At 39.5% G+C, this 72,089-nt stretch overlaps 1 protein-coding gene across 4 annotated transcripts; it reads right to left on the reverse strand.

Annotated features, from left to right (window-relative positions):
• Positions 1-5,540: 5,540 nt before the first annotated feature.
• On the reverse strand, positions 5,541-47,551 carry TRIM36 (tripartite motif containing 36). 4 transcript variants are annotated; one of them, XM_037032330.1, is made up of 10 exons: positions 47,255-47,551; positions 35,779-36,013; positions 25,476-25,819; positions 23,264-23,410; positions 17,984-18,079; positions 14,735-14,988; positions 14,380-14,504; positions 10,866-11,156; positions 8,276-8,573; positions 5,541-6,477 (listed from the first exon to the last, which is right to left on the reverse strand). In XM_037032330.1, the coding sequence occupies exons 1-10, from the start codon at positions 47,315-47,317 to the stop codon at positions 6,123-6,125; spliced, it is 2,208 nt and encodes a 735-aa protein (XP_036888225.1). In that variant the 5' UTR covers positions 47,318-47,551; the 3' UTR covers positions 5,541-6,122. The 4 variants fall into 4 exon arrangements, with proteins under 4 accessions (XP_036888225.1, XP_036888228.1, XP_036888230.1 ...); XM_037032333.1 differs by having other exon boundaries at positions 5,542-6,477; positions 25,476-25,801; XM_037032335.1 differs by lacking the exon at positions 47,255-47,551 and adding an exon at positions 37,951-38,235 and having other exon boundaries at positions 5,542-6,477; positions 25,476-25,801.
• Positions 47,552-72,089: the final 24,538 nt, after the last annotated feature.

Raw genomic sequence — 72,089 nt, forward strand, 5'->3', positions numbered from 1 at the left:
TTCCCCCAAACCTTTAAACAACTGTTATGTTAGGTCACCCTTTAGACATGTATGACGATGTACCAACCTTTACACTTTAAAAATGCTTTTGGAATCCCCTATCACTCAAAAAGTTTGAGGCAAAACAGTTCAAGGCACTCAAGAAGGAATTCAAATGCTTGCATGTCAAGGTTATAGGCAGAACTGGTAACCCAAGGAATTATTTCCATATTGTCAGAGACGCTTTGCTTAAAAAAAATGCAGCGACTTTCTAGGGTACTAAGAATCCAAATGGGGAAAACAAATTAAGGTGTTATACAGGTATTTTGAAAATACACAGATACAATATATAGATATTATCTTGAAAAAATATACTTTTATAAAAGCTAACAGTCCTTACCACTCATCTAGGAAAGAAAGTTAGAAAATCAGTTTGTTCCAATAGTCTTAAGATTACATGACAGATCTATTATTCCAAACGATACCAGCTCTGAGAATACTCTTGTCTTAGGAGATCAAGACTTATAAGAAAGGAAAGATTTCTAGAGGCAGTCATATAATCTAGCTAGTCAGCACAGACTCGAACTGCATTTGAACCACATACCAATATAAACACCAAGGAACTTTTTTAGGTCTTCTAAAAGCAAGCAGTAGTAATATTTAATAAATAAAGCATTGAACCCTGGCTGGTATGGCTCAGTGGAATGAGTGCCGACCTGCAAACCAAAGGGTCACTGGTTCGATTCCCAGTCAAGGCACATGCCTGGGTTGCAGGCCAAGTCCCCAGTAGAGGGTGTGTGAAAGGCAGCCACACAATGATGTCTCTCTCCCTTTCTCCTTCCCTTCCCTTCTCTCTAAAAATAAATAAAATAAAATATAAAATATAAAATAAAGCATTGCGTTCAGATAGGTTAAACAAAGGAATCTAGGGGGGGGAATAAAAGAATCTTATTTAAAAGTATTTTGTAACTACCCACAGGCAGTCAGACTAGACTGATGTCTAATTCGTGCACAGCACATTTCAATTTATTTTCATTTTAACAGTATTCTACAATCTTACTTTACACGCAATTACCAGTCTAGTCAGAACTTTAAGGATACTTTTTCTTAACCAAAGACTTAATTATTCTCCTCTATTCCAAAGGAAGATTTCAAACAACAGACAACAAACTGAGAACAGAGCAACTCCATTAGCCTCTGATTACCAGAGCACAGAATGGCTAACCAGGGAGGGGAATACTAATAGGTAAAAGGGTAAATAAAGATGCATAGCTTTCTAAGTCTTATTTCTGAATGTGTTTTAACATTTCAGAACAGTATAAATACCCTTATTTAAGCAGTCAGCAAAATGGTCCATAGCCTCCCTTCCCCTCAAATACACCAAACTCCTTCCCACTTGGGCCAGTTATTCTCCATTGATGCTGCCCCACAACCACTGCTAGGTCCCTGCTTTCCCTGTCTCCACCCCAGGAAGGTGGCCCCTGCTGCCTGCATCTCTGGAAAGCCCTTGCTGGCTGGCATCCAGTTAGGTGTGGTCAACGGGCTGCCCTGGCAGATCAGATCAGGTGGGTATTTCTTTCCGACTCCCTCTCTGTCTTGGCACCACATCTCTGGAAACAGCTGCCTCCCACAACAACCCCAACTCCTACCAAGCAACCTGTTCTTTTAAAACCAAATACTTTATTGGTTATGCTATTATAGTTGTCCTAATTTCCCCCCTTTGCTTCCCTCCAAGAATACAGCACAATCCCTCCGGCAATACCCCCCTTAGTTCACATCCGTGGGTCATGCATGTAAGTTTTTTGGCTTTTGGCTTTTCTATTTCCTACACTGTTCTTAACATCCCTCCTGTCTATTCTGTATCGGCCAATTTGTGTTTCTTAATCCCTGCACCTTTCCCTCCATTCTCCCCTCTCCCCCTCCCTACTGATAGCCCTCCAAATGATCTCCATACCTACAATTCTGTTCCTGTTCTGGTTGTTTGCTTGGTTTGTTTTCTAGATTCAGTTGTTGAGGGTTGTGAATTCATTATCATTTTAATGTTCATAGTTTTGATTTTTCTTAAATAAGTCCCTTTAACATTTCATATGAAGAAAAAATTTTTAGCCCTGGCTGGTGTAGCTCAGTGGATTGAGCGCGGGCCTGCCAACCAACCAGAGGATCGCGGTTTGATTCCCAGTCAGGGCACATGCCTGGGTTGCAGGCCAGTTCCCAGCAGGGGATGCACGAGAAGCAACCATACATTGATGTTTCTCTTCCTCTCTCCTTCCCTTCCCCTCTAAAGATAAATAAATAAAATTAAAAAAAAATTTTTTTAAATAAAACAAAAAATGAAAACTTAAATTCCTCTGGGGCAACTTTAAACATACCAATGTTCAAATCATAGGGGTGCCAGAAGAAGAGAAAGATCAAGAAACTGAAAACTTATTTGAAAAAGTAAAACTAAACTTCTAATTTGGTGAAGGAAATAGACATACAAGTCCAGGAAGCAGAGTCCCAAACAAGATGGACACAAAGAGGACCACACCAAGACACATCATAATTAAAATGCCAAAGGTTAAAGATAAGGAGAGAATCTTAAAAGAAGCAAGAGAAAAGGAGAGTTACCCACAAAGAAGTTCACGTAAGACCGTCAGCTGATTTCTCAAAAGAAACCCTGCAGGCAAGAAAGGGCTGGCAAGAAGTATTCAAAATGATGAAAGGCAAGGACCTACAACCAAGATTACTCTACCAGCAAAGCTGTCATTTAGAATGGGAGGGCAGATAAAGTGCTTCCCAGACGAGGTCAAGCTAAAGGAGCTCATCGCCACCAAGCGACATGTTCTTAGTGTCTCACTGTCCCTGAGATCCTGTCACTCTTTCCCTCTGTCCCCGGGCTCTAAGGGCAGGAATAGCTCCGGGCTGTGGCGAGTCTCTCCACAGCTCACCATTGCTTGTCTCTTCCTCCTAGGCTGTCCTCATCTCTACGCAATCCTTTCAGTAACTTCTTTTTAGAATCCACAGTGAATTCTCTGTCCCGCCAGAACTCTCACCAATGTACTATCTCAAAGCCTTTGTGCATGTTATGTTCAATCTATCACAGTCAGGTGTCAAAACTGTATCATCTCCTCAGAGGGGCTTCCCTGATCACCAAACCTAATGCTAGCTCCCACCTCAGATGCTCTTTGGTCCCTTCCATTTTCATCATCTCTCCTTCAAAATTAAGCTCCTAAAAAACAGGAACCTAGCAGGACTGATTTGTTCACTTTATACTTAATTCACAGCTCAGTGACTTAAATAGCAAGAGTTAAAAACTTTTTGTGAAATGAAGTAGCTCCAAATCAAACTTTAAAAACTTAAATTCCTTCAGGTTTATTTGTTAAAGCAAGAGTCCCAAGAAAAAAACCTCAAGTCTCAGGAGGTTATTCCAACACCTTTAAAATGAATGCAAATTTATGTGGTAGAATATAACTTCTTAAGAGTATTCTTGCCTCAAACACTAGTTCTCAATTGTTTTCTGTAGCAATACAACTGATTATATTTCCACATGGCACACACGCTCAAAGCCGAATCAGACGATGGGCTAAGACAAAAGACTGAACAGGACCAGATTGCGTTCAATCCTGGGAGACAGCTCTGGCTCTTACTACTTTCAAGAAAAGTGACAGTAAATGTGAGAAGTTATTACACAGTATCCTAGGGATAGCCCTGAATCTCCTTTTATTTGCCTTTTTAAATTAACACACATCACGCATTAATAGCACTTCACTGTGATCCACAACGAATCACAGTGACCAGAGAGCCCTGTACCCAAGATTATAAAGGTGAACTAAAGCACCAATCACTGATCAAAGTCTGACCTATTATGAATCAGGAAAATTAGACAAACAGATGGATTAATTGGAGTAAATTAGTTTTATGCTAAGCTTTCCTAATGATCACTTCCATAAGAATTAAAGCTAATAATTCAATGCCTGAAATAACATTATATAAAAATTAGCTCCAAGTTAAAATATTCAGCTAAACATCTTTTCATAAATAATTTGCTTCCATTTTCCATATAGACATACTAAGAATTCCTGCAATAAAGATTTCAATGATTACACTTGACTTAACTCTAACTTTTATTAAAAGTGAAAGACATCAAGAATGATTTATATACAACTATACATTTTAAACAGCTTTCCTATTCCTACTAAAGCCTTCTATGTAAACTGTCTACATAGTATGTGCTTTCCCAGGCTTGGACTATCAAACTTTAGTTCACATGTGACTTCAGCAGTTTTACTGCACCAGGAGCCACGAAACAAACACTTCGTATTTGTCTAGTTTAGCCCATGTCGCAAAGTGCTACTCATTGGCGGGGAGTGACCGAGCCTACTCCACACTGATATTCTCCACGGTATTTTCTATTTTGGTCGTGTGCATGTGGTGCAGGGTAGGGGACTGTGTGCTACCGACCTGAACAAGAGATTTCTATTAAAATTATATAGTAAAAAAAAAAGGTCTAAGAGTGTTTGTCACCTAGCAACATGCCAAAAATGTTCCAAAATGATGAGGGCTAAAAGGTGAGTCCAGTTTCTAACATTTTAAGTTCAAAAAACCAACCAGTTTAAAAACAACCTAAGAAAAAACATGTCTCAAAAATGAATATAAGCCCTGGCTGGCGTAGCTCAGGGGACTGAACACGGGCTGTGAACCAAAGGGTCAGTGGTTCGATTCCCAGTCAGGGCACATTCCTGGGTTGCGGGCCAGGTCCCCAGTGGGGGCCCACGTGAGAGGCAACCACACATTGCTGTTTCTCTCTCTTTCTTCCTCCCTTCCCCTCTCTAAAAATAAATAAATAAATCTTTAAAAAATGAACATAAAATTTAGATAAAAGTAATTCTTTAAATTGAGATACAGTCATTATGATTTTAGTTATTACTCTTAAATAATTAAATTTGTACTTTTACTTGGTTATAATTTCCAATGCTCATTACTAATCAATGAGCCACAGAAAACGCCACACAGCTGACCAGTTAGTCACTCCACATTTTATAATATTTTTAATTACACTAAAAATAGATCATGAACTTTTAAAAAATGTAAACATAAACCAGGAAAATCAGATACATAATATGTATGCTCCCCAAAAAGAAAATCTTAAGAGGGGATAAAAAAAACAAGTGACAAATATCCATGTATCTCCACTAATATTTAAAGTGGAGCAAATATTTTCATAAAGCAACTAAGAAAATTTAAAAACAAGTTTTTCTGAGAAAATAAATATTAAAGTGAAGAGCTTAATGTGTTTACCACTAACTTTGTGTTCCCTGCAAGAAGGGACATTACATCTAAGAAAATGCTTTTAAATGTCTCCAAGAATACAGTTTGTCTTAAAAAAAAACAAAAACAAAAACACACCAGCCCTGGCTGGTGTAGCTCAGTGGATTGAGCTCAGGCCTGCGAACCAGAGGATCACGTTTCAATTCCCAGTCAGGGCACATGCCTGGGTTGCAGGTCAGTTCCCAGCAGGGGACGCACAAGAAGCAACCATACATTGATATTTCTCTCCTTCTCTCCTTCCCTTCCCCTCTAAAGATAAATAAATAAAATCTTAAAAAAAAAAACCCACACCAGTGCTCATTTTCCAGGCAATATATTCTTAATATGTGTTACACATCTCAAAATACATAATTTTTCCATTTAAATATATTACCATTTCTGTGGCCTTTTTCCTTATCTATACCTTTCTTTTCCTTTCAAAAACAAATACAAGACACAATGCTTAGTACTAATTTCTATCCATAAAGCATTTATAAAACATCTTAGGAATAAACATGATATAAAAATGAAAAACCAAACACAAAAGCTTAATAAATACATTTGTATGCATTCCCCACACAAAAGGAACATAAGCATCAGCAACACCAGCTAATATAAATAAATTAGGTTTCCTGTTCATAAAAAAGAAAGACACGCCCTCGAACTGTCTGGGAAAGGCAGAATGGAAAGCGACATGAAGAGGTAAGGCCGTGTAGGTTTTCTGTCTTTGAAGAAGAAACACACAAAAGACAAGTGTGGCGACAGAATACTCAGATGATATGTAATTAGTTACAAGGTTAACACCAAGGCATTATCTTGCTTACATTTTTCATTCTAAGTCACGTCAGACGCTTAAACTACATGTCCTCTTGGTATTCTAGGTATTTTGCTGTGATGAGTTCTTCAAGTTGAATTCCTCCACTGCCCATTAACGCGAACGCTGGATACATGGTGTGCGAACAGTCCACTTGGCGCTCGTAAAGGCATTTCATGTGATCCATGTCATAGAAACTCACTTTGCCTTTATCGTAGTCGAGGAAAATCCCTATGCTTGTTGGCATGGGAAGAACTCTATTTTCAGGTTCCTTAGAAGAAGTAGGTGACTTGGGTATAAAAAATTTCCTCATGCCTATAGTAACTAATGTAAAGGGTTGTGAAGAATCGAAAGAGGCATCTTCACTTCCACTGTCATGCCCACTGTCTTGCTCATATCTAAAACACAACACACAAAGTAGAATCTCGTCTGTAGCATTATCCACAGGCTTTTGAGTATCTTTGAAACATTTTACAAGACCATATACACTGATTTAAAATTAAAATAAATTATACAGCAAAAACTTTCTATTAAAAAAAAACCATAAGGGTTAAACATTGCCATTCAGAATTATACCAACACACTTGTCCCAAATTCTGTCTTAAAACATCACCCACTTTTACCTAGATATATACACAGATGAGACCCTAAAAAATAACTCTGGCCCATCAAAAATAAAGCAGGAAGACAAGGACTGAAGGACCTGTCAAAGATTATAGCACATAATCATGTGTAGGAAATACAGAACCAAGATGTGTGCCCTGAGCCAGGGAATTACAAACTATATAAACAGCCCTGTCTAGGTGGCTCAGTTGATTGAAGCATCGTCCTGTGCACCAACAGGTGGTAGGTTCGATCCCTGGTTGGGGCACATATGGGAGGCAACCAATCACTGTTTCTCTCTCTGTGTCTCTCTCCCCCACCTCCAATCTCTAAAATCAACAAATACATCCTTGGCTGAGAATTAAAAATAACGAGTAGGCACTGCATAATAATACAGAAGAAAAAAGCATGTTTCATTCTCTTCCCAATACCTCTATTTCCCAGTTGAGATTTCTACCAGATCTACAATGTTAGCAAGTACTACAAAGGGTTTTTTCCCTGTAATACTAAGCAGTAGCAGCTTGTAGAAAATTTTGATATTAAGTTCCTGCCATTTTTTCCCTATGCAATTTCTTTTTATATATTTGTGATCATATGACAGCTACCATTTTAGTCTTTTTTACTCCTAACATTCCTCATATTACACACTTTTTAAATATGATTAATACTAACATTCTATCAAATGAACATGCCACTATGTTTAATTAACCATTTCTCCAATACAATTTTCATTGTTACATCAATTTCCCATCTTTGAGCAAAAATTTTTCCTATCATTCAGATTAACCTGAGATTCTGTTCGTGTAAGTGGTCAAAAATTGTTTGTCTAAGGTAGTTCACCTTACACCATCTACAAAGATTAAGCCAATCTCCTTTAAATAGTCCATCTGTTAGGAAATTGGAATTCTTTGCTGTGCTAGCATATCTGCCACAACCTAACTCTGTAAAGCACGGATGGGAGGTTTAAAGATACTGTGTTCCAAAACAAAAGAACAACATGTATCAAACTGGGAATTGTGGCAATTAGAGACATGTCACTATATACACACATGGATGATTTTTATCACGTGATTAAGGTAAGTGGTAAGACTTTCAAAATTTAAAACTGCAAAGCCATAGCATAATCAAGAGGGATCCAAAACAGACTTATTTAGCCTGGCTAGTGTAGCTCAGTGGATTGAGCACGGGACTGTGAACCAGACGATCATGGTTCGATTCCATGTCAGGGCACATGCCTGGGTTGCAAGCTAGTTCCCAGCAGGGGACTCACGAGAGGCAACCATACATTGATATTTCTCTCCCTCTCTCCTTCCCTTCCCCTCTAAAGATAAATGAACAAAATCTTGAAAAAAAACAGACTTATTTACTCTCGGCATCATAAATTAACTGCTAAATCTCATTATTTCCCTGTGTGAATAAAGAAACCTGACTCATTTTCTCAGCCAACTGCATAAACATAGCCCAGACTCCTGGATCTAAGAAATGTACTGAAAATGTAATAAGTAAATCCAGATCTATTTTCAACCTTACCTTGCTAAGTAAACACGTTTACTTTTAACAGAATCATAGTTCTAGGTCAATAAAAAGATGTACCTCGGACTAACGGCATCCCGGGGAGAACGGAGCCATTCCTGTAGTTTGTCACTGGAAGCGACCCCCGCTTTTACCAGGTATGAATATGGTTCCACACGGAAGGCCCAAAAGTGCTTCCCTCTCGTAATCCCAACATCTCCAATGATGTAGTCTAAACTTGTGTAACAGCCCACTTGCATTCGTTCTGCGGCAAGCAGAAGGTTAAATCCGGCTCTGCTCTCTACACGGTCTCTCTTCAAGTTCAGTGCGAGGTGTTCATTATTATAGCCACATTTTTCATCGAAGAGGAAACTGAAAACTATAAGAAAACTTCAAATTAGCCTGAGAAATATTTAGCAGTTTTATAATTTATGGTTTTTCCGATGGAAATTACTGAAAAGAGGTAAGATGTATCATACTACTCTAGACCAAACTATGACAAACCAAAACCCCAACTTAGAAATAACTTCCGGTAAACTCTCCATACCTGAAAATCTTAAGAAACCTCAAAGGGAGAAGAAAATATTTTAATATGGGAAATGTATGAATGTGGTTCTTTGGACTAGATACAACAAATCTATCCTAAGTATTTCATACTACTGTATCTGCCTTTTATCCCTAAAGTAAAGGGGTATACATTTTCATATTTTCTTAACTATTTACTGCAAATTTTATAAATTTGAAAAAGAACAGCCATTTTAATAACATCTTTTCCTTATTCCTCAATATGGCAGACATGACAGTGTGCAGTGCAAAAAAGAAAGCACAGGCTTTCTGTTCAGAGAGACATGGGTGTGAATCTCCCCTCAAGCATTTCATTACAGTCTAACCTAAACTTTAATTTCCTCAACTAGAGATTGGAGATGACACCACTTTTCATAAGTCTCTATCAACTCAAGTCCATTAACATAGCACTGGCTACCTGCCTGAAACCTGGGGACGATCCAAATGCCCATCAACAGATAAATAAAATGTGGTATACACATATGCAATGGAATATTAATCAGCCTAAAAAGGGAAGAAAATTCTGATACATGCCACAGCATGAATGAACCTTGGGATCGGACATCACAAAAGGGTTATATGAATCTACTTATGTGAGATACCTAGAATGGGCAAATCCATAGAGGCAGAAAGTAGAAGCGAGGTGACCAGGCTCCGTGGGGAGGGAGAACAGGGTTACCATTTAATGGCCAGAGTTTCAGTTTGGAAAGAAATGAAAAATTCCGGAGATGTGAGTTGCACATCTCACAACGCTGTCAGTGTGTTAGTGCACCTGAGGCTGCTGCCGACTGTGCACCACTGGGGTGTACCCTCAAAACTAGTAGAATGATGTCAGCTGTAGTTGAAAAAAATTTTAAGCCACTTTAAAAATTGTTAAAATGGTAAATTTTAATGTCACTATGCCACATTTTCTGAAACTGTCTTCCAACTAAAACCATTCTCCGTGTGCAGCTGACCACTCTTTCTGGCAATGCCTGTTGTCCCAACATGGTAGGTCACGCTTCCTTTCGACCTCAAAAGCCTCCAGTTTGCAAAATAAATTTAAATGGGCACCCTATTCATAATGGCTTCTCTCAAAGAACAGGAAGACAACTTTTAACACTTCTTTTCTGCCTTCCCCTCCACTATGTTACTGAAACAGCAGCTATTTCAGGTTTCTATTTTCTTCTACCTTTGGTCAGAGACTGGAAAAGACAGCTGAAACTGCATAAACTACAAAATACTTATTTAGTTCCTGCAAATCCATCCTAAAACTCTCTACTGGATTTTATTAGAATTCAGGAAAACTAATTTTAACCAACCCTATTTATTTGCATCCTAATTTTTTTAAATTTGCCACAATGTGTATGGAAAATAAATAGTGCATATGTACACTCTGAACAAAAGGAGGAGGAGAGACTGCACAAAATATGGGTACAGAAGCCACTAAAATGGGCAGGGGCAATGCAGTCCAAAGATCAGCTGACAGAAACTCCAAGGCAACAACCAACAAGGAAAAACATTTTCCTGCAAACCACAAGGAGCGCAACCTGGTCTAAGTGTCTCCCGTCCATGGGGATGTTGTTGTGAACGTCAGCTGAACTGTACATCACTCCCATTCTGTAACAATCCAAAGACTCTCTACAAGTAGTATCAGTGGGTTTTAACTTGAAAGGGGAAGGGCAGGTAGCTGGGCAAGAGGAGTTCTAACACGGAAAAAAAGCCATACATCTGGTTCTAGTATGTCCTCATGTGCTGGGAATCACTGCACTAGAAAATTCAGACAAGTCTAAATCAGTGTAAATCAAAATTCTATTTCACATCATACCAATAGATCTTTACATATCTATCTAAATACCATGTTCCAGAGATTTCTATAAACTAATAAAAAACATAGACTTACACTATTTAAAACTTATAAGGTAGCATTTGTGCTATTTTAATCCCAAATTAATAGCCTTGCTCCCTCAAATGTCTTCCTTTCACGTATTTCTTTATTTGATATCAGTCAAAAGTCTAATATTCTCCTCCTCAGCCTACATGGAATTTTGCCATCACTGCTGGTCTTCACAGACACAGACAACATGGCCCAACTCCACACTTTTGTTACACCCAGAGGCCACAGTACCTGGAGCTGGAGGAGTATGAAGAATCAATTCTCTGCTGCAAGGACTGCACACTGAACCCTTGTAGGCTCTCACTCGGAAGGCATATTTACAATTACTCTCAAGTTCTGAAACAACTTTACTTGTGCCACAAACTTCTATCTCATTCCAAGGCAGCATTTCTTCATCTCGATTAATCTTCCGATACTCGAGGACATAGCTATCGGCTCTGTCCTTTTCTGGATGGTGCCAATTTATCAAAGCGCTGTTATAAGCTTTGCTCTGTTCCTCATTGATCTCTGGCACATCTATGCCTGAAAAAAATATGACACAGAAAACAATGTTAAAATATCATGTTTTTCCTTAATGAAAATGATGTGTTGACAATAATTAAATCCTTTCCATACTGTACAATTTTCTAAATTTATAATTGTGCATGTGAGAAAAAGAACAATTCCCGCATAGGTGACAACAGGGATGGACACAGACGGGCCAAGTGAAATGAGCCAGGCATAGAAAGACAAATGCTGACTGCATGATTGAGGTATCTAAACGAGTCAAGTTCATAAAGTCAAAGGCTGAAATGCTAGTTACCAGGGGCTGGGGGAAGGGACAAATGGCAGTTTTTAATCAATAGGCATGAAGTTCCAGTTAAGCAGATGAATAAGCTCTAAAGACCTGGAGTACAGCCCAGGGCCTGGTCAACCACTGTACTGCACACTTGAAACCGGCTAAAAGGATACATTCTCCCAGCAAGTGTTCTTACTACAAAATTTAAAAAAAACATAAAACAGAGACTAAAAAGGCATGTTTATATTTATAACTGAAAAGAGAAAGAATGAAAAATAAGACAAAACTTGACTCAAATTCTGTAACACAATAAGTAAAAATTTTAATTGTATGCCATCAGTTTCCACCTATTAATTTTTTTAATATTTTATTTATTTATCTTTAGAGAGGAAGGGAAGGAGAGAAGGAGAGAAATATCAATGTATGGTTGCTTCTCGTAAGCCCCCCGCCGGGCACTGGCCTGAAACCCCAGCATGTGCCCTGACTGGGAATCGAACCGCGATCATGTGGTTCGCAGGCCTGTGCTCAATCCACTGAGCTACACACCAGCCAGGGCTAGTTTCCACCTATTTATTGATTAACAACCCTCAACTTCAAAATGATCATTGGTGTCCTCCTATAAACAATTATTTTAATAAATATTTTTAAATCCAAGTTTGGTGAATATAGCAAAAACTTCACTGAAACATTACACAATTTTCTTTCATATTTTCTTCCTCGAGTTGCAAAGCAATTTAAATAAATTTTTCTTGGTAAAAACATGGTTTTTATAAGAAAATCAGAGACTACATAAACATGCAAAGATAAGTAACTCAAAGATAATCACTGCAATGACTCTGTATAGACCCTGCCAGTATTTTTCTCGTGGTGGCATTCCACCAAACGTATGTATCGGCATTAACTGTCTGCAAAAACATGCTTCTGTTAAATGGTTAAAATATATTACAGCTCAATCTTTGTGCATACCCATAATCCTTTCCACAGAATAAATTCCAGTAAGTTTAACTATTTGGGTCATATGGTCAGAATAAGCTATAAAAGTCACACACACACACACACACACACATTTTTATCAAATCATAGACAAGTGTATGAAATGGAAAAGTAGTCCCCCTCTTCTCCTTAGCCCCCAGTTCTATGCAGCAATGTATAAGCATGTCTGGGTATGGTGCATTTCTGCAACCATAATGAGATCTAAAAAGTCATCCAAAATATACCCTAAAGTGAAAAGAGAGAAAACACTAGTTACAAAATAACATGACTAGTATGACCCACCAGACATCCCTTCCTTTTTCTGAAACAAACCTTACTAAAAAAATATGCATGCAGGGAAAAATGAGGAGACATCCATCAGTCAGAAGCTGGGTGCTGACTCCCCACTGCTACACACTGGGTAATCCAAGATTACTGAGCTTCCCCCTCATCTTTCCAAACACTGTTTTGGGATCCCCAGGGGAGGAAGGACCTTGTGCTACAAAGTAAATTAGCATACATGAAAACCACTACCTTTTGGGGAAAGAGGGAGTACAGGATACGAGGTAGAATCAGCATTTGAAAGAGTAACAAGTACCTATCTGGAAAAGCAAGACAGTCATCATACACAAGGTAAGTATATACCTCAAAGGAGATTCAGATATAGATTGGAAAAGAAAGGCGGGCACGGTAATAATCCTTCAGCGTTTTTAACTTTTAAAAAGGTAAATTTTCTTTGATTGAATATACAAATCCATACATGTATACCTATATAGTAATTAGATAAAAGTATGCCCTTCTAAGGACTGAAATTGTTCACCATCACTAGAAGAGAAATCTAAGGGGATGAAAAGGTCAGGAAAAAAGAGGAAAAGAAGAAGTCCCTGCTGGGGAGCAGCAAAACACAAACATAAGCAAGTCGTATGGGCTGAACTGTGCCCCCCCAAAAACTTCATGTGACGTTCTGACCTGCAGCACCTCAGAGTGAGAGGGTCTTTAAAAAGGTAATTAAGTTAAAATGAGGTCACTAGAGTGGTGGGCCCTAACCCAATATGACTAATATGACTGGTCTCCTGGTAAAAAATGTGGGCACAGATGTACAGAAAGAAGACCAAGTAAAGACACACAAAAATGACATCTACGAGCCCAACAAGGAGACTCGGAAGAAACCAACCCTGCCAACACTTTGATCTCAGACTGCTAGCCTCCAGAATTGTAAGGAAATTAATTTCTGTTGTTTAAGGCACCTACTCTAGATCATTTATTTTGGCAGCCCTAGCAAGCTCATATAGCAAGGTAAAGAGTTAATCATCGTAGAGTCACTCTGAGCCTGGATATAGCTAGGTTTCTGCCCTAGAGAAACACACATACAACCACTGTAGAAGATGTTCAATACAGCATTGTTTAAAATATGAGACAAAACAGAAACAAGTGTCTCTCAGTAGCACAAAGAATTATATAATGAAATAATATAAAGTTAAAATATGGCTTTAAAACAGAACTTTGTGTATGATCAAATATTTATGTTAATTTTTTCAAAAAGCAACTCACACCCTGGCTGGTGTAGCTCAGTGGATTGAGCGCGGGCCTGTGAACCACACGATCGTGGTTCGATTCCCAGTCAGGGCACATGCCTGGGTTGCAGGCCAGTTCCCAGCAGGGGACTCACGAGAGGCAACCATACATTGATATTTCTCTCCTTCTCTCCTTCCCCTCCCCTCTAAAAATAAATAAATAAATAAATAAAAAGCAACTCACAAAAAGGAAACATACAATTCAATGCCATTTACATAATGTTTAAAAATGCAAACCAATATAGTTTTACGCACAAAATCAGTTTTAAAAACATAAATACAATTTTTAAGATACCAGGGTTCTAAGCAACTGAGATCTGCTTCATAATGTCCATTTGAAGAGAATTTGTGTTTTCTCTACAATGCAAATTCAATAATTTCAAGACTAAAAGAGTGTGGTTTTGCCTTTATTGAAACTCACCACTAGAGAAAAAGGATAATTCTCCAAGAACTTCTGTTTGTTTAGATGTATCAATAACATAATCTTCAAAAGAAGTCTGAGCCGCAGGTCTAAAGTTTTTCAAAGATTCCGTAGCTTTCTGGATTCTGGATTCAAACAAATATATGTTACATAACAATGATTGGTAAAAAGGCAAATTAGACTAAGTGTCTTCAACGTGATTAACAAAAGAAAACCACTCAACATTAACAGGGAGGAAAGAGGTGCCTCACCTAACAACTACCTTCACCGTGAACAAACCACTCAGTGCTACCATGGAATTCACAGCAGCATTTAATGAGACTGCTAAGGAGATTCTAGGTTAAAAGGGAAATACCTGAGGTGGAGTTGTTTGGCTGTCTGGACGAAGCAAGACTGATCCGTCTCCTTAAGCACTTCTTGGGCATACCCCACGAGGCCATTGTTCTCTAGAAGCCCCTGATACTCTTCTACTTGAGTCTGAAATTTGTCTAATCTGAGTTTCTTTGAGGCATCGATTGCTTTCAAAACAGATGATTTCCTCTCTTCTAGAATTTCAAAGAGCTTTTCAAAATGTGTGATTGCTTCTTCTTTAGCCCTCTCTCCATTACACTATATAAAACAAGCAAAGCAAATTGCCAATGTCTTTTCACAAAATAACCAAATTCAATAAAACAAACTCAAACATTGTAAAGAAAATAAATTGCGTCTGATTCTGAAATTTGGCATCAAGGACTGATCAGTGATCTTTATTTAGACATATATTGTAGTTTTATAATATTGTACCTTCCTGAAACTTTTAATCACCAAAGTTCAGCGATAAACAATATTTAAAGTGCACTTAAATATTTAAATATTTAACAATATTTAAACCTTCAATTTGTATACAAAGAAAACTGCGGTATAAATTAACTAAAGACATGGGAAAAGACATTTCTGGAGATGATAATTCATTTCTTTTTTTAAAGTATATTTTATTGATTATACCATTACAGTTGTTCTATTCCCCCCCTTCATTCCCCTCCACCCTGCACACACCCTCCCCCACCATTCCCCCCTTTAGTTTATGACCATGTGTCTCAAGTTCTTTAGATTCTATATTTGCCCTAGTATTCTTGCCCTCCCCCCTATCTATTTTCTACCTACTGTCTATGCTATTTTCTGTACCTTCTCCCCCCTTCTCCTCCTCCCACTCCCCTGTTGCTAACCCTCCATGTGTTCTTCATTTCTATGGTTCCACTTCATTTCTAATTAAAGAAAAAAATTTTCACCATTTCTACCCTATTCCAATTTTTTAAAGAAAGTAAACCAAAGCCATGAAACTCTGTAAAAGGGACACCCTTTACTAAGATATAAAAATGTAACTCTTCAAATTAATGTTAATGGTAATTAAATCCTATGTGGCTTTATGCAAATTATTTAAATTCTTTATGCTTGAGTTTTTCTCTTTTGAAAACTGGAAATAGGTTTATTTTTTGAAGACAGAAAAAGATCTATTTACATAAAATGCTCACCACAATGTCACATAGCCTCAAAAACATTACTTTCACTGTAAACATAAGTATTCCTCCACTTTGTCAAAAAAAGATCCTGTCTGTAGTAAGTACTACAAATGTAGTAAACATTTTTCATGTCAATAAAATCAGACATCAACCTGATTTTGAAAATAAGACCATCACAGCTCTCATAAGCACTCAACATAACAGGCCTTCAGCAGTGGCCAACAGGAGAAAGTCTCCAAGAATATTCTTAAAAGCTGACAATATATTACAGAAGTGCCTTGTGCATGTGCCAATGAGTGATGGCCAATATTTACTGCAATGTGAGAAAAATTTTTCCAGATTCCCTTCTCTGTTTCCTAACAGCAACAGCCAAATTATTTTTAGATGGGTGTGGTGGGAGAAGATGGAGGGTGCTGACACCTGGGTGGTGTTTCACTGACCTATTAAGCCATTAAACCAGGAATATCATTATATACAGGTAAAAAGGATATTTGTTCTGGCTAAGTATAATTATAGATTAAAAAACACAGTATCACAATCATCACTAAGTCAAAGTCAAGAATAGAAACAAATTCTCTAGTGTAGAAAATCCTTACTGATAAAGCCACGAATGCGCTTAGGCCAAAGGTACAACAAGAAACTAAATAATTTCTCCAGGATCCCATGGCATCAGTGTCTACACGAATACTGGATGCCTGAGTTCCTCAGTTTTCAACCTACTGGAGGAAAACCCCAAAACATGTACCAGTTTCCCCTATTCCCAAAGGGCGGCATGCCTGAGAACCAACAGAGTAGAACTAACCTGGAATGACCAATGAGACAGTCCCTGAAACAACCCAGATTATTAAATATCCGACCCAGGTGGTAACTTGCTGTGTGTTGGATGATTATACCAATCAGACAAAAATATAAGAAGAAAATTCCATTTTTAAATTACATGGAAAAACAACTTATTTAGGGTAGTGAATACAATTACCAAATATCAGAAAAAGAATATTAAAAACAAAAAAAGCAATACTGGCAGTTTACTGCTAATTCACATAACTTCTCAATAATTTTAACCCATCTTTGAAAAAATTTTCAAGAAATAACAGTCTCATAGCAGTCAGGATATTTTTATATTGAATTACAACTTCTAACGTGATCAGGAGTTAATGGTTCTTCAATTTATTTCACATAGACAAAAGAAACAGCCATTAAATCAGTGAAAGATATTTGTAATTTTAAAATAACCCAATCCTGTCCTCTTTATCGTATTTTTTAAATGCTATCAATTCTTCTATATTTTTATTGAATATGCAAACAGGAAAATGTAGGTCAGTGTAGAGATTAATGAATCTTTGCAAACATACCCATGTAACCAGCATCCAGATGAAATAAAAAACCATTACCAACATCCCAGACGCCACCCTTACTACTCTCCAAGGCACTAGTCCTCACCGTCTTCAACAACTCCTATCCTGAATTCTGACAATCTAGTCCAGTTTCACCATCTTGGGTACTTTTTATAAATGGAATCACATGGTATTATACTCCTTTTATCTGGCATCTTGCAGTATAACTGCAGTACCTGCCTACACTGTTGCACACAGCCACAGACCACTTACTGTGGCTTATATCCCACCACTGATGAACACTGGCTAGTTTCCACTCCGTGGCTGTTACAAACAATGCAGCTATGAACATTCCAATACATGTCTTTTAATGAACATAAGTCAGGTATACATACATAGGGATATCTGGAATATTAAATAAATTTGGTCCTATCCATAGACAGTACATTTTTCAAACATGACCTGTGTATTTTTGGAAAATACAGGTAATTGCAAAAGCTGTCATTTCCCATACATTACTACTTTTGAGACATTAACTGCCACATAAAGAGTTCATTGTTCCTTCCTCGGTGCTCCAATATTATTTAATCACCTACCTCTATCATAGCACTAAACACACAGCATTATAATTTACATTTCACATTTGTCTTCCTAGTCCCAGGAAAGCAAAACGGAAATCTAATTTTGTACTCCCAACTCATATACTAGCCCCAAATTTTTTAATTAAAAAATAGTTATCTAGATGAAAATGCAAAGCAGTTTCTCATTTACCTCTGTTTCTTTCATTAACAAGTTTAGTTCAGAAATTTGCCTCTTCACCTGGCTCTCCTTGCCAATAAGGTAATCAATATCCTTTGAAAGCTTTTCCTGTTGGAACATATTAGTAATACAAATAAACAAATAGAAGTTTAACACAGCCCTTGCAAAACCTTCGTTTTTTACACAGTACTTCTTTAGGCTATGATGAACAGATTATGACGATTATAGTTATTAACACAGGGTAAATAGTTTCTTTAGCACAGAGACCCAGGTATATATAAGATATTAGAAGCAGGCTATAAAAAAGAGCAATATAGTAATGTTCAGAATAGTCAAAATTCCTAATACACAAATAGTACATCTTTGATAGCCCTCACCGCTCCTGCAACCCTGCCTCCTACCTAAGGCTTCTATTCTAAGCAAAGGGAAGAGCAGCGGTTGAACCAGTGCGGCCGTGGCCAGTCTTTATCCTTCACTTACGTACATCCCCCGCCCACACCCACACCACACACAGCAGCAAGGGCCCTTCCAAAACAATCTCCAACGCCCATCTCAGTCCGGGTAGTCCTTAAATAATTATATAATACATAATACTGCAAACACAGATTTATAAAAAATAGAGCTCACGATGCTTCCAGAGCTTACTTGTTTATAAAGTAGCCATTTTGAAATTAGTATAGTTTATCATAGATATGACACCAGAGGTTTTGGTGAGATCCCCACTCCATCCCAGAAAAAAATACTAGGTATATGCCTACAGTATATTAAAAAACAATAAAAGACAAAAAATCCTGAAGCACCATGGTACAAAGTTAAAACAGACAAGTGTATTCAATCTAAGTAAGAATAAGAACATTCAGAAAACACTTTCCAAGCGCTATAGCATTTATAGGATCTGAGCATTTCTTGGTCACGGATGAAGACATAAATAAGTGAGCAAGAAAAGAAGAGGGACAGAGACCCAGACTATTAGGAATTGAGAAGTTAGTGTACATATTGCATCTTCCTATTTTTTTACTCAGACCATGTAACAGGGTGAGAGAGTGCAGACAGAGATCAAAGTGGCAGGTCTCTGACAGGATCCATCTTTAATTCTTTGGAACAGCCAAAAGTCAGACACAGCGAGTTCTCTTGATCGCCCACTGGACGGACAGAGGAAGAACCATCAGGTACGGGAACAAGATTTCTGAGGACTAAAGGCAAGATGGGACCAAGAAAGAAACTAGGGGGTTGAGAACAGGAAGAGACAGAAAATCCTGTGTCTTAACCCAGCAGTTTACAAAGTTCACTGAGTACCAACTTCACAGTCAGTAACTGAAGGGGAACCTCCTCTCTGTGGTTCCTCCCATGTGTCCCCGTCCAGCCCATGCTAGGGAGGACCAGAGGTATCAGGTGAGGATGGTGACACTCTGTTTAGCTACAGTAGCAAGGAGAAGAATTAGGCCATTTACAGTGAAGTAGGTCTTGTTTCCAACATAGCTTAAATTAGAAATACAAGGTAGGCCAGAGAAGAAGAGACGATGGAATTCAGAGATACGGTCTAAGGTCCAAGAGCACTGGGGTCACTCAGAGAGCTGTAACGCTCAGACAAAGCCTTTGGCCAGTGACAGCCTTATCAGAGACAGCTCAGCTCTTCTCTGCCCCCTCAGACCCAGGCAGTCTGTGTTAAGACTGGATCTATTTTAACCAGGAAGCATGTCCGCTTACTCATAGGCCTCCAAAAAGTATAAGCGCCAGGAACTGAGGATAAAGTAAAACCTAAAAACAAAACTAAGGCTCCTACCTTCAAGAAGTTCATTTAGTAGGGGAAGCAGTTTCAGATCCTTTAGGTGTATCAGAGCCGCAGTTCTCTAGGAACTGATCAGAGGCTGACCACTCAAGGACCCCAGAATCGCGCAGAAGCATTGGTCTGGAGCAGCGGTTCTCAAGGGCGGTGTGCATGGTGTGCATCCGTCTCTGAGAACGAACACGGTGTGCAGAGGCCCGAGCTCTCTGAAGTGGGAGAGGACTTGGCGTCCATAGTTTTCCCAAGTGCTCCAGGCGATTTTAATACCCACCAAAGTTTGAGAACCACTGCCTCCCTCTTTTAATCAGGCCTTGGGTCAAAGGTACCCAAAGAAACACTAGCGTCAACAAAACAAAGGAGAAAGAGAATTTCATTCAATAATTTCTCCAAACACCTTCTTATGTGAGAATAACCCACATGGTCCCTTGCGCTCATGAGTTATGTAATTCTAAAGGTAATATCAGCTTTGCTATATGGCTAAAATGTTCAGAATAAAGTGTTGAGAAGAAAAATTATATAATGATACACTTTAGTCAAGCATCAAATTATGTCAGCAAACATGGCAATACTGTTCATGATAAATTTCACATACCCTAAAGTTCAGAAGCTACATTACTTTCTCATTCAATGGGGACTATTTACAGGGATGTCTACATTTTCTGCTTTGCTAGGTCCTACTTTCTAATCATTTGTCTAAAATCATAAATCCAGATGACATAACAGTACCTGAACAAGATTCTTAACTTCCTTCTAGAAATTCATAGAAATGAAGGAAAATAAAACTAAGAAAAAGTCCTTAAGAAATATTCCTCCATAAAATGTCAACCACTGTAAACATAATTATAGAGTAGACGATTGAGATGCGCTAACAACCAATTCTCCTCAATGGGAAACTACACAGTCATGTGTAAGAAGTTGAAAAAAATCCTAGAAAATCCACTGACACCCCAAGTAGGAGAGGCATGGGCTTGAGGTGCGGCCAGACTGACGTCAAGACAGTGAACACTCAGCTGCAGCCCCCTTTTCATGGTAAAACAGAACTCCAAAGTCTCAGCAGTGCAAGGTGGTCAGAGGGAAGAGTATGCGGGGTTCCCAATGGAGGGCGGTAGGAAGAAGTCTGAACCAGTCCCTCTCCTGGAAGAGCAGGTCAGCGAACAAAGGCAAGCTATAAAAAAGATGGAACCACTGCATTTTGAGTGCTTATGTGCATATACTTCTATCGGGAGATTAATGGGAGAGATGATTATATGGAAGAAAAAAGAAAATACAGGGGTCACCTAACAGAAGACAGTTGCAGGACTGACTCATCTCAGTTATGAACCAGTTGGGCCAGTTCACCCAAAAGTAGTAGCACTTTGCAGAACTGAAAGGGCACCATCCACAAAACAACCTGGCAATAATTCTGGGAGGCCACACACTCTAACACAGCCCACCTGCATGAGAAGCCAGGTCAAACAAAGACACACACAGGGAGCCTGGCCCCTGCTTCAGCAAATGAAATAGTCTGCAACATGCAGCTTCCAGCTTAAAAATCTAAAACCAAATGAAAAGGAGGAAGCTCTAAGGCAATCTGATTACTATTTTTGGAGGTTGGAAAATCCATTAAGGAGTCTATTTTTTAAAAGTCTGAATATACATGAGAGAAATAACAATATAAAGAATAACTTCAGTGTATACTATTGTCAAAGATTTCACTCCAGGTAAAAATGTTTTTGGACAACTTCTGTAAGATCAAACCAATAAGCAACAAAAAAGGTGTCCAAGTCAAATTTAATGAGCAAACACTGGTACTACCCCTGGAGGGCATAACAGAGTAACAATAACTGGATTTTCTCTCTCACTGGAAAAAATTTAAAAACCCATCAGAAAATATGCAAGAGCTCTGAAGACACTGGACATCCACAAACAAAGAACTCTGAGAGATGGTAAACAAGACCAGCCTGTGATTGCCCTTGGCTTACTGTGTGGAGAAGGTTTCCGAGGCCAGGTACTAAGACGAACTCACACAGAGCGAAGCCTCCAATGAGTTGAAAAGATGAAGCAGACTCAGGCAGGCCAGAGTTTGTAAAGCGTGACTCCTAAGAACAGAGGGCACAGAAGGAACTCCAGAGATGTGCAAGGGCTCCCCTACTTCTTCGGAGAGTGTTGATCAATCCCAGTGGGAGAAAACTGCCAGAAGCCAGGGAAAGAATCACCCAAAGGGATTAGAGGGAACAATTCCAGGAGCTCACAAAAAACCGGAAATAGTGCCTGTTCACTACCAGCCAGACTAAATTGATTGGACATTGGGAAGAGTAAATGTTTTACATCAACAGTCTGGTTAAACTTAGCCCTAAAACTAAGTGTCTCTCTGTTCTACCCAAAAAAGCTGAAAAGCAAGGCCCAAAAGGAACAACTGTTTCCAAGTAAGTAAATTTATCAGAAGAAAATTCAACAATCTCTAGGATACGAAAATAATCCAGTGCCCCAAAAGTACCTGGCAGCCAATCAAATACTGCCAGGCATGCGGAACAGGGAATACAAATCGAAATGAGAAGAAATATCAGTCAAAACTGACCTAGTAATGCCCTGGCTGGGTGGCTCAGTTGGTTGGAGAACACATCAAAAAAGGTTGCGGGTTTGATCCCTGGCCAGGGCACATACCTGGATTGAGGATTCGATCTGGGTAGAAGCACATATGGGAGGCAACTGGTTGATGTTTCCCTCTGACACTGATGTTCTTCTATCCCTCTCTTTCTCTTTCTCTCTCTCCCCCCTCCCCCTTCCCTCCCTCCCTCTTTCAAATCAATAAACACAGCCTCAGGTGAGGATTAAAAAAATGACCTAGTAATGACACAAGTAATACACAACGACAATGAAACAATTAGACTTGTAATCCACATACTGAATGTAAAACATTGGGCAAAACAAACATAAAATGCAAACTATAAAACTGTATATATAAACAAAAATTACATTTGGATCAAAAGTGCATATACATATTATTAAAGATAGAAAGGAAATTAAAATTAAAATTGGTGATAGATTTATGTATTGATTTAATTCATTTTTAAAATATTGTTTAAAATAAAAAGTGAAACAAAAAGATAGCATTATACCACTGCCCACTTCACTGTTTTAAAAAGGCCGTATATAAAGTTAAAAGACAGGAAGTTACTCAGTTGTAGCCAGTGAGGATCCCGCCAGAATAAAGAAAATTCTACAGGCAAGTAACAAGGATCAAGTGTCTTAAAATAGTTATTGTCCTTCAAAGTGTGACATTCCCACACACACAATGTCACAGGCACTGGGCTCACTGGGGATTATAATGAAGTATCCTTCATCCCTGTGTCTTTCCTCAGAGTTCAGAACTAGCACACAAAAAAAGGTCAGAAAACCTACCTGGTCAGAAACCTTACCACGTAATTATCAGTAGACCATTGAACAACAAGTAAAATAAAATTTAAAAAAAGAAAAATAAAGTTATAAAGAATCAAAATTCAGTTCCAAGAATAAAGAAGTCCTACCTTTAAGGTTTTGTAGGCATTGCTCATAGTGGTTACGCGGTGATTGGAATGATCACCACCCAGCTTACAGAGATGGCAGACTGGCCTCCGACATAACTCACAGTACATGTTTATTCTCTCTGTTTCGTGTTCTGGGCACATTAAAATCTATCGAGTGAAGAATGAAAGTGTGATTAAGGGTCATCATAGCTTGCAGATTACTCGAAGTCCCCAAATACAAAAGATCTGCTTTAGAAAAATCACTAACTCCAACCATTTAAATGAATAAAAGTATAAAAAGAAATAAAAACATCTGGTATATCATATGAAAATTCTCTATGTTGGAATTACTACTCTTCCATTTCAAACAGTCAGTTCAGTATGTAGATGTTACTTCCCCCAAACCCGGTGATGAGACCGTGAACATTTAATTCTTCGCAGACCTAAGTAGCGCGTTTAACCAAGCCACAGAGGCTCTGACAGCACTGACCAGGCGACGACCAGTGATCATAATCAGTGATTTTACAAAGTGCAGTAACTGGAGAGAACCCAGGCCTCACTATCCTCACAAGAATCTGCTCCTGGGAGAGTCTTGGCACGCTTTATGATACAAGCTTCCAGATGAGTTTGTTTTTACATATTAATTGCACACATATTGACCAAATCTAGAATTGTGTTTTTCTTACTCAAATTTTTATCTTTTACTCAGTAAACTATCATTACAGGTACATTTGAAGATTTACATAAAATAACTATTTTCATTTGGAAGGAGACATTCCTTTAGACTAGCACACTGATGAAATCAAAAAGGTGTCCGTGATTCCAACAGTTTAATAAATCTGAAGCAACCATAGCTGCTCTGATAATTTAGAAAGAAAAAAAGTCCAATTTGAAAGTCCTAATACCGATGTGCTGGTCCTGGAGAAAAACAACCAGAAAAGATTTCAAATTTTTAACATGTCCAAGTTTCTACATTCTCAAAGTCACTACATTTAAAATAATATATGAAGTTTGGCTTTCTGCAAGGAATGACTATAAGAATTCAAAGCTATAGGCAACTATTTCTATATAATAACCTTTTTAGAATTTTACTGTACTGAATAACATAACTTTAGGATAAAAAAGCCCGTTCTCAATATAATCTATTCTTATTTTTTTAGTTTTCTCTTATTAATCTTTTATTTGTAATCAGAAAGAATAAGACTGTAATTTATACTCAAAATTTTTACTCAAAATCTCATGAATTCTTAACTCATATAACCCAAGCCTAGTATAATTTATTCAATAATCATAGGTTCTTTCATGATGGGATTAATCAGTTTATTAATTTAAAAAAGAAACAGTATACACCATGTTGAAGTCATAAATTTTTAAAAGTCTATGACTTTGAGCATTTAAAATGACATAGGAACATAACAGAGGATTGAGAACTACTTAATAAATCTTACTACACTGACATAGTCTGAAAAAGTGTCATTTGAAACACAGAAGCACAGGTCTGCTTTAATCTTCCAGTTTACTCACTATTTAATATTATCTACATAATTAGCTCACAATTCCAAGACTATTCGAAATTTTTTCCATTTTTCAATTACAAATTAAAGGTTTTATGCTCAATAATATAAATAGATTTTAATACAACATAACTAAGTTGTAAAGAATAAGAATTTTAATTGAGAATCTACAGAAATCAGAAAGCGGTGTTGAGTGAAGATACGAAAAATCATTCTGCCTTTCAGTCCCAGAGCAGGACTAACGATACATAAAGTTCTTTTGAACATTATTATAGAAGTTACCCAGAACACTTAAGAAATACAAATGCTACTTCAGATACTAGGTGGTATATCACGAACTTCAGAATATTAGGGTGTAATTACACCAATTTATTCACAATAAAATTTTAGGTAACTTTTAGACAATTACGGGTTTATCATATTAAAACACAACAGCTTTTCAACTTTAGCCATTTTAACCTTAAGGAGTACGTCTGAGATCACCTTCCTTCCACTCCTCAGACTTACCATTATGAACATTCATGTGCTGTGTTGCATGATTTGTACTTCTAACCCATGGGGATGTTTTAGCAGCACACTAAATTAACTCCACCTATGAGGACTCAATTTCTTGTACAGGCTTTTAACGTTATTTTTTCTTGCTGTCAAATTCTAAAAGGAATGCAATATTTCCTTTTGTAATATTAAGTTTAATATTCTAACAATAAAACTTCACTTACCTTGGGTCTAAAGTTAGTGGTTGGGCCCACATACTCATGCTGAGCTTTTACAGTACCCCAAGGATGGTAAATTTTGAAGCATTCATTGCAGTAGCTTGCACTACAGTCCATGCAACTCTTTGTGGATTCTTGAGGTGGTGGTTTACAAAGGTCACACATAATGGCTGTGGCTGCCCTGGCTGCCTGCCGATATTTCTCAACAATAGTTTCCAAAGTAAAATTTCGAAAGAGACCATTGATTCCTCGTTCTCCAAGATCCACGTCATGCTCACAGCCAGGGCAAGGAAGAACAGTCGTCCTAGGGGTCAATGAATTGCGCTTCCAGCCTGTGTGATTAGTAAGTCCTTGTTTAGTTACATCAGTAGGAAAGCAAATAAAATGAAGAAAAAAAGAATGATGTTTTGGAACAATATATATCTACAAATATATTCTAAAACTATAAGCTCAAAGTGGCTCCCTTTGAATCAATCTGTATTTTGAAATGCTTTTTTAAAAATATTTTCCCTTGGTAAGTAAAAGACAGACCCAAGTTACCAAACAGTTATTAAAACCAAAGAGAAAAATATTCTATAGTAAATCGCAAATACAAACCATTTTAAATCAAACAGATATATGGACAGAATATACAGGTCTGGCAGAAGTAACACCTGCTTGAGTGTGGCAGGTAGGGTAATAATGTAGGTGTAATAATTTACAGTTTTAACTTGAACATTTCACCTAAAATGTCATACAGTATGCTTGAGTGTGATACTGATATGTTACAGAATTACATGCTTATGATTTTGTATTAAAAAAAGGTGTTATTTGTGCCGGACCGTATATAATACAATACTACACAGGGTCAGGATCTTTTGAAATTATATAATTAACACATAGTTATTTTTATATATCATATCCAAAGGAATTTGACTTCCATTCAAATGAACACAATGTGGGCTGTGTGATTAAAAAACGATTCATACATAAAAAAGCAGGAGTCCTTAACCTGGGGCTCCATTTTAGGCTCCAAAAGATCCCAATAGTTTTGCAAACTATTAGACATTATATGCAAATTTTGCATATTTATACCGATTTATATTTTCTGTTTAAATAATCCTTATCTTTTATCAGGTTCACAAAGGAATATGTGACCACAAAATTGTTAAGAACCACTGCCAAAGAGGGCTTCCCTCTGTAGTATTGTTTATCTGGGAAAATTCAGTATGCCACATCATTTGCTAATTGAGTGCAATCAGTTAGAGCGAAAAGTTCATTCATAGACCTAGAATCTAGTGAATGACTATAGGAGGGACCAACCATTTAGTATCTTCTTATGACCTGAAAAAAAGAATCATTAAGGTTACTTCACTCGGTAAGCCAAAAGTTACCAAAAAAATATTATAAATAATTTTACAGTATATACACATATAATGAATGACCTCAAACATCACACTATTATCAGTATTATCCTGATTTTAACAAACCGTAACATGCAATCCTGACCCACAAGTTCACAAAGATCCGGAGTTGTCCATTTAACATAGGTGTACGCACACCAAGCCCCTCCACTCGTTTATAAACCTATTCTTAGTAATCTTGGTTACCCACAAAAGAACTACCTAAAAATAAACCAACTTCTTAAACTACAGCCTTCTTTAATACTGCCATGCATCCAGACCAAAAATGAATGGTTAAACTTAGTATACCACTGTTTGAAAAGGTCTTTAAGCAGCTATATTAATGTTGTCTTGACACTGTAACATTATCACTGAAAAGACTGTCTTAAAAAGTGTCTGTCATGATATATGTCCAGGTAAAACTTGGCAATCAGCTCCCAATGTTATTCATTTAAGATGATTTCACAACATGCCACAGGGCACTGGGCCCTGAAAGCTAGTTATAAAACAAATATGCAGATTATTTTTAATATTCCATTAGAGATATTTGTTGAGAACCTCTCTGCCTGGTTTCAGGAGTTGTAACTGAAACCTTTATATTTTTAAACACACAGAAAAAAGCATACCAAAAAAGCTGCCCCATAAAAATCTGAAAATTCTACATAAAATACATTCTTGTAGTAATTCTAAAAACATGCAACACAGTCCAGGATGTTTCACAACATAGCAGGCATATAATAAAATAAGCAGCAAAGCTATTTTTAAAACACATGCCAATCAAAATTTTATTTAGTGAAAAAACAAGCCATATAATTCTGGAAGTGATACAGTGCAGTGGTCAAGTTTAAACAAATGGAAATTCACATTTAATTGCATGCTTTCACACATGAACTAGGTAACAGAAATTAAAATGGTTAACTAATCTCAACAGTCAATATTTTTTTTAAAAATGGGTTATTATTGGTTTTATGTATTGAAGGCTGTAATCCATTGAGTAATGGGATCAAGTAAAATTAAATCATGCTTTAACATGTACACTAGTGTCACCCAAAGTTAGGACTTGGTGTTCAGAAGTTTAAAAAAAGGTTTCATCCATTTTCTGTAAACCTCTTTTAACTTATATTCATAATAAAAAGTAAGGCATAATGTATCATAATAAACTTCTTAAATCCAATGAAATATTTAATCAATATTTTCTATTTTTTTTAAACATTTTAAAAGCACTCGATTTTTTTTCAAATGCTAAAGAACTGATATGTCTTTATTTTGCCTATCTTTGACTTCTACCATTGTTTTCAGAAAAACAACCAACAGAATATGTGTTCAGGGCAGCAAGGAACATAGGACATATCTGAGGATGTTCTGGGAAGTAAAGCCAATGAAGAAAAATCAAGGAGTAGAACTAAGAATAACATGTAATAGAATTAACTTTTTACTCTCTATAGCTGTGCTGTCCAATATAGTTAGTAACCATTAGCCAAATACGACCACTGGAATTAGATTTCATTCCTATTAAATTAAAAATGAACTTCTGTGGTCGTACCAGCCACATTTCAAATTCTCAAGAGCCACATGTAGCTAGTGGCTGTCATCAAACATTTGCATGACTGTAGAAAGTTCCATTGGATAATACTGCTCAATAGCACGGCATGAAAAAGAAAAGTAATAATGGCTTAGAAAGGTAAGGAAGTGATGTGGGCCAAGCAATGCAATTTTAAGTCAAACTATATTTGTGGGGTCAATAATATACGCAAATGATTTGAATACTGTCATCCCGCAGAATCAATTCTTTTGCCCATATAACTTTAGTTAAAAAATTAAATCAAGTATAAACTGATACAATTTAAAAATGAAGACTCCAAAATATCTTCAAATTGGTTTATAGCAAATCCTCCCAAAAGTCAGCTTTCAGTCATATGTTTTACTATTTAAATATGAAAGAGAAAATAAAGTATTTCACAACAAAGACAGTCAATACATAACAGGTTCAGAAACTCTGCTAGCTGCATCCTCTCCCACATTCCAGCAGAAACAACTTCCCCAATGTTACCTCCTGGCATGGCAGTTGGCAGACTACCTCTCCACACCCTGGATGTTCATGTTGGGTTTCCTGGTGTTTGGCAATGGGTTGATATTTATACTGCTACCCTAATGTTTCTTTTGCACACTCTGACCATCTGATTCCTACCAGTTATATTTAAGTATTGAGTATTATTAGTCTTTTCAACTTGCTATACCTTTTTCTCAACTACTAACTTAATCAAAAACAGGTAATAAGCAATGAACTTTTAAAAAAGCAAATTGCTCCTACCTTTCCTCCTAATTGTTTTACTCCAATATTTAAAATTCTCAGAGATTCACTAAAGCAGAATGTAATTTCAACTCCTTTTTTAAAAAAGATTTTCTTTATTTTTAGAGAGAGGGGAAAGGAAGGACAGAGGGAGAGAAACACCAATGTGTGGTTGCCTCTCGCATACCCCCTCGTGGGGACCTGGCCCACAACTCAGGCATGTGCCCTGACTGGGAACTGAACCTACAAGCCTTTGATTTGCAGGCCTGTGCCCAGTGCACTCAGCCAAACCAGCCAGGGCTAATTTCAACTCCTTACCTCTTCAACTCCTTCTAAGGAGTAGTTACATTCATACAGTCCTAAAATTATTTCAGCCCTTTGAAGGCAACTGCGAGGCTGATGTGGCCCCCAGTGAAAATGAGTTCGACACCCCTACACTAAAGCCTTTAAGAAAAAAGATTCCATGTAGCTTCCAGTAGTGACTGTAAGATTTTAAAATCAAGGCATGTAGAGGAAGACAGAAAAGGGATAACATTTCAGATGTTTATTTTCCCCAATAAAATATAAGGTATCACCAGCATTTCACACACACACACACACACACACACGCCAATTTTACTTTAAAGGTCAACTGGAGTAAGCAAAATAAACTTTGTTTTTTAAAATAAGATAGACTGGCCCACCTTTCATATAGAAACAAATACTTCAAAAAGCCTTAAGAAGCAGTGTATGTTATTTACCCACAAATGGTTAAGACCTCAATGTTACAAATCAAATACTTTAAAACATGAACAAAGAAAAGACACCATATGCATAAAACAAGCAAAGACTATTTTTAACTACAAAAATTCTCAACATCTTTAAGCAAATTTTTAAACACAGAAGCAAGCATTGGCTTATTTAACCTCCCCAAGGTAGCAATATGGCTGTTAAAATGAGCTTTGTTCCACTTCATAAATGTAAAAGATTTTAAATTAACATTCCTTTAAAAGATAACAGAGGTATGTTATCTTCTTTAAAAATATCTTGACACAACTGCAAGCACTAATAATCAGCGCTCCCCTTTAAAAACATCGAACTGGTTTGGAAATTTAGTCCTGTTGACCTTCGACTCATTTCAGCCCAGTTTGTTCATTTCCCACAAAATTTGGAAGACCGGACCACTGATGTTTAAAACCTTATCTACACGAGGTTACTTAATTTAAATCTAACACTATACTGCCTGCAGCCACACAAGCAGTAAAGCATTCTACCTCTCCACCCCAAAGACCGCCATTGTAATGCTGTGAATAACAGAGAGCCGGATTTAGAATTTAATTTTAAAGAGAAGATTCAGAACTTGTTAACAAAAGATAAAGCAGTAATTGTGTTCTACACGTAACACAATTACTGAGTTAACAGTAAAAAATGTGGTTTTCCTGGCACACATGGTATTTATGAAGCCATCAAACCTATCTTTGAGTTCAGAATTAATCACTACTGGTGCAGCACTTCCGAGACCTGCACTTTATCCTATANTTTAAATCTAACACTATACTGCCTGCAGCCACACAAGCAGTAAAGCATTCTACCTCTCCACCCCAAAGACCGCCATTGTAATGCTGTGAACAACAGAGAGCGGGATTTAGAATTTAATTTTAAAGAGAAGATTCAGAACTTGTTAACAAAAGATAAAGCAGTAATTGTGTTCTACACGTAACACAATTACTGAATTAACAGTAAAAAATGTGGTTTTCCTGGCACACATGGTATTTATGAAGCCATCAAACCTATCTTTGAGTTCAGAATTAATCACTACTGGTGCAGCACTTCCGAGACGTGCACTTTATCCTATAGACTCGTATTTTTAAACAATCATATTTCTGGTAACCACTGCAAATACAAAGTAAAATCAAGCATCTTTTGTTTAATCTTTTACTGATGTAAATAAATACTACCAAAACTATATCTTTGTGACAAAAGGAAATACAAAATAGGGGAAATACAAAATACAAAATATCTTTTAAATATAAAAAGCTTGCAAATATATGACCAAAAATGTACAGAAATACAGCTCTTTTATTTTTACATAATTTGATATACTATTTTATATACATCACAACTCCCTTCCAGGCACCTTTCTTTTTAATCTGCCAAATACCCAGTGCAATACTATACAAGAAAGGAATATGTGAGCCAAAAGCGTAAGCCATGTATGTCATTTTAAATTTCCCAGAGCCAAATTCTTAAAAACTGTTGAAATTCACTTTAATACATGTTATTTAACCCAAATTTCCAAAATACTATCACTTCAAAATGTGATCAACATCTAAATTACCAAGAGATATTTTATAGTCTTCTTTTATTTCTAGGTGTTCACAATCCAGTGTGTGTTTTACACTTCAGCACACCTCGAGTCAGACTAGCAGTTCTCAGTACTTAACAGCCACGCGGGGCTAGTGGCTACTGTACTGATCAGTGCAGGCCTAATCCAACCCCTTAATTACCACTGGCAAAACTAATTTTTAGAATTCTATTACTCCCACACCAAGTACTCAGAATAGGGACTCTGATTTCCTTCCCAAGCATGTCTAAATGATGAAAAATTAAATAAAAAAAAATCCTGCCAGGGACTTCCACCACATGGAGGGTTAGCAACAGGGGAGTGGGAGGAGGAGAAGGGGGGAGAAGGTACAGAAAATAGCATAGACAGTAGGTAGAAAATAGATAGGGGGGAGGGCAAGAATAGTAGGGGAAATATAGAATCTAATGAGCTTGAGAGACATGGTCATAAACTAAAGGGGGGGAATGGTGGGGGAGGAGGCGTGCAGGGTGGAGGAGAATAAAGGGGGGAAATAGAACAATAACTGTAATGGTATAATCAATAAAATATATTTTTTAAAAACCTGCCAGATAAAAAAGGAAAATTACTTACCCAAGAATTTATGTTTGAATCTATCCAAAGAAAAGTTACACATAAATGTCCCATAAATGGAGGAAATGACTTCTACTATATTAAAACTGGCGATCGTGAGATTGGAAATGCTAAAATTTGCATTCATTTGCTATAAACCTCCAAGATTTACTACTTGGAGCCTTCCCACCTTCTGAACGCTCCATCTGTATCTGTTCGCTTACTTTATATGTTCTTGATGAAGGACTATGGTCTAATTATTGCATCTCTTATGAAGCCCTATGTACAATATTAGGCTATATGCTTCTTTAAAGAAAAAAATGGATGGGATCTATCGTTTTCACTACTCTTCAGCATTTAGCCATGTCTCATAACCAGCAGGTAACAAATATTTGGCAAATGAATGAATGCAACTGGTACTCAAAAAGGCACAGCACTTCAGGGGTGGAGAATACACGGAAGATGACATACCAATTGGCTTGACCCACCCCCAAGGCAGAAATGCCCTTTACAATATTTGCAAAAGATGGTCACCCATCCACTGTTTACAATGAAGACTCCAAACACTGATGACCCAAAAGCTGGGTGGGTCAGTCAAAGATGTGTTTTGGCTGCCCTGACCCTATACTGACTTGGTGTTTTTAAGTCATTTGAATAGACTACTAACATTTAAAAAACAATTTTGCATCAAAACCACTATGAGATTTTTGTTGGGGGAAAAAAACAGCACATCTGACAATCTGGGGCCCCCAAACCCATATGATCATTCACTAGTGCCAAGTGGCTACTGCCCCCTCAGACAAGGCACCCGTTCCAGGCTCCACAATCCCAAACCACGCCTACTATCTCCAACAGGGTCAGCCTGGAGTCAGCTGGCTGCTGACACTTGAGCCGATGGTGTTCTACAGCAGTTGAATTAATGAGAAAATGAAATATTTATTTTCCTACACCTATACCAAAGAAGCAAAATGAAAGAGTCCTGTATTTTTTCTAGGGCCTATTTCACTAATGTACCTTTTTTGCCCCCTGTGGCACCTAAATTTGACCTCTGATTTAAACACTTCTAGTGACAGTGACCCCACAAAACTAGGCAGCCCATTTCATTTTCAAACAGCCTTAGGTGTTTGTTCTGTCTCCTGTCAAACTTTAATCTGCCTTCCTATTCCATCTGTCCACTGATCTGGAAACTTGGCTGGAAAGATACCTAGTATACTATTCTTTTCCACAAAACAGGCATCATATTCTGCAATGGTCCCTTCTCCAAGTTAAATATTCTTATTTCCCGTAACTGTGGTTCCCAGTAAAGTTTTTTAACTTCCTCCCTCAGGACATAACCTAATTAATTAATCGAGTTCTTCCTAAAGGAGGGGGAACATCTTTTGATGGAGACAGAACAAAGTGTGGGGGACTAGATGGCCTGTTCCGAAAAAGTGCCATTATCACTGAACGGAAGCCGTTACGGCATGCTTTAAATGAACCCCACAGTAGAAGTCTGTCATTTAACATCTGCTCAACACGGACTTATTAAACACCTACTGAGTATGTGCCAGTAAGTTCCTGAAAACAAGACACTTAACTATATTTCACCTATATTGCATTCCTACTTCATATTACTCACATAAAAAACTGAACAAATCTTAAGATTAGAAGCCTACCTTAAATACAGAATTTTATTTAGAAATCTAATTATAATTAGAAATACTAGCACACAAGTACAATTTCTTTTAATGGTCTGTGCTAAATATTAATATACAAAAAGTGAATTTTCCTTGGTCAATCAAGCAGGGGTCCCTAATTAGCCAATGAGGATCTAGAATATCAAGTTTTATCTGGTAGGATGATTTCAAGCTGTTACTGTGTTTCTTCCCCATGTGCCAACTTGCTGGCAGAAAGAGAAACATAAAAGTGATGACTTCATAATGAGCATAACCCTCTCCCACCTCACACTCGCTGCACTCCCACAAGTTACCCAGTGCTCCTGCTTTTGTACACAGTCACATCCTGTGTAATGACATTACAGTCAAGGACAGACCATGTATATGACAGTGGTCCCATAGGACCACTAGAAATATCTATCGCCTCATGATGTCATAGTCGCCCTAACATTGTGGTGCAATGCATTACGTGTTTGTGATGATGCTGGTGTCACCAAATCTACTGCACTGCCAGTCACGTAAAAGTACAGCACGTACAATTACGTACAGGACATGATACTTGATAATAATATAAACTATGTTGCTCATTTATAAATTTATTGTACTATACTTTTTACTGTCATTTTAAGAGTTTAGTCTTTTTGCTTATAAAAAAAGTCTTCTGTAAAATAGCCGTGTTTTACTGGCAGTAGCCGCATACACCTCATGTTTTCCATGTCTCTTGATTGCAACATTATCTCCTGTACTTGATTTAATCTTGTGTTGTTTTGTACAGTACCATGCTGCACAGGCCTGCAGCTTAGGAGTAACGAGCTCTACCATACAGCCCAGGTGTGTAACAGGCTTGTGTATGTGCACTCTACAGGAGTGCACTCTCCGTGTGCACCAAGTCACCTGATGAGGGATTTCGGAATGTACCCCCGTCATTTGGCAACCCATGACTGTGTATCTGTGATTTTTACATATGCAGAATATGTTCCAAGTAATTAGTTATTACCATTTAAAGAAAAACACGTTTTTAAAATAGCATAATACTAGTCTTACAACAAATCTACTCTTATCCACTCTCTGATGGAGTTCAAAGACATACATATCGCCCAAGGAGATTCCATATCACATCAGGGACCAAATAAGTGGCATTTTCTAAAATGTAAATATGGAAAATTCTTTTCTGATAATGAAAGGCTTTTTTTAAACCAAGATTAAAAAGTTACTCCTACACTATACGAGGAAAAAACAGACAAAGTGGCAGAAAGGATTAAACTGAGAACCTCAAAGCCCAAATTGGACAGTTGAGGCCCTGAGGCTGGTGCTCGTGGCCACTGAAGCCGTGCCCAACATGACACTGTGGCATTTCTGCCCCACCCAGGCCTCCCCTTGGTCCTCGTCGCTGATTTTGGTCCTCACTCACTCCTTAATTTTTCAGTGGCCCTATTCCCAGTGATTTCAAATTAACTTAGATCCATATTAATCCTACTATATGAATGTCCAGAAAAAAAGTAACACTATACCAACAGGAACATTGGCTGTATAATAAAGGTACAGTATGTGTACTACACATCTCATTAGATCTACTTCTATCACGATACGGAATTCCACTACTATTTAACTGATGTACAAAATCCTTATTTTATAAAAATGGATTAAAAATAGCTGAAGAAAATAAAGTTCTCAGGTAGAATAAAACGATACCAAATAATTCCTCTAAAAAAATCCTTAGTAGTCAGGATGTCGTCTCATCCCTTATTCTGCATATTTATTTACATATTACTCTATATAGATGTTTCCCTAGTAAATACTTCAGTAATCCATTTCTTATCCCTTATGTAAAGGATGTCACAAGGCAAGAGCACCTTCCCTAAAATACATAGTTAATAAGGGGTTTAACACAAAGTTGGTGTTCAATACCCAATTTTAAGTGTATACCAAAAGTCAGTAAGAGTTTTTGACATTTTAAAAGGGGAGGGGCCTCTGTATAACTGAAGTTTTAATATATTCACCTGGAAAGATTAACCCTGAAAATGACAAAAGGAATTTCCCTTCCACAGTTATCAGTGAAGCTCCCTGACCCCAGTGTTCTACCACATACCTGGTCTGTTAATCCTGTCGACTTTATCCAGGCTAGGGGAGTGGAGCCAAAGTCGAGGACTGCTCTGATTGGAGTTGTCTGATCCCACATCATTTAATGAATCATCAAGTGTCAGTAAGAGTTCTTTCACACACTTATGACAGATACTGTGTTGACAAGGAAGAATCAATGGATGGGTAAACAGCTCCTTGCATGCTGGGCAAATGAGCTCTCTTTCGATATTCTTAATGGTAACCTTAAATTGAGACAAGAAAAAGAAATCAGAATCAGAGACTCTTAGTGGGTAAATATATTAGTATGCTTAGACCTCTTGTCAAAGCACATGTGTTTACTCTTCCAAAAGAATTAAGAAACAGATTTGTTTTTTGAAATCTGAAGTTTCTTTTTGGTTATTAGATACTACACTATCACTCCCCCTCACAGAACCCAATAGCCTAGAACTGAGGTGCCATGATACAGTAAAAACTGAAGTATGGGAAAAACTGGCAGAAAATATTAGGAGGCCGTAATAATTCATCAATTATGAAGTTATTCAAACCATCATGAATTTACTCACTTCAGGGAATTCCTAAAAGCAGACTACTTCATTACAAATTAAGAATATAGCACTAAGAATAAGACAGTTTTCTTATTTAGCACATTAACTCTGTGAGTAGCAAATAACAAGAGCTGCTCAAAACTAGGTTAGCCAATATGTTCATGGAACCCTACTTGAAATCTATTGACGAGCTGAATCATCAGCAATTTCCTACATTGGATGTAATCATTTTTCATATGCTGCAACTGTAATGTAGGTGAAATGCTTAAAGGTCTCGTGCTGCAATATCAAAGTAGTGATCTTAATAGCACTTTATAAATATTGAAAGAGTATAGAGGATTATAAGTGCTCTTGATACTACAAGCTTGCATTATTTTCAATGAGAAACACACTCTTATCACAGCTAAAAGGGTTTGGTAACCTCCTACCAGCTTTCCCATGCTGTTTTTTCCCCATTTATATCAATCTTCAAGGGCTATGCATCCCAGCAATTTTAGTGATGGTCCAACTTTAAAGTACTCATAATCTTGTACAATTATTTCTACTAGAAACACACAGAATATTAAAACTGAATTAAGTCACTTACTTTAATTAAATAAAAATGTATACTACTCTATTTCTATTTCCCCTAAAGCAACCAAAGCACTTTAATAATCCCTCATAACAGCACTGCAGCCAGCTGGCTCATTGGGTCTTTGCAGTGTTCCTTGCTGCATGATTCAATACTTAATAAAAGCCGACAACATATCACAATTTTAGTAAATTTGAGAAACAGCCACAATTCACAATTCACATTAAATTATACAGACCATTTACATCCTACCTCATTGTACAAGAAAACTGACAATTAATTCAAAAGAAAATATTGTCCTGAATGTTCAAGATAGATTCTCACAGCCCATTTTATAGGAGGTTTACCTCCCACTGGAAGATCTAAATTAGTTTCCATTTTTCTTGTACATGAAGTAGTACACAAGCTTTTTAAGCATGACAGATATAAAATACTTTTTTCCCAAAAGGTAAACTACTGTTCATTTTACATTCATTGAGGGAAAACAATCTGATTAAGAGAAATGTGATATGGTGGTTCCACAATTAAGCTGTTTCAAAATAAATGAGGTCCAACAAGAAGCCAACAAGTTCTTAAGAATTGACTCTCCCCACCCCCCGCACCCCGCCCCTTCAAGCAAAATCACTCGTAGTCGAACAGCTGCCAGAGCGAGCCCGCAGGGGTCCGAATGGAACTCGAGCACCCGACCCCACCGCGCTCCCAGACAAAGGGTGGCGGGACACGCGCCCCGTGCAGCGATGGGCACCAGACTCTCTAAACCGAAGTAATTCTACAACCTGAACCCCATTAAAGAGCCCCGCCCAGACTCCCCCAGGTTCTCAGACGGTCAACAACCGCACTCAGGCTGTGCTCTCTTCCAGAGCGAACTGATCCGATGTCCTCTGAGGGGTAAAAATGGGGCACATCGGGTTGCAGAACCCGGCCAGGGACGGGAAAGGCGAAGAGGAAGCGAGGCCACCTCTTTGCTCCTCGGGAGGAGTGGTTCCCGCTGGGGGAAGAGAGCCCTAGGCACCCGGCGCGCCGCCATCGAGGTGTGGAGCGGTCACTCCTCTACCCCGCTCACCAGCGAGTCTGAACCATCACCCTCCATGTAGCCTCCTTGCAGGTGTCATCAACAGCAGGGTCCAAACGGCAAACGAGAGGCCAGCAGGGTCTGGTAGGCGCGCCCCTGCAGCGGCGGTGGAGCCTAGACTGGGAGCCAGAGGGTGAGCTGGTCAGCCGGACCAGCCAGCGGACCGACGCGGCCAGAGGCCAGGGCGAATGAAAGCACAAGCGCAGAGAGGAGCTGCGCTCCCTGCGACGGCCCCGGAAACTCAGCCAGCGGCCCGCTGCGGCGGCGGCTACTGCGGACTGCGGCTGGGCGGGCGGCAGAGCCGAGGACCAGGGCTCCGGCGTCTCGGAGGGGCGGGGAGGAGGTGGGGCGGGGCCGTCACCCAGGCAACAGGGCCCTCCGCACAAAGGAGGTGGGGCCACAGGCTGGGTGGGGGTGCGCCCCCAGGCGAGAGAGCGGCAGAGGTGGTGTGCTGCACGTGGTGGGGTCCCACCGCCTCTGCCCCTCACTCCCACCAAGGCACAATCCTGTCCTACCCTGTGGAGAAGCCCCTGAGGGGCGAAAGTGAGGGAGGCGTCGGGGAGGGCGGGAGAGGGGCGGGCGTGAGGCTGAGCTGAGCGGCAGTGTGCAACCCTGGCCTCTGGCCCCGACAGCTCCCTTGGCTTCATTTTGCTCTCCCTGCTCTTCGGTGAAGTGCTACCAAGCCTCACAGACAAGCCACATATCCCGACTCTAGGCAGGTCGGCAGGCGGACCTGTGCCGTCCCACCGAACACTGCAGAACCCCACGCTGCAGAAGCAACGCGGACGGGAATTCACCCACCCCACCCCGGCTCGGGCCAAGGCTTCCCCTAATGGGTCCCTGTCCCCGCCCCGCTCTCCTCCGCCTCCTCTTCCGGCCGTTTCACAGGGTGAACTTTAACACTCCTTTAATGGTTGACAAGCACTCATATGCTGCTTTTTGCTTCTGCTTTTCCACACGCATAACACGTTCTTGCCCAGTGTCGCCAGGGCAGACCGCATAGCAGGGGTCCCTTTCCCTGGCGCGGGACAGGAACTGAATTCAAGAGATGGCAGCAAAAGAGCGGCCACCCCGCCTAGGGTCCGCACCCTGCCTCCGCCCCCACAGCTACTCTGCAGTTCCCCGCATCCCGGACCCAGCGCGCATTGGAGCCGCTCCGGCACCCACGTACCCACGTGGTGGGCGCCGGCTGAGGGTTAAGGCGCGTCTTCGACAGATCCAAGGAGTAGAATTGTAACATTCACCTGCCACAGCTCAAGCACGTTTCTTCTATCTTGTTTTCAAGGCAGATGAAAAAGATATTAACATGGGATTATTGGAGGCCGTCTTAGAGCATGTATACAACTGAGAAAACAGGCGCTCTGAATGGCTAGGTGAAGGGACCACAGAACTGGAGCGCGGCATCCCTTTTAGGTTTTGGAATGCTTCCCACTTTATTTTTTATTTGGGAGAAGTCTGGCTGTGCAGTTTTGTCTTTCCACGGCACTGTCAGCAGTGGTAGCCTCTTCTCCAGCCCAGCAATTAAACAACGGTGTAGCAGTATAGAATTAAGAACAGCAAGGGACCGAGCAACTGTCTTTAACGGAAACCCTCAATTTGCAGATGAGGAGCGGAGAGATTGAACGCCCTGCCAGGCTATGACTGGACTTTTTGGATCCGCACTAAGGCCTGTTGCGTGGCCCCACATGCTGGAATTGAGACTCATCTCTTCCCACAAGTTCTGAAGCATCCTAACTAGGAGGAAAATAATGCATGCCTGCAAAATTTAATTACATATAACAAGCACTATGTCATGTTCTTGCATAGATTTTTTAAAGTTAAAAATTAAAAACACTATAAATCAGTTTCTGTTTTTCATATTGGCCTTTGGGTCAAATAATTCCCCTCTAGGTTAATCTCACACCATAACACTTAAATAGTGCTGTGGTCCAAAACTAGCAGCTAACAGAGTAAAGGAGATTAGAAGGCTTCCTTAACAGGAGCTGAAGATAAAACCTGTCTGGACAATGTGTGGCTGAAAATAAATTTGAAAGCCCTTCCATATGCACATCAAACTGCAGTGAGATACTATTTTTCACCTGATTTTCAAAATTCAAAAATTATGTTAATACACTTGGCAAGAATGTGGGGAACTAGGTACTTTCAAACTTTTTTGTGATGATGTAGACTGGTACAGCCTATTTGAAGGGAAAGTTTGTAAGTCCCATCAAAAATTGTAAATGCTTATACCTTGTCTAAGCAATTCCACTAAGAATTTCCCCACTGAGAGACTTGCATGTGTGCATAAAAACATGTGTCCAATGATCTTAATTGGAAGCTCATTTATAAACACTAAATATATTTCTACCATCCATGATGTACACTATACCATGGAATATTAGGCAACAGTTAAAATGTAGCAATGAGAAAAGATTTCTAAAATTACAGTGATTTTAAAAGGCACAAAACCAGATGAATGCTGTATGTTGCCATTGGCAAAATGTAAGACAGGCATATATGCTTATATAGGCAAATAAGTGACTAAAAATAAGATTCTGAAATAGATCACACACAGGCACACAGAATAATGGTATTGTGGAGTAGCAAGAGGAAGGAGTCCAGTGTAGAAGACACTTTTTACTCACACTGCATTGAATTGTTTGCGCTTTATAATATGCTTTATTTCCAGAAACTTTAATGTAATTTAATCCATATGCTTTTAAAAGCAAAAGGGTAAGGAGGGTTATTGTTAACGACAGCAAATATGAAAATCACGGTTCTAAACCATCATTCTCCCACTTTCCTAGTCATTTCTAATCCCCTTGGCTGCCATGCTTTGGGTCATCTCATCCATTTCTCTCAGTATCCATACATTCCAGTCTTCGAGTTACCAAAGATACAAAATCCTTCACAGTTCCTCAAGTTAAAATCCTGTGGGCGTTTTTTTAACCCTTCTCTCTCCTTCCCCCTGTACCTCTGGTTAGCCTTCAAATACTTTCTCCTCACATCCTGTCCTTTCTCAAACTCACAGCTAATTTCCCTGCCTACTTTGAGGGTCCTCTCCCTACGCCTACAGATTACAGTAACAGCCTAACAATTAGGTATTTACAGATGACTTTCCATATGTGTAAGTCAGATCCATTTGCACAGGGGCAGAAAATCTATGGTCCTGGACCACAAGCAACTTTGTACAGGAATATAATAGGGAGGAGTTATATGTGCATGTGAACATATTTAAATGTTTGGCAGGGATGAGGGACAGAGAGGTAAATTTGTAATAACATAAAAAGAGTCTACTACGGTATGGAGGGCCCGGAATACCATGCTTCTTTTCCATAAATGTTGAGAATCTTCTGAAGGCTTTTAAATGGAAATAATGTGAAAGATTTGTATTTTTGTTAAATCATCATTCTAATTTGCGTTGTTGCATATGCTCTCTTGGTGCCTACCCCTCTTTAGTTTGGAGTATCCTAGTACCTCCCCTTTTCCAAGTTTCTTTTAAAATATGGGTCCGAATTCAACACAAGGAAGCATATTATTCCACACCTAACACCCACTGCCAAGTCTACAAACCTTTAGTACCCTTGCCTACATTGTGGTATCTTCCATTTGTTGACGTAGTTTAATTGCTCTTCTGTCACAGAGGCATGAGCTGTCTCCCATCTATCTACTTCATGAAGTCCAAAAGGTCAAGGAAGGATGTCACCAATTTTCTCCTACTTCACCTGCCAAGAACTGCCACTCCCCAAACACACACACACACACACACACACACACACACACACACTCACGTTTGGCAAAACAGAAGCTCAATAAATGTTCCTGACGTGACATTAAAATATAAACCTGTTACCCTTGAGACTGTACCCTATGCTGACCAGGTCTCTTTCCATACTGACTCCTAATATGAACAAAAGATTAAATTACTGGCAGAGTCAAGTCCTAATGACCGTGGTGCACATTTCAGTAAGTGCTTTGAGGCACCACTGGCTCTTAATCCGCATGGTCTGAAATCAAACGGCCATAATTTGTTGACATACTGTTAGTCTGTCCCGAACAAGAAGTAACAAGGTGATATGGCCACATGTGGCCTAACTTTCCCCCTGTTGGGAACCCATCGTCATTGAACAACCTGAGTACAAAATTAAGAGAGTTCTGGATTTCGGGGAAGTAAGAAAGATGGCAATGAATCAAATCACTGTTTTTCACAGTGATTGGCACGGGCTTTGTCTACTTTGCTGGGTATCAGGAATTAGAGGTAGAGAAACAATAAATGTCATTTATTAATTATTGACCCAAGCCTCTGACGGGCCAAGCTCACCTGTCATAAAGTGTTTCTATAGGAACAACCGCAGGGGAGGGAGTCGGTGAGCCAGAAAGTTCAGATTTCCACTGCCTAGCCAAATCCTACTCATCTTTCAAGCTGCAGATAGAAAGCCTCCTCCCTCATTAGTGTAGTTTTCACCGATTAGCTCCCCACACTCTAAACTCCTGCAGCACTTAAGAGTGTTACTACTCAGTTTAACTTGACTCCGTACTCTCATTTCATACACTAATGTTTAACATTTGGTAAGCCTTATCTTCCCATCCATTGAAACTTTAGTTTGTTTTAAGAGAAAATCTAGTAGGTATTTATCTGCTAAATGGTAGCACCAGACCAACAGTTTGAAAGTGGATACAAGGAACACAGCGCTGCTCTGTAAGACATTTTCCCATCAATGGTGGAGTGTACTGGCTGAATGCCTGGTGGGCCAAGGAGTCTCCTGGCCACCTTGAGGTAAACAACCCTGATAATATCTGAAGGTTGTTAGCCAGTCTCCTTTAACCCTATCTTACTATTCCTACACTTAGGGTAGCTGGGGTTAGCAAATAAAAACGGGATAGACATCCTGTTAAATTTCATTTTCAGATACACAATGGAATTTTTTTAGTGTAAGTATGTCCCAGATGTTGAATGGGACAAACTTATACTAAAGAAATTCTTTTTATTTATCTGAAATTCAAATGTAACTCTAATCCCTATATTTTCTCTGGCAGCTCTACCTCCACTTGCTGATGATCACAGTTTGGCAATGAGGTGTCTCAAGACCCAACCCTGTTGTCACACTAGCTATGTGCAAATGTTCACTTATTGAGGGCCTACCATGTGTCAATGACAGTACCAGGAACTTAAGTGAATAAAACATTCACTTAAGCCTTGCAATAACCCTGTGAAATAGGTGTAATTCCCTTCAGAGGCAACATGTAACAGCCATAACTCCTTCCCACCTCCACCCACAGATTAAGTAAATCACAGGATTAGATAAAGCGCCAAAGATTCAAATGCCAGATTCAAATCTGGATCTCAGCCTGGCATCCCTTACCTGCCCACAGGTAAGTATAAAACATGAAATTTATAACTTCACTGAAAAATCTCATTTAAGCATTCTTTTAGCAAGTAGTTTAAGAGATATATTTTTAAGTTATCTTTTAAACAATGTAGTAAAAACATCAGAGGAAAATTACAGTGATGTTTTATGAAACTAGCTATTTTCTAATGATATTGCTTGTTGAAATCTTTTGTTTGCCTTCCATACCCCCATAACACACATTTTACCCAATCTCAAGATACAAAAAAAAATATTTTTTAAAGAGCACTTTGCAGTGAACACAACCTTAGTATTATCACCCAGTTTAGATTTCAGTTGTGTGAGCTACTATTAATTGAACTTTCTGAAACAAATCACTTTGTGGTATTTTGTTTTTGATCACAGGAGATGTTTAAGACTTTAAGAACTGAGAATCTTATAAACCTAATTCTTTCAGGGTGTAAGTATCTTCTTTTAAAATAAATTTTGGATTTATAAAAGTTCTTGAATTTTTTGTACCTAAAAGATGTTCAAAGTTAAATGTAATAATTCACCAAGTAATGGAATCATTGCCTGTTTGTCTATCAAAGTTAAATGTAACATCCCAAAGCATCTTTTATTTTGCTGAAACTATTATACTATTTGAAAGTTTTCATACGATAATTATTAAACTATGAGAAATACGAAGTACTTTCTGGCTATTTATGCATGTGTGTGTGTGTGTGTTAAATACTCTATAAAGAGTTATACCAAATTCAAATTCTTCAATGTTCTTTGTCATTGAATCTTCATTTTATGATTCCAGAAGAGTGTATACTGATGTGAAGGGAAAAGGTGTGTGAACATGATAAATAATACTGGCAAGGCAAATCATTCTAGAGACCAACAGATATTGACCCCAGATTTGGAAAGCTCTCTTTTAGTCCAAAGAGACAAGTTAAAACAGAGACATAAAAACAGCTCCCAGAAATACAAATTTCTCTGTTCGTGAAATATAAGGAATTCCATTTACATTGATTTTTAAACCTCTTGAGAATTATCGTAGGTTTTAACTGTACTTAGAGTGTATCGTTTGCTGAGCAGAAAGACCACACTGGCAGAGATCACTGTGTACTTTAAATATTAAAGTAATCATCACAATAGAGTAAAATAAACCCATCCAGTTTCTCCTGTGGGTTTCAGGTTACCTTACGATGAAAGGCTCACCTCCCACATCCAAAGAACAAACACTAAGCTAATGCAATTTCAAAGACACAGCAGCAAACTGCTGCCATGGGCGGAAGCAGTGAATTGGAGGTGGGAGAGAAGTTAGACCTTTGCTCTGTAAAACTTTCTGGAAAGGCTGAATATTTTGAACAAGCACACATTAACTTAGTAATATTTTAAAGCCATCAGAAAAAGTGAAAGAAATTATCATGATGGCCAACCCACTGGTCTCAACTTTGGAAGGAAAGGAAGGGGAAGAAAGGGGGCAAGAGGATGAATGGCCTCTGCTCTCCATTAACTCAGCCAACTTGGTGTAATTAGACCAGTTTTACTTTATTTGTGACATCGCAAACCTGAACTACAAAGTGGAACCTAACTCCTCAAAGGAAAATAAAGCAAGTAAATCTCAAACTTCTGCTATTCCATGGCTAATACTCAAACGAAGTAGGTGTTTGGTGTTCACTGTGTAATCACACACAATTGAGGGTTTTAAATGGAGTTGGGGGTTGGGGGCAGTGAAGAGAGTGGGCAGGGAATAAGCCTGAGTCAAAATAGTTAGAAGGCTATTAGTGACACACACCACCACCACCACCACCAAGAAAAAAAAAGTCGGAGGGAGGAACTGTCCCAAGTTTATTGTGAGAGCAGCCTGCTTCCCAAACTCGGAGACTTCGAAGGGACATCCAGCCTCTCCAACGTCGGAAGCCAACTGAGCATGCTGTGTTTGCTGCAGGCCCACCCCTTGCTGGAGCCTAAACAGTGAGGCAGAGAACCTCAGTAGATGAAACCAGAGGTTATTTAGCCTTTTCATTATAGTGAGCATAGTGTGGTAAACACATTGCTAATTCTGAGAGGTTTATTTTGGTTTACCTGACTTTACCATAAGAAATTTTAAGGGTTCACTAAGGGTTCTGACCTGCTTCCTTCCCCATTATGGAAAATTTACCTGTGTGATTTATAATCACCTAATATGTCAACATGCAGATCCCTGGATCCCACCCCTGACCTATTCTCTCAGAATTTAAAGCTTTGCCTGCTGAAGGTATAAGTATTAGTCAACTGATAAATTCTGGCTTACTTGAAGAATGTCTGAGAACCACAGGCCTAAGTAAATCCACCTCCCGATTGAGACTGGTCCATTTATTTTGTAACCAGTAAATGGCCTCTTCTTTCCCCTGCCCCTCTCCCAGCCCCCATCCCGCCAGTTCCTGGCACCAGGGTCCTGCTGTGCACTTTTGAGGGTCGGGTCCTGGCCATCTGGCTGCGGGTCTCCTCACTTAGAACCAGCATTTCCTTCTCGACTTCTCTCTCCAGGGTAGGTCCTGCAGAGGATGGAGTGGGCTGTGGTACACACCCTAGGCCTTGGGGCAGCCAACCGGATACTATTGGTGGCAACAAGGCGCTTAGATGTGCTGGCCAGGGTGTCACCATGCATGAGTGGGAGGCCCCTGGACGTGCAGGGTGGAGCCCATGGTAGGAGGAAAAGTGGAACAAGTAACAAGGAACATTTGTACTTCCGGTCCAAGGCCGTAGTTACTAGGGGTGGCCCACCTTCAAAATGTTAATACGTATTGTATTCCAGATGAGATTTCGTGTTTGCAGAACAGGGGAGTTTGTTCAAGGAGGCGCATGGTTCATCCAGGACGTTTTAGCCTGTAAGTGCATTAAACCTGCTTCCCAGCTGCAGGACTGTCTGGCCCACTCCAGACTTTGTATCTGCGGAGTTGGGATGAGTGAGGTATGAGACTCAAGTTTCAGGTGCTCACACCAGGCCTGCAGAATCATCCTTCTCCTCTCTGATGACCGTGCGAAGGAAGTCCTTTTTCCTCTGTGCCACCACCTCTTCTCAAAACTCCAGGTGCGGAGGGCAAACGCAGACCCCCACTTCTCACTCCTTCTTGTGAATCCCAGCGGACCGCGCACCCGGTGGCCTTTGCTTTTCCCGACACCTCCCTTCTACAAACCATTTAGGCGCCTCTCTGGGCAGTTTCTCGAAAGCTAAGCGGGGAGCAAGTCTTCCCGCAAGGCTTTCTGCCCAGGCGCGGCGCCACCCCGGCCGGGCCGAGGGCGTGGTCGTGAGGCGCCACCAACAGCGCCAGCGTGGATTTGGAAAGGACTCGGGGACAGGTGCTGGGCTGAAATCCATCTCTTTATCATTTCCCCCCGCCCCACCAAAAGATGTGGGCTTGAAAGGTTCGCAGCCTGGGGCAGAGGCTAAGGACTTTAGGAGGAAGGCTGAAAACGCCTAGGCGGGGCGATCAAAGGTTCTACCTTGTTTACCAGCCACACGGTCAGACTGATCCCGCCCTCCCTGCCTGGTCACCGGCAGCTGGGATCCACCCTCCGCGCTTGGTGTCTGGACCCAAGAGGTTACCAACTCGAAGCCACCACACCCGGACGGGCAGCCGGGCAGCACCCGGGCAGCACCTAGGTGCTTCCAGGAGCGTCCCCTTGGCCAACGCCCGGCCCTTCTCCCCGCTGTACGCAGGCTGAGCGCTCGCCCCTCGCCGTCCCGGGAGCCTCTCCTGTCGCCCAGCTGGCTCCAAACGCGCCGGAGAGCTCCAGTTGGCTCATTTCAGAGATGCCGCGTAATAAAGAAAAAGCGGCTACTTTGCATTCTGCAGCTGCTGGGACGCCCGGACGGAGAGCGCGGACCGGGATCCCAGCCCCCGCCCTGAAATGGAGCGGGGCGCCCACAGCTACCCGCCAGGTAGTGCCCGAAGTGGGGGCCAGGCCGCCGCACGGCGCGCCCCAGCACTTACCTTTCCTCTGGCTAGCAATTCCATGATGTAGCCAAATTCACTTATCTCCCCCGTCTCGGACATGGTTACCGCCCTTCACAAACTCTGGAAGACCGAGGCAGGTGCGTCCAATTTTTTTTTTCTTTTCCCCGTTTTTTTGGTCTGACTTTTGCCAAACGCCCGGCCAGTATACTGTTTACGAGGAAAAATCGGAAAGCAGGGAAACAAGGAAAAAGCGGAGCTGGTTGAGAGACCACAGAGGGCTCCCAGGCAGCCCCCGCGAGTGTGCTCGGCTCCGGGTGAAGCGGACCGGACCGGGCCGGGCCGGGCGAAGTAACGGAACAAACCAGGGCGGCGGCAGCTGTGAAATCCTCGCCAGGCGGAGCCCGCGCCGAGGCCCCGCCTCCTCGGGGGTCGCGGCCGGCGCCTCCTGCGGAGTCCGACCGCAGCCGAGACAAACACCGACACAAAAGCGGACCCAGCCCCGACACCCACTGGATGGTTGAAGCGGTGCTTTATCCGATGCCCGGGACGGTGGACGTCCGGAGCTCCCAGTGGGAGGCCCAGGAAAACCCCCCATCACACTGTCTGGAGGTGCGAGGGCAGAGAGAATGAATGCAGAGGAGGCACAACAAAGGAACTGGCTGCCAGCGCCGGAAAAAAAGAGAGAGAGGAAAAAAAATAAGTGAGGGCCCAGGAAATGGCAACGCCGCATCTCAAGTCAGCCTTCCTGAAATCCAATAGGTAACAAAGACCAAGCCCAGCGCTTCTGAGATGAGAACAAATGCAAGGATTGTGTTCTAAACACTCTAAGTGTGTAAGCCCGATTGTATCTCTGTATCCTCTTGATACTCAACCTTCCCCTAATTAAAAAAAATTAAAACGCGTTCCTGCCAGCAAGTCTCCTGGACAAACGCTCTCACTCACCCGTAGGACTAACTCACTTTCCAGTTACTCGTTTCATGGACTGAGTTAAACATTCAGTGCATGTTTCTCACATTTTACACTTCTTTTTAAAATAGCAGCTCCCCTAGGAGGCTGCGGCTGAAATGGCCTCTCAGTCTTCCTGCTTCATTCATACCTGACAATATTTGCTCCTCCTGAAAAGAAAACTTGGCTGAACGAAGTCAGTTCTAGTCTATGACTCATCTGTAGGCAGTCTTACCTTTCTTAAAAGGTGGAAAGAGAAAAGGTCTTGTGGTTTTCTACTAAAAAAAAAAAAATCTGCCATCGATGATTAGACGAGACACAGCTATAAGATTTACTGCGAGTGAACCACCGTCCTTCAGCAGGTTGGCAGCGCTGCCCTGGGCTGAGCATCAGTGCCAGGGGGCAGTGTGGAAATGGCCTGATTTGCAGGAACATAGGCGTTTGCCTGCATGATGAGACAGGGGTTTTTCTTGTTTGCCTCTTCTTCTGGTCACTTTAAAATTTCTCCTCTCTGGCCCAGAGTCCAAAAGTATAAAACTTCATTTCTTGCACATCTCTTCTTAAATGTCCAATGATCTCACCTTGACTGTTCTTCTACCAGAACTTTGTACTTCCTCTTAATGTGTTGCTTTCCTTCCACCAGGTCCTCATAGTCTATTAGAGCAAGCAGCAAATAGTCTATAAGAGCAAGCCTAACAGAGCATAGTCTATTAGAGCAAGCAGTGTCCTTGGGAAGGATGCTGCTTGTCCTTCCCAAGTTCTGTAGAACCCTGTGCATGGTCTTTGCTTTCATAAGGAAAAATAGCAGAAGTCAGATAATGTCTGTAGCCATGAATGGATTCCTCCCTAATATTAGCAATACTTGACAGATTGCTCTAAAAATGAAAGTTTTTCATGCCCAGAATGGCTTCTGGCACATGATAAGAATCACAGTGTTAGAGATGAACAAGAAATCTTATGTCTGCTTTACAAACAGGAAGGTGGAAAGTAGAGGAAAAGGAGCATACAAGCCAAATATTTCCCCTGAGAACTTTCCCCAAACCCCATCCAATGACCTCCACTTGATCCCTTGTGAGAAATGGGTCACATGTCCACCCCTAGCTGCAAGGAAGGCTAGGAGGTGATTATTACCCTGGAAACATTGATCGCTACTCTAACCAAAATCAAAGATTTATTATAAGGAAAGGGAGAGAAATACTGGGTGGGAAATTGATCGTTTCTGCTACCCCTGGTGTAGGTCCAGTCAATTTCCTAGGTTTCACTTTTATCTTCTGTAAAATGGCTGGTTTTTAACGTAATGGTATCTAATCCTTCCGGCTCTCAATGCTAAGATCTCCAGGATCCCCTTTTCCCTGAAAAAGTTGCTATTATGAAAGGTCTGTCCACCTGATCACTTGCTGATAGGAAATACTCCAAGCAAAATATCTTTATCCGTTACATGGATTCCTACCCAAGACCAAGACAGGGGTAAGGCTACAGATCTTAGAATCAGCCGCTGCAGTGGCAGGGAGCAGAACTGCCCGTGTCCAGATCACTGTCCAGAAGGTAGAACCTGGACTGGTCCTGAGCATTTACTCAGAAGCCCGGTGCCATCTGCCACTCCTTCCTGCTGTCTGTGTGCACAGAGCACTGTGGAGCAGTAAAGACCTTCCACAGGTGACAGGCGTACAAAAAGAAGACCGTGTTAACATGTCCCCCAAATTCTACACAGGGACTTCAAAGACACAGGGTCAAACAGTCAATAGGTACCAAAGATAAGTTGCTTTACGATTTCTTTCACTTCTAAGGACAAAATAAGATTAATATCATACAGACATTGATATCATATATTAATGTCTAACTTCATTCCCCAAAGGAAACATTTTAAAAAATTCATATTTCTCATAAATCATGAAAATAACATGATGGAGACACAGGGAACTTCCCAACAAAGAGAAAGATATTTAATAGAGGGATTATATGATACATGCATTTTTCACAATGAGAAGACCAGCAGTAAACATCGAAAGGTCGCATGCTGTGGGCAATCTGCTGATTTCCAGCTTCCATCTAATGGAGAAAACTTTTCAATATAACTGCTCTATTACCATGCCAATTATTAAAATAATTGTAACCTGACCCACAGCTTCTAACTTCATTTTCATCCACACCACCCTATTTTCTCCTTCTAATGATAATCAACATATCATGTAATAGTTTCAACAAACAATATTTACAAGGTAGACATTCTAATTTTTTTTAACTGCAAACCCAGATAGTAATTTCGTTTGTGAAGGTTTAGAAGTTGAAATCTCTAATGAGTAATGTTTAGCAGGTTAGAGACTAGAATAATCTAAAAAGATCTTGGTTTTGATAAGCCCTCACATTTACTTCAATACTTTTTATTTCAAAAGTACAAGCATACAATGTAGCTTTCTTACACAAATGCCTCCCAGCACCTGAACCTAGAATGTTCATGTAAAATATGAATTTTTTGAAAAACAGTTTTATTGAAGTGTGATTTATATGCCACAAAAACCCACCAACTGTAAGTATACGGTGCAGTGGTTTTCATTACATTATGGAGATGTGCAATCATCTCGTGATCCAGTTTTAAAACATTAGAGTATCTCTCCATTTATTGAGATTTTCAGAAATGTCTCTTAGCTCTACTCTATAGCTTTTAGTGTTCAGACGTATTGCACTTCTTTTGCTTAATGTACTGCCAAGTGTTTCATTATTGTGAATGAAGTTGATTTCTTAATTTCATTTTTGGGTTGTTCATTGCTTGTGTATATAGGAATACAACTAATAACTGCATCACGACCTGTGTTTTGCAGTATTGCAAAACTCCTTTATTCCAGTAGATTTTATTTGTAGATTCCTTATCATATTACAATGGGGCTCTGTCCTGACAAACACATTGTAAGTTGAAAATCTCTTGTCGGAAACGCATTTTGTACTACACTAGAATTTGGGTTGTTTATCCTCATGGCCAGGTGGATGCACAGGGAGCTGTGGCTCTCTGACGCTGCCCATCTGTGGGAGAGCTCTGCCTGAAGAGCCCCCCCGCCCATCCTCCTCAGATGAGAGTAAGTCTACCAAGACATGCTCTGCCTGGAGAGGAAAGGTGGCTGATCTCTCAAAGGAGAAGGACCAGGAGCCTGTTCCTCAAAGGGCTTTTACTGGGTTAAATTTTCATAGGAATACAGGGTGTATACATAAAGCTCAATCATTGTCAGGCAGTAATGACCAAACAATCAATAACACTAAAAAAACTCTGAGGGCTTATTTTGACTCAGACTCAGATAGCTAAAGGGCCATAAAACTGGGGAAACAAACCCATTCTATGCTTGAACCTTTATCATTTAAATTGAGGATATTAGCAAAATAGGTTTCAGAGGATTTCATGCATTCTTTCTTGGGCCTAATTGCCCCAGCCAATCTTCCCTTTTCAGCACAGGGCTGCACTCATCTCCAGCATTGTTTCAGGCTTAAATCAGGCTGGGGAAGTAAGGCAGCCAAGAGATTAGGAGACTTCTTGAAGACCAAATAAGGACTCAGGCTATGTCAAAGGCAAGGGGTGAGGGTCCATCACCCCCTTTTTTTATAGCCTCACAAGTCCTTCCCTGAGGGCCCCTTGGAAACCATGCCTATCTTAAGTCATCCCTCCTTTAAGAAATCTTACATGTCATTGGCTATCCAGTCATCCACCTGGGGCCAAGTAGGTTAAGTAAAAGGGGGCAGAGACAGTTCCCCTACAAGAAAGATAAGCTTTGTCTGCTTAATGGCTATGGTCCCAAGATCTTTTTACTCAGCCTTAGCCTCGAGGGGTTACAGTTTTTGAAACCAGGCAGGGTGGTTCCCAACACCCATCGTCATGAGAGAATATCATACCACACAGGAAAAGATCAAAATTTAAAGCTTGAAATCTGGCTTCCAATAAAAGCTTTCACATCATCATAAAGTCAAAAAAATCATAAACCAGGGACCATGGTATGTATAATTTAAAATGTTTTAACTTTTTCTTTCCAATCTGTATGCTTTGAATTTCTTTGTCTTGCCATATCACTCTGGTTAGAATCTCCAGTACAAAACTGAATGAAAGTGACAGGAATGAACATCTTTGCCTTATTCCCAGTCATAGGGGAGGAGCATTCAGTCTTTAACTATTATTAGGTTCACTACATTCCATAAATTTTGATATGCTATCTTTTTGTTTTTTTAATATAGAAATATTTTCAAAATTCCCCTTGTCATTTCCTGACATGAGTTATTTTGAAATATGTTGTTTAATTTCCAAATTATTTTAAATTTCTAAATATTTCAGATTTCCCATTTTTTGTGTGTATGTCTAATCTAATTCTGTTTTGAACAGAGAACATCTTTTGAATAATTTCAATGTTTCAAAAATAATATTGAGGCTTTTTTATACTCTTAACTGGGGAGCAAGCAAACTTTTCCTGACACAGTGAGCTAGTACACATTTTATACTTGCAGCTACAGTCTTTTTGACTCCTCAGCCCTGCTGTTTGGGGATGAAGGCAATCATTAACAGGTAAACACATGGGTGAGACTATGTTCCAATAAACATTTATTTACAAAAACAGGCAGCTGAATAAGCATGTGTAAAGATGCTCAACATTGTCAGTCATTAGGTAAGTACACATCAAATCACAATTGATATCACTTCACACATCTATTAGATGGCTATAATTCTTTTTAAAAAAGGAAAATAATTGTTGGTGACAACGTGGAGAAATTGGAACCCTTGTACGTGGCTGGTAGGAACGTTAAAGTAGTGCAAGCCACCATAGCAAACAGTTTAGTGGTTCTTCAAAAGTTAAAGATAAAATTACCATTTGACTCAGCAATTCCACTTGTAGGTATATACCAAAAAGAATGCAAAACAGGGACTCAAACAGATACTTGTAAATGAGTGTTCACTGCTACATTTTTCACAATAATCAAAAGATAGAAACAACCCAAGTGTTGATCAATAAATGAATGGGCAATGAAATGTGATATATTCATATAATGGAATATTATTAGGCTATAAAATGCAATGAACACCTGATATATGCTACAGTAAAGATGGAACTTAAAAACATTATGTTAAGTAAAATAAGCCAGACACAAAAGCACAAATATGGTGGGACTTTACTTATATAAAATATCTAGAATAGGTAAACTTATATGGACAGAAAGTACATTTCAGAGGCTAGAGGGAATGGGGAATAGGGAATTATTGTTTAAGGGGTACAGACTTTATGCCAGGGATGATGAAGTTTTAGGTATACAAAATGGTTGCACAACATTATGTAATTAATGCCACTGAATTGCACACTGAAAAATAGTTAAAAGGGTTTAAAAAAATTAGGTGGCTGGCCCTTGGGCTGTAATTTACTGATCCTGGCCTAGGATATCATATATTTTAGAGTAACATTTCCTGTGCACTTAAAAGGAACCTGTCTTTTGCTGTCGGGTGATGTGTTCCATGAATCAGTTAGGTAAAGTTGCTTTCCCATGTCTTACCATATTTTTCAGACTATAAGATGCCCCCCCCCCAAATTTTGGGGGAAATGGAGGTGCGTCTTATAGTCTGAATGTAGCTTTACATTTACATTGGTGAAATATTGTTATTTATGTTATTAAATATTTTACCACATTTTTGCTTCAAAATTTTTTTTCTATTTTCCTCCTCTAAAACCTAGGTGTATCTTATGGTCTGAAATGTAGTATGGCTTTGTTCTTCTTCAGTTCCTCCTTCACTGTTGACTTCTGACAAATTTGTTATTTTTTTAATAGTTACTCTAGGTACTAAAATATATATATTTTTAAATATTGTATTTATTTAGAGGGGAAAGGAAGGAGAGAGGGAGCGAAATATCAATGTGTGGTTGCCTCTTGTGTGTCCCCTGTTGGGAACTGGCCTGCAACTCGAGCATGTGCCCTGACTGGGAATTGAACTGCGATCCTTTGGTTCTCAGATCTGAGCTCAATCCACTGAGCTACACCAGCCAGGGCCTAAAATATAAGTTAATGATTTACAAACTACTTTAGATTAATACTGATTCAATTCTGGAAAAATATAACAACTTTACAATATGGCTCCAGTTCTCCTCCCTCCACTGTCATGCATGTTACATCTGTGTACATTATAAGCTGAAAAATGCAGTGCTATAATTATCACTTTATGCAACCTAACAAAAGATTGCATGTTTTTAAAGAAATTAAGAAATGAATATATACATTATTTATTTGCTCACAAGTTTATCATTTATCGTGTTCATCATCTTTTATTGTCTATAGCTATTTCCTTTCATGTTGATGATTTCCTCTAGTATATCTGGTAGACAATCTGTTAGTGATAAATTTCTTTAATCTTTTAATTAATCTATCAATCCAAAACAATCACAATAAAGCTCTCAAGGATTTAACAAGATCTTGTCAAGCTAATTCTAAAATTAATTCAAAAGAGACATGCCCATGAAAGCCCAAGACGATTTATAAAAGAACAATGTTCTAGCAAATAGAACAATGAAGCCATAATAATTAGAAAAATTGGTATAATAATAGATAGATAGACCAACAAAATAGTAGAAATCTAGATAAAAGCTCATGGTAAGATTCCATATGATTTATATTGACTTACTAAATAACAAAGGGGACATTTCAAATCAGCCTGAAAGCACAGATCAATCAAATGGTGATGAGAAAATCTGTGACATCAAAAGATACCAAGGTTAAAAGAAATGAGATTGGGGAAACATTTGCAATGTACACAACAGATTAGGCTACATTTAAGAAAGAACACATAAAGAACCTCCTGTAAATCAATAAGAAAGAAAAAAAACAACAGAAAAATGGATAAGATATATAAACAAAATGTTTGTAAATGAGGGAAAACAAATGACCAATAAATGTGAAAAGGTGAACAACCACAATAATAACAAGGGAAACAGAAATGAAAACAATGACGCCCCATCATTCACTCTTCAGATTATCAGCAACAAAAGGAATTTATAATACAAATTTTTAAACTACACTTTAATGTTTATGCTATTACAGCTGTCCCCACCTTTTCCCCCTTTGCCCCCCTCCGCCCAGCACCCCCCCATCTCAGGCAATCCCCACTGTCATCACGCCCTTGCATCAGGCATGTGTGTTCTGTGGCTCCTCCCTTCTCCTTCCTTCATCCAGTCCCCACCCTGCTTTTCAACAACTGTCAGTCTGTTCTGTGTATACATGCCCGTGTTTCTAGTTTGTTCGCCAGTTTACTTTGTTCATTAGAGTCTACATATAAGCGAGATCTTATGGTACGAATTTTTTTTAAATGTAAGGAAATGTGTGCCTTTAAGAACTTTTGGTTTTGAGTATTGATATAGCTATTCTGGAGGGCAATTTGGCAACAGTGACTAAAATGTTACATGTCTCAGCAATTTCACTTTTCAGTATCTGTTTAGAGAAGCATCCTTCAAAGAGACACATATAAATATGTTAATTGCAACATTGTTTATAGTGGCAAAAAACTGGACATAATTTAATCTTCACTAATAAAGAAATGCTTGAATAATGTATGCTATATCCATATTTTGGACTCCATATAGAATACAGATTATATACAAGCATGTGTGTGCATGGGTGTGTTGAGGAGAGGAGAAACAGAGGAAGGTACAGAAAATACGTGGAGAAACAATGGCTAAAAAGTTCCTAATCTGATGGAAAACATTAATTTACAGATCCTAGAAAGATAAACACAAAGAGGTTCACACCTAGACACAAGCCGCGTCTTCTCACTGCCTCCTCACTCTGCATAGAGGTAAGAGAGCTGGAGTTCTCTTTATAGGGGCGCTGATCTCATTCTCGAGGGCTCCACTCTCATAACCTAATAACAGCCTCCCAAAGCCTCCCCCACACTTTCTAAATACCACTGGGGTTAGGGGCATGTATTCAAAAACACTTGAGTTTTGGAGGAGATACCTTTAGTCTGTAGTAACACCCTTTGCAATACACGGACCCTGCTAGTAAGTTTCAGGGCTACAGCTGCTGTCTGTCAACCTTGTTTCTGGTCATCTCGTTGGACTTTCTTATCATTTCTCATCGTTTCTTAGTTGACGCTCCTGAAATTTCTAAAAAGGACAAATAGTTTATCTGAATATATATAGGCCATTTTCCCTATTCTTTGCCAATAATTACAGATTACTTTGTTCTCATCTTATTTTTATTTGTTAGAACTTCCAGTATAATGTTAGATAGCAGAAGTGATAACAGTGATTCTTGTCTTATTTCTGACTTTAATGGAAGCCATCCTCATAGTTCACCTTTGTAGCTGAGGATTTGGGGAAATAAGGACTTTGGCTTAATAATATCCTTTATTTGGTTAAAAAGGTTTCTTCTATTCCTAGTATGCTAAAAAGTTTTTTTAAAATTAGATATACATTTTGTATTTTATCAAATGTCCTTGTGAGGCATCTATATGATTGTATGGTTTCCATGTTTAATCGAGTAGTAGAGTGAATTACACTAATTTTTTTCCAATTTTGAACCTTTCTGGCATAAGTCCCACTTGGTTATGATATATAATTCTATTAATACATTATTGAATCTGATATACTAACATGTTCTTCAGCATTTTTGTTCTAGTGTCCACATGTGTCCCGACTCTGCATTTTCTGGTGGCCTAGCGCTCTTCCTGTTCCCTGAATCTGCCCTTTCTGGGTCAGCAGCTCATGTGCAGGCGCTCCCATTTTTGGTAGCAGCTTATCTCTGTTAACATTATTCCATCTGCTCTGCATACTTCAGGATTCCATCTAGTAATTTCTGGCCCATCCAGTATCTATTTCTGTATTCCAGCACTGCTATTAATCTTTTATGTTTATTTATTTATTTTTAGAGAGGGGGAAGGGAGGGAGAAAGAGAGGGAGAGAAACATCACTGTGTGGTTGCCTCTAGCATGTCCTCAATTGGGGACCTGGCCTGCAACCCAGACTTGTGCTCTGACTGGGAATCAAACCAGTGACCCTTTGGTTCACAGGCCGGCACTCAATCCAGTGAACCACACCAGCCAGGGCTAGCAGTGCTATTAATTTAAAAAATAAAACTAAAGCAAAAGCATCTGATCTGTCATTTCTAGGTATTTGGGATGGGAGGGACAGGATCGCATGCAAGGGCTCCACATTCCTTCTTATCAAAAATCCAAGATTGACGCTATTTTTAGGCTCTTGCTGAAATCTGGTTATTTCTGGTACTCTCTGATCTGTCTAAATACACACACACATAAAAAAAACTAGGCACATCTACCTATCATCCTCCTTTTTTAAAAATGTGCTTTTTTGGCCCTGGCTGGTGTAGCTCAGTGGATTGAGCGCAGGCCTGCAAACCACATGATCGTGGTTCGATTCCCAGTCAGGGCACATGCCTGGGTTGCAGGCCAGTTCCCAGCAGGGGACTCACAAGAAGCAACCATACATTGATATTTCTCTCCTTCTCTCCTTCCCTTCTTCTCTAAAGATAAATAAATAAAGTCTTTTTAAAAAAATAAATAAATAAAAATAAAAATGTGCTTTTTTGGCTTAATTCCATAAAATGTTAAATGTTAGGAAGACAGGTGATATCACATTAGCCAAAGCTGTCTGTAATGGAGATACATCAAAATGCACTTTTCCCACTTCTCAACCCCCATCTGGAACAAATGCTTAGGATTTCTTCTTGGAATGAATCAGCTTGGTAGGTGCTACCAATATTTTTTTCTCCTCCACATCAGAAAGGGTTTTTGTGGGGTTTTTTTCCAATGGGAGTGCTGGTACCTCAACAGTGTTAAGAACAGTTTTCAAGCCCCCTTTCCCTTGAGGTGAAAAGGACATTGTATCTGTTCACAGTTTCTTTTCTTCAGAAGTTCATTCCATACAATCTTTGTCTTAGATCCTTGTCTTAGAGTTTCCCAAATGGCCAAGTTGGAACAGTGTGCACATAACCTAGGTCCTTAATCTCCCAAGACAAGTTATTTCTCTACAAGCAGGGCTCTGCCCAGGAGGAAGCCTGGAATGGCAAGGCAACCATAGAAGCCAGTAGCCCCCTGGCCCTCTATTGCGCACATGGCATTCAGTACTCGAATCCCAAATCCATTCACTGAATCCCAATGTGCCAACAACACTCACCGATTTATTCAATAGGACTGACCACCTACTATGGGCCTGGTAGTATTCTGTGGTGCAGACCGAGCAGTAAGCGAGATACGCAATTCTTAAAATATGAATGTTCTTCTAGTCCCATGCTATGTTTTGAAAGCTTCAATTTTGTATTAGGTTGTTTGATGCTGAGGTAATATGATCCTGGTAAGGGAGGGCAGAACCTTTTCTTCTTTTCATGCTGTGAAATGATATACCATTTCTTTCCTAGGAAATGAGATATGCAGAGAGATCCTCAGTTTGTTTGTCATTAGATATCAGAGAACTATATTGGATAACCAGTCTTTTCTTAACTAGGGTCCTGGGCAGTAACCCACTTCACACCCTTTTCACACTGGGGCATAATTCTTGGGGGGACAACAGCTTTTTAAGTTATGGGGAAGGTAGGGTTAAGAGAGAAACTCCCTCTGATCAATACAGCTGCAGCATCATTATAAATAATTTAACCACATTCTCCGTTTTTAGTTTCTTTGATCTGCTTCTCTCATCATGTCTGGGTGTGTTTCTGTCACAAAGTTTGCTCTTTGCCTGGCTAGAGAGCCTCCCCTGAGTATCTCAGTCATTGCCTTGGGGCAAAGGCCCACCTTGTGTTTTTCCTCCTGCCTCCTAGCTAAGCATCCAGGCATTTCACCATCCTGCAGGGTCTGAGTGCATTATTGCTGCGAGGCATTATAAGCCAGAGACCAAGGGAGTTACTTAGGAGTGCTGGTGATGAGGTAAATGGGCTGGCTCTCAGAGCCATCCTCCCCCTGTTCCTTGTTTGTTCTAGAAGGCTGTTTGTTTTGTGGGTGTGGGGGGAGGGAAGCTATGGGGAGGAAGGAGGAAGGAAGAAGGATAATTTACGGGATCTCAGATTCTGATTTAGTCTGTTTTTTTCTGGCAGTGAGTGAGATGAATAGAGTACATTAAGAGGTAGTAATTAGCATAAGATTGGCTGCTGTGTGATTATCGAAGGAGGAGATGATCAGCTCTGACAAAAATGATAGTGTGTCTATTGTTCTGCGCCCTTAAAACCTCTTTCTCGTTTTGTCGGTGTTCCTCAACAGGCTGCACAGCTCATATCTCCATTAATCTGAAATTAAGAATGTTAACACCACCAATATAGGCTATTGATTCCTTAAGTATTCACTAGGACCTTAGCACTATTGTTCTGTTACAGAGGAGAGGAGTATCTGGGAGGAAATTCGCAGAATAGAAAAAAATGCTAAGGAAGGGATTCTATAAGTATCATACTATAAGAATAACATTGACTTTGAGGAGCAGGAAGGACAAGCTTTTGGCCAAGAGGCAGGCACATTTTCACCTGTCCCCAAACTACAAACTAGCCAGCCAAGGCAAAAAATGGAGCTATGGTGTATGTATGCTTAAATTTTTTAAATCATCTTTTTCTAAATAAGAGCAAGGGCACAATGGGAAAAGCATGTTGAAGAACTTATTTATTAACCCATTTTCTGCTTTTTGTAATTGCCATATTCAGCCTTTGCACAAAAACTCCTTCCAAGTCTTGCTGTTCTTGTAAGACTTAACTTGTTCTTGCTGTTCTTCTCCCCGTTGTTTCTGCTCTACTTCATCTGCATCTTATGTGAACCCACAATTAAAATGGAGGGTTCTCTGTCTTGTGTAATTTGAAGTGAATCCTTTGTATTTTAAGGACTCAAGATTTTCATGGCCCTTTTCCCCCATAGCCACACATTTAGACAGGTCTCCAACCTGTGTACCAAAGCTTCTAGGTGCTCTAAGGTTCCTGCCACAGCCGTTGTTGTCTGACAGACAAAAGGTGAAGAATTCAATAGTCTGAATGGCTTATCCGGTATCAGAAGGCAATCCGGATTAATAACAAGCTGAAACACCAGGACACCACTCGTAGCCTTAGGCTCTGACGTAGAGCTCCCCGTCTCTTTGTTTACTGTGACATGCACAATTTTGATTCTACCAGGGGAAACGTTATTATAACATTTTCCACTGTAGAAGATTCATCTACAAAGATTTTCTTCCTAAAACATTTCTGAAACACAGTAGCAATACTTATAAATATTCCCTCAGAGAAGCAATATGGCTACATTACTATAAACGAGACGAGTATTTCTACAAATATATTTACTTTAGAGTCGTATCAGCTCTAGGGGAGAGCACTGTATTTCACAAACACATTTCACAATATATTGTTTACTCTTTAAAGGAAATTGTTAGTATTTGTCTTTTAGTATCTTTATATATAAAGATTCATAATATGTAAAGTTTTTCTATCTGTAATGTGTACATAGTTGAAATGTTCCTATCTCATGATTCCAAAAGGTTTCGGTTTCTTTTTTAAATATACCAAATTTGTTTCACCTGTATGAAAAGAAATACTTTGTGAGTGTTGTAAAAGTACTCATTTATTTAACTGTAAAAGTACTCATTGAGGTACAAATTTTAAATAATTTGCTACACTTTACACAATTATTTTGTTAGCAATCAGATGGAAATGACTATCATGTATAAAGCATCCAACATCTTTTAAGCCCACGAGTATTTAGTGAATGAATAAACAAATGACTATATAACTGGAGAAACTGAAGTCAAAAGAAAAAATTTAGCCATAAACCAAGTACAGTATAACTCAAGTAAGAAATTCTCTAAATTTCTAACTCAAATGTCTTTTCCTTAAAAGACAAATGAAAGCTTTAATATAAGACACTTACTCTTTGAGAGAGAAATCTGGGAGTCATGTCTATTTTTTAAAGATTTTATTTATTGTTAGAGAGGGGAAGGGAAGGAGAAAGAGAGGGAGAGAAACATCAATGTTTCTTTCCCTCAATGTGTAGTTGCATCTCAAGAGCGCTGTAATGGGAACCTGGCCTGCAACCCAGGCCTGAGCCCTGATCAAGAATCGAACTGGCGACCCTTGGTTCGCAGGCTGGTGCTCAATCCACTGAGCCACACCAGCCAGGGCTGAGAGTCATGTCTTGCAGAAAAACCTTCAGATAAAAATGAGGAAGAAAGGTATTGCATCTAAATACCATTTCTTTCTTCCTCCCTCTCTTCCTCCCTCTTTCTTTCCTTCTTCATTGTAAGAGTCTAAAATAATAATTGGAATACTATGAAGTTACAGAATCTCATCAATTGTATCTAAATTGTAGATAAGGGAAAACTGGAAATCTAAGTAAAGTTCAAATTTTTCAAAAATTGTACAACTTCACCTTTTTTGTGTTTTTTCAAATGACTATTGAAAGCAGAAAATAAAAACAATAATACAGCCTTATCTCCACCTGCCAACGAAACCCATAATTCTATTCTGAGAAACTGTAACATATGTTGTATGAGCATAAAATTTATTTTCTCTTTTTGTTTTACAGAATCTTAAGAAAGATGCCCAACTTTAAAAAAGAAAGAAAGAGAGAGAGAAAGTGTGCGTGTGCACGCGTGCGCGAGAAAGAGAGAGAGAGAGAGAGAGAAAGAGAGAGAGAGAGAAAGAGAAAGACATTTCCCAGCTTGGCAGCTGGGGGTAACCAATAGGTGTTAGTAGAAGTTGTAAGGGGGCTTCTCAGAAAGCCCTCTGGACATCTCCTTCCTTCCCCTGGAACTGAAACACAGTTCTGATGCCTGGCATTACCAGCCTGCCTGGGACTACTGAGGAGGGCCTGAGTATAGAAGTCACGTGCCAAGATGCCTAGAGAAGAAAGATGAGCCTGAGTCCCTAAGAATGGTGAGACTGCCATTCTAGCCTTTGACTATCTGCCTTCCATCTTGTTTTACTCAAGAGAAAATTAAATTCTAATTTGTTTAAACCTTGTTATTTGCGTTATCTGTTATAGAACCAAACCTAGTCTCAACTGATATAGCCACAGTGTAGCTATTTGACCTTTAGCAATTCATTTAACCACTCTGTATCTTAGTTTATTCATCTGCAATAATGAGCACAATTAGCAGAGAGTTGTTAAAGGATTAAAAGAATTAATATGTGTAAAGAGCTTAGAATTGTAACCAGCACACTGAGGGCTCAGTGAATCCTGTCCGTTATTATTACTCACTTGCACCCCCTATAATACAATACCTGGAGTCTAACTGTGAAAGAAAAGGGTGCGTGAAGGGGAGAAATCACTGTATTCCTTTCCTGCCACATTTTGCGGACACAGAGACCTAGGCAAAGAGCTTAACAGAACACTGATAATACTTCTCAATTAAAAGCACTTACAGATTACCAAGCACTTTCAAATAACTGAGTTCCTCTAATCCTTACCAGAGTTCTAAAACAAGGGTGAATGCTGAAGCTTATTTGTGTTGGCAGGTCATTAGCTGGCTGGCTGAGTGGCCAGAGTCCAAGTTCACCGTGCCAGTAAGGGCCAGCTGGCTTGGTTCCATCTCATGGCCCCAGACAGTGAAGCATACTTAGCCTTGGTTAACTGCCCTTTTGGTTAACATGATTCCAAGTTTAAACTATGGGAGAAGACACGAAGAAGTAGAGCTCAGACATGGCCTTGAGAAACTCTAAGGGTCTGCCTTCTCCACTTGCCAGCAGGTGCATGTGAATGGTAAGTTAGGCATTTTTTTTAAGAGAGAGATTTCCTGATCTTTTCCAGAACATTGTTGTTCAGATAGCTTATTTAGAAGGAAGGCTTCTGAGCCATAGGACTGTAACTTTAGGATACTTCCCAGATTAGGACCATTTCAATCTTAATATAATAATGATTATAATAGCTAATAAGTATCAAATACTCACTATTGGTTCGGCACTTCTGCAAGTGCTTACCCATATTGTCCCATTAGAGCCCCACAAAACTCTGAGGCACGAACTACTCTGTCCGCCCTTCAGAGATGATCACCCTGAGGCGCAGACAGTGGAGTGACCTGCCCAAAGTCTCCGGGAGGGGCAGAGCCAGGAGGGAGGCAAGCTCTGTCACCGCCTGACACCTGCCACATTCACAAACTCGCCACTTTCTGCTTTTCCCCCACTGGATAGAGTATGGGTGTGTTTTTTTGATCAAGTGCCCTTGACTGTGGCCATATTTTAATTCCACATTCCAGTCTTTCATTGTGCATGGAGGATTAAAAAATCCCTGGCTGTGTCTTTTCACAGGTCAACCGCCAGGACTGCTCTGTTTTCCATGCCTGGCCTGCTGCCTTTGGTCGGTCCCCCTTCTCAGCTGGCTCTCTATCAAGTCTGTGGCTCTAAGGGACTCCTTCCAGGAAATGCTCTCTGAGGAGTCCATTCCCACCAGTGATATCCAATCAGGTAAGAACGGCTTCCTATAATACATACCAGAATAAGGTATGTATTTAGGACCAAGCCCATTTCCTTGACCCTAAAAGGTACCATCAATGTGACAACAGCTTTTGGAGGTAAAGGAGATAGCGAGGAATTGACACAGGATTTCTAAAAGTAAAAAGGTATAAAAATGCACTTTACTTCTGTCTTCCTTCCCCAAACCCATAATCCCAGTGTAATAATGAGAAAAATGATTGAGAGACATTGGACAAAATACCTGGCCAATATTCCTCAAAGCTGTTAGAATCATCAACAAGGGAAGTCAAGAAACTGTCACAGCCAGGAGACTCGATGACTGAATGTAACGTGGCGTTCCGGACGGGATCCTGGAACAGCAAAAGGACGCCAGGCAAAACCTAGGGAAATCTGCATATAGTTAACAATGCATCGATCTTAGTTAGCTGTAGCAAATGTACCACATGAATATGAGATGTTAACAACAGGGGAAACTGGGTGCTGAGTATTTGGGAACTCTCTGTCCTATCTTTGCAATTGTCCTGTTAATCTAAAACCTGTGAAACAGGAAATTTATCAAAACCAAACAAAATGAACAGGGGCAACGTAGTAAAGTGCTACCATGTATGCGAGATTCCACTGGGCCGTCGACCTACTGCTGTCTCAGAGACAGCAGCTCGGAACCAAAGCGCCACTCCTCTCCTCTGAAGAGCTCTGGGGGCTTCACAGACGGGAACACGTTCAGGTTCCTGCTTCAGCTGATCCAGGCAGCACATTTTATGGTTCCTGCAGTACACGGTGATGAGGGCTGGCATAGGAATGGCTCGTTAAAGGTCACTAGAACCGGACTTAGCTGGGCGGGGAGCCCTGTCTGTTTGCCTTTCCCAGCACTGAGGCAGAACAGTGAGACGCTAGGGAAACTCTTTGGCGAGTGGAATAAGGAAACTGAAACAGGTAAATGGCCAAGCAATTTATAGCCAGATAATAAATGGCAAAGTCTTATCTTCCCTAACAAAGGACATGTAGGAGCAAATGGTTTACACATTCCATACGCTTTGGGGACAGACTGGCCTCGGTCCTGGTCTCTTTTGGGTGACGTGATTTGAAGGTAAAACTGTACACTCATTTTGAGGAATCAGCATATTAAAGGACACACCTAAAAAGCTGATGAATATTCTATTTGAGATTCTCTCCAAGAATCATAGGGGAAAAGGGGATGGACTCACATGAACAAGTATAAAGGACACATGGACAATAACTAAGGGTGGGGGGCAGAAAGGGGAGGGAGGCGGGGAGCATGGGGCGGGCAGGGTTGGGAATATAAGACAGAAACCTGTACTTGAACAAGAATTAAATATTTAAAAAAAAAAAAAGAGAGAGATTCTCTCCAGACCTCCCATAAAATTCCCCCTTTAGAAAACATAAAAACCCTGAAGACAAAGAAGCTGGTGCACGCGCGCTCTCTCTCTATCCTCTCTCTCTCTCTCTCTCTCTCTCTTGCGCACACTCACGTCCCCCGTCCCNAACCCCCCCCCCCCCCCCCCCCCCGCCATTCCTTCTAAGGCACGTGCCTTTGCTCTCTGGCCCCTTTGCTCTAAGAGTTCCAACAAGACTTGCAACCAGGGGAGCAGGGGCAGCAGCAGCTCTTCCCAGGCTAACCCTCTGAACCTGTCTCCAAGGGCCCCACTTTTGCTTGCTCAAGTTTCCTGAGTTCACACAGCCCAGCTGGCTTACTTTTCTGCCTCTGTGACTTTCTTTGCAAAGGGCCAAGGCAGCTCCACCTAGGTTCAGTTCTGTGACTTTGATCTTGTGTCTTCTATCTTAAGCACTTACTTTGTTTCACCCTCCCCAGCTTTACTAAACATACTCTCAGAATCACCTGGATTTGTGACATGAAATCTTTCCTGCACAAAGTCAGGAACCCACATGTTCCAGACTGTGCTGGAGATCTGTCTGGGTCCCAGTCCCTTTGCAGTGACAATTCCATTGCAGGCTGGGCAGGATACCTGGCTTAGATGAATTTAATTCAACAAATGTTAACCAGCACCCAGCATGTGTTGTAAGCACTGGGAATTTGAAACACTAAGGTTCACTTCCCCGCTCAAGGGTCACCTGTTGTCATTGAGGAGAGACACATATATCAGTAGGTAATTTTAATAGGAGCAGCTAAGTGCCATGGCAGACGTGTAAAGGAACCTGGGAGGAAAGGCACCTCCAGACAGGAGGTGGCTATTCAGCCATTGGATAAAAACCTCAGCCTGAAGTGCAGGTGAATTCTGGTTAGAGAAGTATGTGTTTCTTGGTTCTGTAGACGTCCTGTTGCACCTGAATTCTTACAGTCCCAAGGCCTCTTCTGCAGGATTCGCTTGGTGGTGCTAGTGGGGCCGTTCTGGGGCCCACGTTCTGGCAGGACTGGACTCTTACATGGCCCAGGTCTGTGAAAACATGAAAAGGCTTTGATCACAAAACCACAGTCCAAGGAACTTGGCTTCTTCCTCTATCTTTGTGATATGAATAGAGAAAGGAGATACATGCAACATCTTCTGAACTGTAAAATGCGTTGGTGCTCCTAGGAGAGTGTGACAGCCTGAGCGTTCTGTTTATGTTTTTAGTGACTGAGTAGCCTGTCAGGACAATGGAGATTAATGCTGTTATCTTATGTCCTTTGATAGTAAGGCCTAGCCATTCCTTCTTTGGGCTTTGAACTAGATCTGGGAGACACTCCCTGGGCCCCTTTCATCCCTCAGAGATTTAAGAATCCTCATTAATTCTTTAGGACACTGAGCCCCAGTTTGGGGCACTGAACAAGACCCATTTTGCAAATGTGGTATTTTCTTTCTTTTGAATAGAGAGTCTCTACCTTAGAAAAGCTATGTCCTAAACCAAAGGTTCCCAATAAGTTGTCTGTGCTGCCTAAGTTTTATTCTCTATATTTTGAAATGATATGTTGTTCTCTTTTCCTGTTTTCTGAGGGATGGCCAGCAATCAACTGATGGGTCCTCTTCTTTCTCTGCTCGGAGTCATCACGGTCACCACCGCCTCCCCTTCTCATGTGCTAGTTCCTCTTCCAAGAGACAGATGCCCACATCAGATCCTACGGGAGTTACCATCCTTCCCATCACACACACTTTCCTAAACTCAAGAAAGAAATACTGTCTGCTTGGCTTTCTTCAGCACTGGATGTGGTCTCACAGGCTGCAGTTGTTTGGTAGATTACACCAATAATTGTTCAGCTATGAGAAGAAATTGGTCTTTTATAACATCTCTTGTAGAGTGTCCCTGACAGTGAAATGGCCCTAGCACCCAGATGAGGACTGAAAAGTGATGCGTGGAGAAGGCCAGCTGGAGATGTATGTGGAGGTAAGTTTACAATACTTAGGGAAGATAAAGAATACAACATAAGAATCTGACTTTTAAAGTGAATGCAGATCAGCTAGAAATAACAATTTTCTTAGTATCTTTAGGGAAAAGACAATGAGTGTTTAATCTTACATTTTTGAAACATAAGCACTAGGACAGGGATTTAGTAGACAGCAGTCATATCAGAAGATAGTTTATTTTGAAAAATTCATCTATAATTTATGTTGATATGATTTACTTTTACTTTGAAATAACTTTATTACTGTTAAAATATATTAAATTCTAAAGATCATAATTTTACATCTGGCCTAAGGCATAAGAAATGAGTTTACATACAATTTTGTATTTTATAAAACTGGCAAAGTTTCACAAATCAGTTTTTAAAAACTGATTTTACAAATCAGAAAAATACAATTATTATTTTTAAAATATTTTTTATTTATTTATCTTTAGAGGGGAAGGGAAGGAGAGAGGGAGAGAAATATCAATGTGTGGTTGCCTCTGGTGTGTCTCCTGCCAGGAACTGGTCTGCAACCCAGGCATGTGCCCTGACTGGTAATTGAACTGCGATCGTGTGGTTCGCAGGCCCGCGCTCAATCCACTGAGCTACACCAACCAGGGCCAAACAATTATTTTTAAATGATTTATAAATATCATTTTCACTGTTGTCTTTAGAGGAAAGAGTTTTCTGGCAGAAAAGTCAGCAAGATTCCCTGCCATCTGCTGGAAATTCAAACCTGAGTACACCAAAGTTGCTGACACCAGGAGCTCACTTCTGCTTGAGGAAATAGACAGTAAACAGATCATTGCTGCTCAATGGGATAATTATTATAACAGAAGCACATCCTCAGAAATAGGGAGTCACAGGGTGGAAGATGGGCCACTCACTGTCTTGCTCTGCCTAATCAGCTAGGCAGGTGAGGCTTGACTTTTATTTTTTTCAATTATAGTTTATAATCAATATTATTTTGTATTAGTTTCAGGTGTATTGCATAGTGATTAGACAGTCATACACTTTAGAGTGTTTAATATTTCCTGTACCCAACAGGCAAGATACATTATTACAATATTATTGACTATATTTCCCATGCTGCATATTACATCCCTATGACTATTTTGTAACCACCAATTTGTACCTCTCAATCCCCTCGCCTTTTTCACCCAGGCCCCTGGTGCTCCTCCCCTCTGGGAACCATCGGTCTATTCTCTGTATCTATGAATCTGTTTCTGTTTTGTTTGTTAATATTTTTTAGGTTACACACATAAGTGAAAGCATATGGTATTTGCCTTTCTCTGACTTATTTCACAGCATAATACTCACTAGGTCCATCCATACTGTTGCAAATGGTAATATTCATTCTTTTTTATGGCTGAGTAACATTTCATTGTGTACATGTACCAGCACTTTTTTATCCACTTGCCTATTGATGGGCACTTGGGTTGCTTCCATATCTTGGCTTTGTAAATAATGCTGCAATGAACATAGGGGTGCATGTAGACTTTCAGATTAGTGTTTTGGGTTTCTTCGGATACATAGTGAGAAGTGGAATCACTGGGTCATAAGGCAGTTCTATTTTTAATTGAGGTATCGCCATACTTCTTTCCACAGTGGCTGCACCAAACTACATTCCCACCAGCAGTGCAAAAGGGGTCCCCTTTCTCCACATCCTTGCCAGCACTTGTTTGTTGATTTATTAATGATAGCCATTCTGACAAGTGTGACATATCTCACTGTGGTCTTACTTTGTATTTCTCTGATAATTAGTGATGCCGAGCATCTTTTCATGCCTATTAGCTATCTGTATGTCCTCTTTGGAGAAGAATCTATTTAGACCTTCTGCCCATTTTTAATTGGATTGTTTGTTTATTTGGTGTTGAGTTGTGTGAGTTCTTTATAAATTTTGGATGCTAACCCCTTATCAGATGTATATATTGCTGGTGACTATGTTCTCCCATTCAGTGGTTTGTCTTTTTGTTTTGTTCATGGTTTCCTTTGCAGTGCAAAATTTTTTTCATTTGATATAGCCACAGGTATTTATTTATTTATTTATTTTCCCTTGCCCTAAGAGATATGTCAGAAAAAATATTGCCAAGAAAAATATCCAAAATTGTAGTGATTGTGTTCTTTAGGATTTTTATGGTATCAAGTCTCACATTTAAGTCTTTAATCCATTTTGAGTTTATTCTGATATATGGTGTAAGAAGGTGCTCTAGTTTCATGTTCTTTGCACATATCTGCCCAATTTTTCCAGTACCATTTACTAAATAGACTGTCTTGATTGCATTATGTGTTCTTGCCTCCTTTCTCAAATTACTAATTGACCATATAGGTGTGGGTTTATTTCTGGGCTCTCTATTCTGTTCCATTGATCTATATGCCTGTTTTTATGCCAGCACCAGGCTGTTTTGATTATTATAGCCTTGTAGTATATTTTGATATCAGCATGATTCCTTCAACTTTGTTCTTCTTTCTCAAGATTTCTGTGGCTATTTGGGGTCCTCTGTCATTCCATATACACTTTTGGATTCTTTGTTCTAGTTCTGTGAAATACACCTTGATATTTTTAATAGGAATTGCAATGAATCTATAGATTGCTGTCAGTAGTATGAACATTTTAACAATTTATATTCTTCCTATCTATGAGGGTAGTATATGCTTCCATTTATTTGCATCTTGTTCAATTTCTTCCTTCAGTGTCTTATAACTTTCTGAGTACAGGTCTTTTACATCCTTGGTTAAATATATTCCTAGGCAGTTTTTTTAATGCAATTGTAAATGGGATATTTTTCTTAGTTTTCTTTTTTGATCGTTTGTTACTGGTGTATAAAAGTACACCTGATTTCTAGATAGTTATTTCGTATACTGAAATAAATATCTACTTTACTGAACTTATCGGTTCCAGTAGTTTTTTGGTGGAATCTTTAGGGTTCTCTACATACAGTATAATGTCATCTGTAAATAATGAGTTTTACTTCATCCTTTTCAATTTGAATGCCTTTTATTTCTTTTCTTGCCTGATTGCTGTGGCTAGGATTTCCAATACTATGTTGAATAAGAGTGGTAGAAGTGTACATCCCTGTTTTGTTCCTGACCTTAAGGGAAGTGTTTAGTTTTTTTCTCATTAAGTATGATCCTAGCTATGGGTTTGTCAATATATGGCCTTTATTATGATGAGATATGTTCCCTCTATTCCTACTTTGCTGAGACTTTTTATTGTAAATGGGTGCTGGATTTTGTTAAAGTTCTTCTGCATCTATTGATAGGATCATATGATTTTTATACTTCATTGTGTTTATGTGGTATATCATGTTAATTGATTGCAGATATTATATTAACCTTGCATCCCTGGAATAAATCCAGTTTGATCATGGTGTATGATCTTTTTAATGTATTGCTGGATTTGGTTTGCTAATATTTTGTTGAGTATTTTTGCATCTATGTTCATTGGTTATATTGGCCTATAATTTTCTTTCTTTGCAGTGTCTTTACCTGGGTTTGGAATTAGGGTAATGCTGGCCTCATAAAATGAGCGTGGGAATCTCCACTCCTATTGACTTTTTTTGGAATAGTTTGAGAAGAATATATGTTAGTTCCTTTTGAATGTTGGGTAAAATTCACATGTGAAGCCTTCCAGTCCAGGACTTTATTCATTGGAAGTTTTTTGATTACTGTTTCAATTTCATTAGTTGGGATTGGTCTGTTTATATTTTCTCTTTCTTCATTTCAGTTTTGAGAGATTGTATGTTTCTAAGAATTTAAACATTTCTTCCATATTGTCCAATTTATTGGCATACAGCATATTTTCTTATAACCCTTTGTATTTCTGTGATGTCAGTTGTTACTTCTCTTTCATTATGGATTTTGAATCTTCTTTTTTTCTTGACGAATCTGGTTAAAGGCTTTATCAATCTTGTTTATCCTTTCAAAGAACCAGCTCTTGGCTTTATTGACCATTTGTATTTTTTTTAGCTCTATTTTGTTTATTTCTGTTGGTTTTATTATTTCTTCTACTCACTTTGAGCATTGTTTGTTGTTCTTTTTCTAGTTCCTTTAAGTGGAGGGTTAGCTTGTTTATTTGAGAGTTTTCCTGTTTCTTTAGGTAGGCCTTTACTGTAAATAAATGCTTGACTTTTAAATTGACAGTTGAAGGACAAGTAAAAGTTGGGAAGGGTAAGTAAATGCCATTCTAGGCTGAGTCAGCCAGAGTAGAGGAAAGACTAGGGAGAGTGGAGTGTTTCAGGTATTAAAGATACTTCACTGCGGCTGGGCTGGGAGAGAGCAACGATCAAAGATGAAGCTGGAAAGGAAGGTAGGTAGGGCTTTGCTTTTCAAGGGCTGTAGAAGCATGCTAAGGAGGTAGATATTATCTATAGAATAACACTTCTCAAAATTAAATATTCACAAGATTCACTTGTGGGGCTTATATTGGTTGATGGGCTTATATTATTGATTGTCTGAGTGTCAGCTTTTCTAACAAGTTCCAAATGATGCTGCCGCTGCCGCAATGAAGTGGTGGGCCGCCTCACTTAGGTAGTAGTGAGATTGCAAATTCCAGTTCCTGGAATGGATTCTCTGTGTACTAATATATACCTTCAGCCCTTTGAGAGGAAGGGTGTTGGGTACAACCTGGGCCAACAGAGCTTCCAGGATGATGGATGTTCTCTTCATAAGGTGCCTTCTGGGTTTACACGCTGCCTCCTGTGGGTACCCTACAAACCATATTTTTATGTGTTCCATGATGTGAGGAGGGTAAGGAAGCAAAGCCATACAGGTCTGTGCTTCCTTGCTTTCTACTAAGAAGTGGCAACATTGCAGCAAATAGTCCTAGTTACCCAGAACAACTGATGTTGATTGTTTGGCATGGTCCCAAGCCTTCTCTCCTCAAGCACTAAACATTTGGAGATGGAAATCCCAGCTCCAACCCACCTCTGCAGTGGGACTTAGTTCCTCTCAGCAGTGGCACTGTCTGCAGCAGCCCGATGCTACCAGGCTCAAAGGTAAAAGGTTCCCTTATGCAGTAGCAATAAGGAGTGGTGGAATTAAAAAACAAGAATCTTGTTCTGTGACCTTCCAGTTATTATTGTTTAATTGTTTTTATGGGTTTATAAGTTATTTATTAAGTCATTCCTTGATACTTTCTCAAATATAATGAATATTATTAAATTGGCTATTTTTCCTAATAACTGGTAGTAG

This window comes from Sturnira hondurensis, unplaced genomic scaffold (assembly GCF_014824575.4).
Source record: "Sturnira hondurensis isolate 20B ecotype Veracruz unplaced genomic scaffold, ASM1482457v3 Scaffold0021354, whole genome shotgun sequence".
Classification (NCBI taxonomy): domain Eukaryota; kingdom Metazoa; phylum Chordata; class Mammalia; order Chiroptera; family Phyllostomidae; genus Sturnira; species Sturnira hondurensis.

Excerpts from the sequence above, each read along its gene's own strand:
- TRIM36 (XM_037032330.1), bottom strand. The coding sequence starts at position 47,317 with ATGTCCGAGACGGGGGAGATAAGTGAATTTGGCTACATCATGGAATTG. Across the intron at positions 18,080-23,263 it reads ATGCCTACAAAACCTTAAAG|GAAAAGCTTTCAAAGGATAT; the intron begins GTAGGACTTCTT and ends ATGTTCCAACAG. Across the intron at positions 14,505-14,734 it reads GCCAAACAACTCCACCTCAG|AATCCAGAAAGCTACGGAAT; the intron begins GTATTTCCCTTT and ends GTTTGAATCCAG.